Raw genomic sequence first — 72,089 nt, forward strand, 5'->3', positions numbered from 1 at the left:
TAAACAAACAATAAAGTGCATCATTTGGACTGGGTCTTCCTAAATTAAACTGAATAGAAATGTTGCAATTTATGCCATTTCAATGTTCATCTGAAGCCCCTGAGGTCCTGCAATAGCTCACAGAAACTCTCATGCAGGTGAGGATGCCCTCAGTCTCTCTGATGAAACTGGCCCCCTAGCTCAGCCTGAATCACCAAATATCCATCACAGTTTCACAGTATCCTACAAGAATATCATGGCAGAACAATAGCTTGGTTTATAGAAGAGAAAGGGGATAAGAGTTACTTGAACTGCGACACCATGAGGCACTGCACTGCTCGCATTGACACTGTTCAGGATCAAGCCAAGTAAAAACAAATGCTTCAAGGGGCAAGTAAGCAAACTGAATTGCATGTTTCTGAACTGTCATTTTGCAGTTAAAATATTGATGTGTTAACATATAGGTAAACTTCTTGTGATTTTTTTTGCCCTGATTTGGGAGTAAACCAAATATAATAGTAACAGAATATCCCACCAGATTTTGTTCAGGGCAGCATGTTCCTACTTCTTCTCACAGGAGTGGGGAATTATCTTCTTCTGTGTTGTATCTTTCTTTGCTCACAGGTCATCCAGATCCTGATTGGGGTGATTCACATTGGTTTTGGAGGTGTCCTTGCAGTTTTTATTCACAGCAATCCATTTAGCCCCTCTCCTGCTGTTTTATCAGGGTACCCATTCTGGGGAGGAATCACAGTGAGTAAACAGAAGCATTTCTGAAACAATTTTAGGAGCTTGCTGTGCTTGAGTCAAGGCTCAGGCGTTCACGAGGCCAGAGTCCAAATACCTCAGGTTGATTAAGTGTGTCACAAATGGGGTCTTTGTTGCTTGTTTCTTTGACATGTTTGATCTTAGGCTTTGTTAGCACCTAGCTTCCATGCAAGGGAAAGGAAAATGAAACCCAGGATGATCAGGTTTCCAATCAAGAACTGTTCATTTGTCAGGGCAATTGGTCAAAGGAAGCAGTGGAATGATACAAGAACCACAGGGGCCTTGTACAACAGGTAAAAAGAAATAAGAAGGAAGCATGAAGAGGGGAGGAACCTATAGGGTAGGAGGGGGAGTGCCAGAGAGGCTTATGGTACATGGCTTGTCCCTTTAAACAGTGGATCAAGGTGGGTAAAGATGGCAGCATCCCCACAGGGACAAAGAGGTTAGGAAAAAAATATTTAGCTCTGCACTGGAAAATGACACAGGTCACCTCTCCTGCTTGAACATTGTATTCCAGTCAAAATTTATACCATATTTACTCAAATACAAGACAACCCTGAATACAAAATGACCCCCCCCCCCAATAATTAGATACTATATATGGGAAATAAATACATTTGTTAATTTTCCAGGTATCGAATCTGTATTGGAGAGTTGTCTTGAATCCCCTGCCCAACTGTTACAGCAGGGACAGCAGTGGCTGGAGGGGAGCCAGGTGGTCCCCTTGCCCTCTGCCCTTCCCACTTCTTCCCCCTGCAGCCTTCCTACCCTCCACGATCTGCACTCCCGCACCCCCAGCTCCTCCCGTCTCTGCCCTCCCTCCCACCCCCATCTGTGCCTCTTCCCCCAAACTCCCCTCATTCTGCCTCATCTTCCCTGCTCCCCAATCTCTACCTCTTCCCCCATCTCCCCCCAGTCTCTGCCTGTTCCCTGCCCCCCACCCCCCTTACTGTCAGATGCTGCTCAGACTGTTCTGTCCAAGACCACACTATCTGGATGCTCAGCCATTGTCTGGCCATGCAACAGTGTCAGTCATGTGGATTTGCTTGGCATGGAAAAGCGTTTCTATGTTCTCCAGGGCCCCCAGCTTGAACCAGGGCTGAGCTGCACCTGACAGGGGTGAGGGAAGGGGTGGGCAGCTGCAGAGGGAAGCGGGAGTTGTGGGGGGCAGGAGGCTGGTGTGGGTCTGACTCAGGGCCACAGCCAAAGCCACAGCAGTACCTGCTCCCCCTCTGCTTCGTATGCGAATATAAGGTGAAGGATTTTGGTGGGGAAAATCCTCATCTTACATTCAAGTAAATATAGTATTCTTTAACCTCTTTCCCATCAAGAGATAAGTACGTTATAAGGGTGAAATGAATCCTAACCTAATACAGAGCATCACTTTCTCTTCCCTGAATAGTTCATCGTTTCTGGATCTCTTTCAATCGAAGCTGAGAAGAACCGCCACCTCCAGCTGGTAAATTCCTCTCTAAGATTTCCTCTCTAAGATTTCTTCCTCTTCTATAATGGGGATAAGGGGAAGGACACTTACTTTCTTTCTTCAGGAGCTCTATCTAAGTAGAGCGTAGATGGCAGGGAAAGCAATGACTGTTGATGGAACACATGGGATGTTGGAGGGAAAAATAGAAAAGGCAGATAGAGTCTTCAGGGAAAATAAGGATACAGTCAACCAATGGTGCACAATTCCAACATTGTTGATGGTTACTTACAAGGTGCACTTCCCAATGGAGGGACATCACTAGTGAGATCCACTCAGATTGAGAGCAAACCCTCAGCATGTTTCTAAATAGGATACTGAACTGCATGTTCAACCCCATGTACAAACTAAAGGATCACCACACAAGGGCACAGGATGCACTGTTCTGCGTTTCAAATACTTCCTTGTGAAATAAAGTGGTTTAATAAAGAATTGGAGTCAGCCAGTGGAATTGCCCTGGTGGGCCATGTGCGGCCCATGGGCTCTGTGTTGTGCATCCCTGCTTAAAACCATCCCCTGCATTCTTTCCCAGCAATCTGTTTGTATATTCCTTTCTAGAAGCAGCTCCTGCCTCAAGCTTTGTATTTGTAAAAAAGCAACCAAAAAAACCCCACCTCAATGTAGGAGCCCCACTTATCAAAAAATACTGCTGAAATGGCAGCCTGACTCTCAGGTAACAAAAAACTATTGGGTCCAGATACTCTAGAGAATCAGAAAAAAATATAAAGAGCATTTAGAAGATGAAAGAGAAGAGAGCTTTTCACTTAGACTTTTATTTAGAGAAGCAGATGGCACCTGTGGGACTTTAGGGCATGGTAAAAGTTAAATACAATTTTAAGGTCTGCCCTGAATAAGGACCTGGAGCTGATCAAAAAATGATACAGAGGCTTTCTCCTTCTCCCTATTCATGATTTACCTGAAATACTGAAATTTAACATTTTACCTGTTCTTCCCATAAACTGCTACTTCCTTTTCTATTAATTAGAGAAACAAGTTTTTACAGTGGCAAGACACAAACTCTTCCTGGCATGAGCCATACTCCAATAAATGTGTCATACCAAAAATGCAATAACATTTAGATGGCAGTTGCATATTTCTCAGGTGACTTATAGCTCAGCACTATGCTGTGTAGCTGTTGTCACTAAAGGGCATTGCTTTATTTGTATGAAGTTCTGAAGTTCAGGCTTTTTCTGAATTCCAAGAATTGTTGGGTTCACTAAAAGTTGGTTAAACATTTCTAAATCAGTTTAGATCTTCTGTGTTTTTCTAGATGGAAAAAAAAATCAAGCTCCTGATTTACCCTAGAATATGCACATCCAGCCAAATTCTAATCCACCTGTTAGGTGGATGTAAGCACCTAAATGCAATTCTATACCACTTTGCTTGAGCCCCTGAAATACTGTTAATATAAAAACTGGGGAGTGTAAACAGAGTATACTTCTTTTTTGTGATTCAGTTTTAAATGTTAAACGATATTGTGCTACAAAAGTAGATGCCTGCAAATCAAAAAGATGGAAAGCAGACCAAAAGAAAGCCAGCATGGTTTAATGGCAGAATTTAGGGAGAAACTTGCTAGAAACATAAAAGGTAAAAAATGATTTAAGTACCTTATAAGCCAAAGATCTGCCAGGGAATTACTTGGGCCTCACTAAAAACAGCCTTCTTACCAGAAGCTTAGAGGGTTGCCAGTGTGACTACAATATTTTAAAAGGTCTCTAAAGGGGATCCAGGGAACTACAGGCCAATGAGTCTGATTTCTGTTCCTAGAAAACTGGTAGAAATGATAATAAAAAAAGAATCATTTGGTGTATGAATGAACATGATTTGATGGGGAGGCATCAGCATGGTTTTGTCAAATAGAAATCATGCCTCACCAACCTATTAGAGTTCTTTGAGGGTGTCAAAAAGCAGGTGGATCAGGGTGATCCAACTGACATAGGAACAGGGGGAACCTTGGTCATATTCTGTTTACGCTCCCTTTCAGCTTCCACTTTCTGCCATTGTGTGACAGACTATGAGGGAAGATGGACTTATGGTCTGACCCAGTAAATGGCAGTTCTTATGTTTTTATGTATTAACAGAATTTTAGGACCTGAATAAGGTAGAACAGAATTGCACTTAGGAACCTATGGGCATGTCTCCACATGAATTTAAGTGGTCTTAAATTTAATGCACATTAAGCTAATGCAGATTAAGTGGGTTTTGGCAGGTGTCTACATGTGGTGGGACTTTAGTCCCAGGCCACTTCAGCCCTGCCTGCCATGTGCCCCTATGGCCACCAAGGGGAGTTCTCGCCTCTGGACACATGGGTACCAGCACTTGGCAGCCATGCTGAAGTTAGATCCAGCTGCCAGCATTTGGCAGCCATCTTGGAAACATCCCCCTGCCCCTCACCCTCTGATCCCTGGCCAGCCCCTTCTCTGCCCAGGAGTCACATGCCCAGTACAGGGGGCAGCATGCAGCAGCTCTCTCCTTGCCCACCCTGCCTCCCTGCACAGGGCTGCACCTGCCCATGCCCCTGCCCCTGCCAGTGATGCCCAGCACCCTGCTGCTCCAGCCCAGCCCTTGCCAGCAACAACCAGTGTCCTGTGCTGCAGCTGGCCATGGTGCTGGCCCTGCTGGCCCCAGCAGGCACTTCCTGCCCAGGCCCCAGGAGAGCTGCATACCCACCAGCAGGGGCTAGGGCACTGGCTGTGGGAGGCCCTGGCCAACCCCCCTCCTCCTGCACTCCCCACTCCAGCCCACCTACCCTGCTGCCCACACCCTGCTACCCCATGCCCACCCCCAGCATCACTCTGAGGACACGAACATGGTTGAAACAAATAAAACATTATTACCCTCACAACACCCACCCCCATCCCTCTCCCCTCCTTCTTCAACAAACAGTGCCCCTCCACCAACAATTAAAACTTTGCTTACAAGTGGGAAATTATATAGAGAGAAGGCCAACCCTGGGAGAGCAGGGGTGCCCATCCAGGAGCCCTGGGGCTAGGCTCTGGCCAGCCTCCGGTGGTTGGGTAGACCCAGGATTAAATTTCCTGTGTTAATGTGGAGTCATGCATCTACACGTGAATTAATCTGAATGAACTAATCTGGCTTAAATTTGATACTTGGTTTGGGCAGGTATTAAATTCAGGCTAACCTAGCCTAAAATCACCAGTTTTAAGTCACATTATAGGTGCACATGTGCAGACATGTGCCCCTAATGTGACTTAAATTGGATTCTAATCGCATTAAGTGACCATGTGTTGACACACCCTACGTCCGCTTAAATGCCTAGTAGGTGAAGTAGAATCTGGCTCATCATGTATAACTCTTTGTGTGAGCAACTAAAAGGACTGACTTTCCCCAATAGAGACAAAAGTCTCTATCATATGAGGAAAAAACACTTTGGTACCTTAGCTGGCTGTCTCATGCATGTTTATCCAACGTGGATTAGCCACTGGCATGAGAAAAGATCTCAACTTCTCCCAGTGAAGTCAATGTTAAGACAGTGTAAACTTAATCATCTACCACTCCCCCAACATGCCCACTATCATCAACGTCACATGTTCAAAACTCATGTCAGGTTTCCAAAAATCATGAGATTGTATTGCAAGTTATGATATCTTTAAAAAATATCTATCTAGCTGTCTATATAGCTAGGCTAGCTACTGTATTTACTTGAATATAAAGCAGGCCCCTCCAACCTCTTCAGCATGGGGGGAAACGTCCCTTGTCTTATAATTACATATGAAATGGAGGGGGGAGCAGGAGGCTTCTGAGCACTGATTCTTTCCCTGAGGCTGGGTTGGGACTAGAGTCAGACTCGCAGCAGCCTCCTGCCTCGTCCCCTCCTCCTCCCACCCCCCTCCCCACTCCTGGCTTCCCCTCTGTGAGGAAAAGCAGGGTTATGTTTCAGTGTAAAGTTTCAGGGACTGGTTATTAGTTTAGCAAAGCCTGCTACCTAGAAATAACCTAACCTTTGTATGTCTTTTTCAGGTGAACAGCAGCCTGGAAATGAACATTATCAGTTCCATCTTCTCATTGATTGGGATCATTCTTTTCTTAGTAGAGCTGAGTTCTAGTTTATTCACCACCAATCCTGTACAAAAGGTACTTCTGTCAATAAATGACTATATTGTGTAATGGGCCATTATGCTGGGTGTTTCAAAAACAGGCTCTTGGAATACTTCATGTTACACACAGATCTAGATGACCTACATTTCTGATTTAAAGCAAACAGCAAATACAGTAAAATTGCATCTAAAAGGCCATATTGGCAACACAACCCCTCTCCCCAGATAGAACCAAAGTGAAGTTCTCAGCACCCAAGGGTAGCTGAAATGTTCAGTGCAACCAAAATGGCTGGGTACTAAGCACTAAAGTCACTCAGAAAAAGTGGTCTTTTTGCACAAAAACTCAAAAAAAAAAAAAAAAAAGACAGCAAAAATATTTTCAATTTATGTTTTTCATGGAAAATACAGAATATTCAGCTGAAAAAAAAGAAAGAAAAGAAAGAAAGAAAAAAGCAAAAAAAAAAAAAAAAGAACTGAAACATTTCTTGGTTTGATTCTGAACTTGCTCTAATTCCTTATGGGAGGGACTTGCAGGGTTGATGCCAGTGCCAAATCATAGGGGGTGCACGTGCACCCCCTAGGAGCACTGATGCACCCCCTGACATGCTGTGCCTCCCTGTTTAGGTGACTGGCAGGGAGGGCAGGTGAGCACCAGCCGGGGAGTGGGGGACGGAAATGCCGTGCTTTCGGGAGCACCATGGCTGCTTCTGGGAGCACTGCGGCCTCTTCCTGGTTGGTGAGATTGCCTCCCCCCCGTCAGTGAGATCAGCTGCGGAGGAACACCCCGTGGTTGCTGACTGGTCACGGGGGGGATGTACCCCCTCCTCCCGCTACTCAAGAGGCACCAGTCACCCATGCTATCAATCTCTTCTCAAAGCTGGATGCTCTGATTAGACTACATCTCCCATGAAACACTTTTCTTTCTACAAATAGAAGTAAGGTGTCATTATCATCATTTAGCCCTGGTGCTCCATGGGACAATAAATCCAAGTGGGAAGCCTGGCCCTTACAGGAGAAATGGAATAGAGTGCACATGGACTAGCAGTCCTATGAGGCTCTGGGGTAAGATATTTGGAAATGAAACGTTCCATTTTTTGAAAAAGATATTTTGGTTTCAAACTGAAAACAGAAAATGATTCAGGTCTTAGGTGTCAGGATGTCAAATAAGGTGTCAAATAAGGATTTGATTTTTATTGGCAACTGATGCTTGTGCAAACAAAAGAAGTCAGAAACCCAACTTTCCATTGAAAACTCAATTCAGATCAAGGTCTTGTGATTAGCACCACCTAGAAGTCTGGCAAATCTGTCCAGCAGTCTCTTTGAGAACCCAGGATACTTACTGCTTTTGGGTTTAATCTTACTCTACTTTGCACTTTTGTGATGTCAGTTTTGTCTAAGTGAAGTGGAGATAGTTATGGATCTCACTGCAGCCCTGTTCATTGTGTTATCAACGTGTTATCATGCATTATCTCAAGAGTAACTGGCATCCCACATGGCTCTGTCTTCCACAGGCTGTCTGGACGGGTATGGCAATTATGCTGTTCCTTTTTGCTGCAACGGAGTTCTCTATCGCAGTCTCAGTCTCACATGTCGGATGTCAGGCAACCTGCTGTGGACTGCAAAATGCTGTGAGTATTTTAGCTCTCTCAGTGGGACCTGAGTCTGAACATGTTTTGAAGATAGCAAGAGATGTTCTTCTGCTGAGCACCTTTCCTTTTAAGAGGGGAATACCTGGGAATGTAATTTGTGTCTGGGGTGAGAGAGGGAAACAGAGAAAGACAACTCTTGAGTTAGGGATAGCTGAAATGCATCTGCCAAGTGTTTTTCAGTGGGAAATTGAATCTTTGACAAATGGAAGTTGCCTCCCTCCCCCCTATGATAATATTTTGTTAAAATGCAGAACACTCAAACTCCAAAATATTTGGAGTCTAGATGGCACCATAGGGTTTCATGGGGATTGTAGCTCATTTACTTTTAAGTTCTTGTTGCCCTTTTCAGGCAGGGCCCTCTGACAGTAGATCTTTCATAATGATCCACTATGAATGTGCATCTCCACCCCTTACCAAGAGGATATATATATATTGTTCAGCAAAATAATTTCACATAAGAGAAAGGGATGTGTAAAGCACCTAAACTATACCTCCACTAAAGCATTATGTCATCAGCTTGAATCAGCTTCTTTTGGGGTTGACAAATTTTGATCTTCATTTTTGCTGAGACTTTTGTCAGGGGCAGGGAGTACCCTACCAGTTCTTGCATGACTTCTAACCAAGCTGCTGGCATGATGGTCTAGCTTAATACATTTTAATCTGAGAATAAAAATGCCACAGAATTGACTTTCATTTTTCAGTCTTCTAATACCTACCAGGCTGCATTTCATTGCATCCTAAGTTGGGGGGGGAAATAGGAAATGCTAATTAATCCATATCTTCAGCTAGAAAACCAATGGGCCTGTCCATGTGAATATTCCTTTGATGTGGAGTCCTCATATGAGGTAGCCTATTTGTCTCCCATGCTGGGAGCAAGTGTCTGGCACTGTGCTGGCAGAAATGCTCTCTGGTGGCCATCACCAGGCTGAAGTTCCCAGCTTTCACATTTTCTATGAAAAAATGAATTCTTCCACTGGGAGCAGACTCTGTTCCTGAGAAGCTTCATCTAGCCCCAAAACACTTTTGACAAATTTTCCACTAGCCTTGGCAGGGAGCACAAAGCTAAAATGGAGGCTGATATTTGTTTTTTTATGGGAACCCAGAAGTGACACAGACTCAACCCCTCTTCCTAGTACAGTGGGATGTACAGCCACATGTAGATGAAATGAGAGGCACAACACTTTAAAGCAGGCTAAATGCTTTTGCACCACTTTAATGGTGTTGGTGTTTGCACGCCTTGGCAGCATATTGCGCATTAATTCCAGCTGCTGTAGGAAATTCAGTGACGTAATGTGCCTTAAGTGACTTGGGGGGCAGTAAACTAAAACTCCTTCGAGGAGTTTTAGTTTGCTGCCCCTATAGCCATGGAGCAAAGCACTGGGCTCCGTGCAGCTCAGGGGCTCTGCAGGAAGCCCTGCAGGCAGCCTGGCAGCAGACTATGAAAGCAGGCTCTGCCCAGGAAAAGCTGCAAGCCTGATCTTCCCCCCCGACCCCTGGAGTCTGCCTGCCTGCCTGAGCTGTGTAGCGGCCCAGTGCCCCTCAGTGGCTGCGGTGCCCCCCGGGACCACCCAAGCCGGGTGCCTGTGGGCAGGTGCCACCTGTGGGGGGGCCACCACTGCTGCAGAGGGAAGCACCAGCCCCCACCCCCCACACTCCAGGGACCGCTTTGCCCACCTGCAGCTGGTCCTCCCCTCCCTGCCAGAGAGGCAGGTAAGTCAGCGGGGTGTGTGGATGACATGGGGGTTTCATGAGCCCTAAATTGAAGAGGTGTTTTTTAAAACTTACCACTTCAATTTAGGGCCCCTGTTTCATCTACACACACCCTACCATATCAGCTCTTTCAGAGCTCAACAGCAAACAAATCACAATCAGGACCCCAAAGAGCTTCTTGATTCTGTAAGCAAAGTTTACCAGACAGAGCAGCATTTTACAGCACCTTTTGCCTTAAACCTCCAGGGGGGTTGTAAGCTGGTAAGGTAAATGAGTAATCAAGGTAAATGACACTGGCACATCTCAAGCACTTGCTGACAGTGGTAAGCATTAGAAGGGTGTTGACAATAACAGGAGTGACCAGTGGGATGAGGAAAGTCATTTTTTTGTTTTGCAGTCTGTGTTTTTTGTGCCATATCGTGTCAACACAGATGTTGGAGCTCCATCTGCAGCAGCATCCTCAACTCAAGTTTATATCAATGCAGCTGCCAATCCCTGAGCTGAGACTGAGTTGGGGGAGCTAAATTAACTTTATTGCACCTGCACCAGCAGCAGATGCTCTAAGGAGTAAATCCCTGCCCTGCATGATCCACTTTTATTCCATTTCATGAATGCACTTCCAGCACCCAAGGCTTCACTGATTACCAAGGGACTATATTCTTCTCTTTCTTTATCATTTACTGATTCTACACTGTATTAAATGACATGGGGAGTTGATAGAGCTACTCCATCGAGAAACAGGCTTCTCTCCTGGTCATTTCCTTTACTGGCTTCTTCAATAAAGAGATTGAAAAAGGATCCTGACTCATTTACTGTAATGCACTGGTTCAGAGGTGCATGTGGTTTGCTTGTGTGCCTATGAATATGCGTGGCACATATGCCAGTATGTATGCACCATATTTTCATGTAGCATAAGTGTACACGGTGTGTGTAAACCCATATGTAACTCTCAACACATCTAAGTTGTGAAGAAAGGTGTCCCTTTGCATTAAAATTGTCACTATAACCAGAACTACTTGGTTTGCAAAGGGCTTCCTAGCGGCTTCCACACATCTTGCACTTCCCGATCTAACTGATGCAATAGGATATACCTAGGGGGCAGGGGCCATGAACAGAAGCCCTTGCTGTAATTCCTCTCTTCCAACTGGCTCACAACCAGTGCTGGGTACTGGGAGAAGCCTATTGAGATAGAGGGGAATAGCTCCAAACATAAAGTACTTCTAGGCTGCATTGACAGCATTACCAAACAGTCTAGCTATAGCAGCATGGATATCAGTGTGGCTGATTTTACTAAAACAAACAACTCATAGTGAGACAACAATATGTAGTATCTGTCTGTAGCAGCCCTTACTACATGGGGCAAGTACTGCTACTGAAGAAAGGTGTTGGTTTCTAGAAAAGTAGTTATTTTCTTTGTATTTGTCTGTTGGGTACCATCAATTCAAAGAGTTTATTTTATTTTTTTAATGAACAAGATACTGCCCAAGGTTTGACCCAGTAATCCCACAGCATTTCAAATCCTTATTTCCAAATTGCTTTTCATCTCAATTTTCTTTTATATTCTATTACAATCACATTTTTACAAAATGAATCGGAACAAAACATTTTGATTGACCCAGAGCCAACTGGTGGGTGGGGGTAGCAGGAGATTTTCGTCTTGTAAGAAATTTCAAAATTATTTTTGATTTTGTTCCGTTTGGTTCCAAACTGAAACCTTTCCCATAAAACCAAACAGTCCATTTACTGATCAGCTGTAGCATAGGCTTGCCATATAGGGCAAGCTCCATGGAAGTTACTAAGCTTCTCCTTGTGAAAGCAAGTTCAGAATTTGAACTTGGTAAATACTGGTGTGTTGCACCCTGTGTCTGTGCAGCTACCTACTAGTTGCATTACTTCCTTGCAAAGATGAAATCCCAGTGAAACCCCAGTTAGTAGGTAGATGCATCAATGAGTGAATGGTAGAGATGTGCTGGGGAAGGTTGGATGAGGAGCGTGGTGGCTTCCTGAGTTCTACTAAGGGTCTTCCCATTCATTGCTCCATTCATGGAGAGAGAGCCCCAGGGATCAAATCAGAGTGAGCTCCATCAGCCAAGTGTCACAGAAGAATGAGGGCTCAAAAAGGATGAGAGGAGATGGTGGAATCTCTGGGAAGCGAATGGAGGTCATTTTAACAGGGGGGATCAAGAAGGACCGGGAAGGCAATGTGCCTGCAGGAAGGTTGGGGTGTGGGGGGCGGAGACGGGGGCAGCGGACAGGGGAAAGTTGGAAGGCACCCCTTGACCACACTATTAGAAATTATATAATGCATCTCTCTAGGGGACTATAGTATGGGACATAGAGTGGCCCTTGGATGCCAGCCTTAAGCAAAAAGAAGAAATAGCAGAACCTGGTCCCCAGGCAGGACACTGAACCCTGAGGGACTGAATCCCACACATCTCTTAGACATTACTAGAAGCATCAGTGTCCTGAAAATATTCCCAACTGCTCTCAGCACTAACAAGGAGTCATTCTAATAGCTTCCCCAGGGACTTCCCTAAAACATCCTGACTCCAGAGGCCCTGTGGGGAGTAGAATTGCTCTACTCAGGAAAATCCAGTATAAATCATCCATGCCCTTCATCCAAATGGGAACCCTCTGGAGTTGATTCAGTAATGTACTTTCCCTTCTTCAGGTAAGTCTGGCTGCTCTGGGTTACAGAGGAGAGGTGTCTATCCAGTAGGATGTCATTCACCCCCTCAGGATTTCCTGGGATGAAAGTATTGTGAAGCTCCTTCCCTGCTTACTCCATGTCCAGTTTTCAATCCTAAACTTCCAAGGGCTTAACTGGAAATAATCAATACCCCTTTCCACCCAGGAGGGGCTGTGAAGGGGCGATATTCAGATATCCATGCAGTACGCCACACACATTTGACCAGAGCCACCGGCTAGACCAAGGGGTGATTCCAGAATCTACATTTGACACGTTGTGTGCAAAAGGGTTGCAGTGACTACTCACATCCAGCTTTGACATTACAATTGGTTTTACTGAGAGGTTTGCTGGGAGAGGCTCTGTGGTTACCACAGTTGTATTCAGAAAGGACGTAGTGTCAAGAACAAGGTGTAGACAAGGAGCAGAAAAGAGCATGGGTCCCCTCTGAGATACAGACTTTCATGACCATGCATTGTCTTCATAGCCTCCATACACAGTGCCTTGCTGCAGTGTCAGCTTGGGTCACCCACTAAGTCTGAGATCCCAGGGTCAAAAAAAAAACAGAGCCTGGCCAGTTGGAGTCATTCTCTGACTGCCAGCCAGGTTTCCTGCCATGACTGCAACCCTGGGAAGCCCTCAGGACTCCAGGTAAGACTGCTGGGGCCAGCACAGTTGTTGGCCCCAGCTTCCCCTACCTCATCCAGGGTAGCCTGCCACATGCCAGAGCGCACATGGTACAGGTGTTCCCTGGGGATAAGTACTTGTCCCCAGGGAATCAAACATCTGTGATTGTCTGGACATGCTCAGGTTAGGCAGTCAAGTTGCAGAGGAACCAGTGATTGAGGACATTGTGTCACTACCAGCTTCCAAAGCATACTGGTGTGCGGGCTGGGCCCCGATCCCGCCGCCAAGTGCGAGTCGGGAGGGGCGATCCGCGGCCCGTCTTTTGCGCACGCGGACTGTGGCCAGCAGCCCGGGCACGCGGGGTCGGAGAAAACTGGTGGCGAGCTAGAATCAGTCACAAACGCGTAGTGGTTGATTGAAAAGATTATTTACTTACACCCAAAGATGGTAGTGGTGTAGGCTGGACAGTTTTCCAGGTGCAGCTCCGCTTAAATCCTCGCTGGAGGACTACGACAAATTCCTTCCCACGGAGTTGTTTAGGCTCCACGGGTTCGGCAATTCTTTCCCACAGAGTTGTTGAAGCTCCGCGGGCTCAATTATTAAGCCTCTATTGCCTGCTTGAGACGCGTTGGGTCCGTGAGGATCTGCAGCGCTTAGAGATCTTCACACTGGGTGAAGTCTCCTCCTCCTGTTGTTCATGGAGTCCTCCGACTTGGGCGGAAACCACTCGAGCCTTTTGTACGGCTAGCAAGTCAATAGCTAGCCGCCACGTGCACCTACATTCAGAACCGGCCAATAAATTGGCGCGAATCTGAATACAAATGGCGCGAACTCCTTTGCACCGTACATCTCTGAGAAGCAAAAGAAATGCACCATGCAAAGAAGCTGCAAATTGGCGGGAAATCCCCCATTGCACCAGAGTTCTCTCCCGCAGCAGAGAACTCTACCGTGCAAAGAAAGCTACAATTTAGGCGGGAACAATAATTTAGCGGTGCCGAAGCGCACACAAACAAAAACCACAACTTTGGGTTGTGACAACTGGGAGGGGATGAAAGTCCTGACTGAAGAGGAAGGGAGGGGGCAAGAGTTGAATACTTACAGAGTGACCTAGGAATGATAAAACCCTCTTTCCAGTCTCCATTGAGCAAAGCAGAAAGACTCCCATATATTTAAATGGGAAGGTCTGCTTCAGTAGGGTTCATGACAGTATGTAAATGACTAATAAAATCCCAGCCTATTGAAATCAATGAAAAAAAAAATCTCATTGACTTCAATAGATGCAGGATTTCATCGTTGGTGCCCTCCATTTTCAAAGGCTTTGAATGCCTTTGGTTCTGGCTGGCTTTCATGGGGTCTGTGAGTGCTGAGAGTCCCTGAGGACTGGCTATGGGTTTTAAAACATTTGTTTAGTGTAAAGCAAACACTTGCTTAGTGGACCATGAGGGAATACAATATTACAATGAAGTAAGGAAAATTCAGGCTAGTTATCACATAAAATAACTGAACAGTGCTGTAAATTGGCTATAATAAAACCACAATCACCTATCATTAAGTGTTAGTATTGAAGCACTATGAAACATAGGCTACTGGTAATTGAATTTAACACTGGGCACATGTACATGCTATGTTACCATACAGTACGCTACAGTGACATAGTGATCATGTGGGTCTATATGTGAACACTGGCTATGTTGCCGTAGCAGTGCTAATAGCACACCACTATGGCAATGTAGTGGGGAAATCTTCCCATGTGCCACCAGTATGGCACAGTATGGGCCACAGAAAGCAGCTTGGCAAGGCAAGAGGTGACATTTTCCCTCGTGAAGGCTTTCATGGTGGCCAACATTTTGCTGGAGAAACTTGATTACTCAAAGTTAAGGGACTACCTGAACCAAAATGTGCCAAATGCTAGCAGTTTTCTGGGTGCCAACAAGCTTCATCAGGACTATCTCCCTGAAGTAATGACTTCACATATACAGTCCACAAAGGCTGCCTTAGCAGCATGTGAATCCTTCGGCATTATGGCTGATGAAGCCACTGACCCTCAAGATAACTATGTGCTGCACATTTTATTTGTACTGGTGATCTGGGCAGACTGAGACATGAGCTGGTCCACTTCACATCTGTCAATTTTTCTACCGTGCCTCAAGCCGTCCTGAAGGTAATTGTCAGTTATGGCTCAGACTTTAACAAGATCTCAGAATTCCTGTCTGGCAATGTCATGTACATGTGCAAGGCTTTCTCCAATGTGCTCCAAGGAATGCTGCCCAATGCAGTTCATGTTACCTGCAATGCACACGTGGTATATGCAGTTCCCCAATATGCATAGCCTGGTACCTTCTTTCAGAAAAGCCTTCAAGCACTGTCCAAACCATTAGGTCTGGTATAGGAAGTACATTGCCAGTCAGAGTGGGGACTCACATGGCACTGCACTGCTGCCACCAGAGTCTGTGCTCACACAGTGGAATTTGCGGTGCAATGCAGTCCATTACCACACCAAGTATATGTAGTACGACCACCAATTTGTGAGCAAGGAACTGAAAATCACACCCAGCACAGTGCATGCTTAAGCTTCGCAAACTCTTAGGGTGAAGTGACATTCAAGATCAAGTGACATTTGTGGCTGACAATACCACCCAGTTCAGGGAGCTCCTAATGTGGTTTAAAGGCCAACAGGCTGCGATCTACCATGCACACAGCAAGCTGATCAATATGATAAGCTGTGTCAAAGACAGAATTGCAAGAACTGTCAAGCTGTCCTCATGAAAACCAGTGAAGAAGGGACCTGTTCCAGGCAATAGCTTTGAAGCTGAACCATTACTACAGGTACAACCTCTCACTGCCACCATGGTTAAGACAACCGGCTAGCCCCTTCTTTAGTGCTGCTCACATTTTGGGCCCCAACCAAAGTGAGTTGTGACCTTCAGCTACTGAAAGCAACCTTTGGATGGCAGAAAAAACATGATAATGAATATGCTGCTTACATGAACTTCATCAAAGAGTGTCAGATGTCTGTGCCTGTACTTATATGCTAGGACTCTGTGACCGGTTTTCAAATCTTTGCACATTGGCAAGACACTGCCTTACCTTTCTAACAAACTTAGTGGATGCTAAACATGCCATCTCAGCTTATGGAAAAGTGTTCACCCCACAGAGACAGAGAATGTCTGCAGCAACTGTGGCTGGGTGCAGCATGCTCGCATTTAATAGCTAGCATGAATTGCCTGTCTCAAGGATAGCATTCAGTTTCAGTAAATTCCTTTTTATAATGTCCTTTAATAAAGTATTTTGCATCTGTATTCCATCAATTTAAGAGTGATAGCCTGCTGAATGAAATATGATGCAGAATAGTCACAGTACGGATGATCACCTACCAACAGTCAATATAGAGCTGATGAAAGAACAGCTAGAGAGGCTGGATATTTATAAGTCAGCAGGACCACTGGCAAATCTTTTTGAGAATTCGTGGCACTCAGGAGGTCCCAGAAGACTGGAAGAGGCACAGTGTTGTGCCCATCTTAAGGAAGGAGAGGAGAAAGGACCCAGGGAACTACAGGCTGATAAGCCTGACCTCAATCCCATGAAAAATCATCAAAAAATTTATCAAGGAGTCCATATGTGATAAGCTAGTAGAAGGCAAAGTTCTTAATGACAGCCAGCATAGTTTTGTCGTGGGTAGGTGATGTGTGTCTGACTAACCTCATCTTCTATGACCAGGTTACTCACCACCTGGATAAGGGAGATGAGGTCGACATCATTTACTTGGACTTTATGAAGGCCTTTGACTTGGTGTCCCTTGAGGCTCTCAAGATAAAACTAGGGGACTATGGACTCAACAATTCAACAGTCAGATGTGTGGGAAACTGGCTGTGGGGTTGGACCCAGACAGTAGTAATAGATGGATCTATGTTGACCTGGTGGCAGGTAGCCAGTGGGGCCCCTCAGTAGGGGTTTGTAAACAGGCCCTATTCGATTCAGGTTTGGCCCGAATCAGGGACAGTGGTTCAATTTGTTGATTCGGATCACTGTCCCTGATTCAATTTCTCCAAATCTGAATCTGAAGATTTGATGCTGATTTGGAGAATCAGCAATTCGGACATAGACACAGCTTTAAAGGTTTTTTTCTACATATCTTGAGGTAGCAGGAGCATCCCACAGGAGTGTGGGGGGCCCTCCACATGCTTGGAAGCGAACCCAGAAGTGGACTGGAAGTGCTTCTGGTCCACTTCCAGGTCTGCCAGGGAGCATGCAGGGGGTGGTCCTCACATCCCCCCAGCTCGGCAATCAGTCGCAGGGGGACCCCAGGTGCAACCCCCAAACCCAGGAGGCACCAGTCACTGAGATAAGGATGTGCGGGGGGGTGGGGAGTGTTGTTTGCCCTGCTGGCTACAGCATCACAGTGACAGCTCGTGTTCATACTATGGTCTATTATTACCCCTAGGTCTCTTTCAGTCATGGTGCTAGGCAGTTTGGCGCCACTGAGCTTGAAAGTATGTTGGGCATTGTTTGTCCCCAGATGGAGCACTTTACACTTCTCAATGTTGAACTTCGTCTGGTTCTGGTCCGCCCAACTTGCAAGCCTGTCTAGGTCCGCCTGTATCTTCAGCCTGTCTTCAAGTGTGACCACGCTTCCCCATAACTTGATATCATCTGTTAACTTGGCTAGTGAGCTCTTCACCCCCACATCCAAATCATTGATAAAGCCATCAAAAAGCACTGGATCAAGCATGGACCCCTGAGGGACACCACTGGCCACTTCTTGCCAGGATGACACAGATCCATTCATTAGAACTCTCTGGGTCCTACCCTGCAGCCAGCTTCCTACGCACCTAAGTGTCGAGCAGTTATGCCCGCAATCCTCCAATTTTCCCATGGAAACATCACGGGACACCAGATCAAAGGCCTTTTGGCAGTCTAGGTATACAATGTCAATTTCCTCTCTCTTATCCAGGTGGTGAGTTACCTGGTCATAGAAGAAGATGAGATTGGTAAGACAAGACCTGCCTGCAATGAAGCCATGCTGGCTGTCATTCAGAATCCTACCTTCTGCAAGTGTATCACACATTGACTTGTTGATTAATTTTTACAGGATTTTCCCTGGGATAGAAGTTAGGCTAATTGGCCTATAATTGGCCGGGTCCTCTCTCCTCCCCTTCTTGAAGATGGGCACAACATTGGCCCTCTTCCAATCTTCAGGGACCTCCCCTGAGCACCACAAGTTTTGGAAGAGTTTTGCCAGAGGTCCCACAATGATGTCAGCCAGCTCCGTCAGCACTCTTGGATGAAGTTCATCTGGTCCTGCTGACTTATAAATGTCTGACTTTTCTAACTGATCATGCACCAGCTCAGCATGAACAGTAGGAAAGCGGTCATTCCCACCATGCCCATTCTGAACCTTATCTAGTGTGACTTTCCCCTTAGTCCAGTGAAATGCCGAAGAAAAGTAGTCATTCAGGAGTTCAATTTTCTCCTGAGTGTCAGTAACCAGCTGTCCTGAGTTGTTAAGCAGTGGCCCCACACTTTCATTTGTTTATCTCCTGTCCCCTACATACCTAAAGAAGGACTTCTTGTTGTCCTTGATTTCTGCAGCTAGCTTAAATTCAGTCTCTACCTTAGTCTTTCTAATTTGCTCCCTACAAGTGCAGGCCATTTTTGTACAGTCTCCTTGGGGACTGTCCCAAGCTTCCATTGTTTGTATGCCTCTTTCTTCTTTTTCAAGAGAACCATGATATTCCTATTAAGCCAAGAGGGTTTACCAGCCCTTCTACTACCTTTCCTCTGCATGGAAATGGACTTCTTTTGTGCTTTGAGGATCGTGTCCTTGAGGAACGATCACTCTTCATGCAGCCCGGGCCAACTATAACATCAACACATGGCAGGTGAGATGACAAGGGGAACTCCCTGACAGGTCAGAATGGGCAAGGGAAGGGGAGGATCCAGGCAACTACTTGAGGGGTTGGGAAGGCACAGCCCCTTCCCACCTGGGCCTCAGCAGCTATAGAGGTCATTAAAACTTCCTCAGTTTGCCTTGATCATTTTAAGCCTCAGTTCTTCTGGAGATACTATGTCTTGCTGTGCATATATATACAATATATAACACTATTCTGACCAACAGGGAATTGTCGTTTACCAAGTCCTAGAATACAGAACTCAGAATTCAGAACATCTGCTGAAATTAGTAGGTGACAGGTATAGAACTAACAAGGAAAAGTACTTTTTATGCAATGCAGAGTAAACTTGTGGAATCCATTGCCACAGGAGGTGGTGGAGGAAGATAGCATAGCCAGGTTCAAAAAGGGACTGGAGAAATTAATGGATGAAACATTAATGGCTAATGACTGGGGATGTTTCCTTTGGCATCTCTAAACCAATAATTGTAGATGCCAGAGAAGATAATAGATAAGGGATAGATTGCCCCAGAGATATCCAGTTCAGTGCTTTCTCTCTATAGCATCCATTTCCACCACTGTTGGAGACAGAATACTGGATTAGATATATCATTGGTCTGACCCAGTATGGCACTTCTTATGTTGATATGTTCTTAATAAGAGCTTTTGTAATTGGGCCCTGATCCTGAAGACACCATCCAAGCTTCAAGTTTTGTGAAAAAAAACAGATCTGACTTCTTCTGTCTCCAGTACTAACCATAGAATGAGAAGCATGTGGAACACTTAGGTCAAAGTTGATTTATTATTATCTTACGTCTGTGTGGCTATGCTGCTATTATGTTTTTCATATCACAGTTGTTGCTCCTTGCCAGGTGTGAAATTAGGACTAGTCTATTTCTGGGTCTTTCTTTTATGGATTTGAACACACAGGATGGTGGAGCCCTGGCTTAGCCTAGCCTTGCAGAGCCAGCCCAGTCCCTGAGTGTGCTCACCTCTGAATTATAATTAAATATATTTCAGAGAGTCACTTGGCTCTCATTTTTTTCTTTTGCAGCTAGGCAGCCCTCTGTCACCAATTACCTGGGGTCTACAGTTCTGCTTAAGGCTTTTTTGAGGGCCTCTTTCACATCTTTGTTGCGCAGGCTGTAAATAACAGGGTTCAAGAGAGGGTTTACCACTGTGTAGAACAAAGCAGCCACCTTGTCACCCTCAGGGGTGTGCTGGGAGCTGGGTCGCAAGTAAATGAAGAGATGGAAGCCATAAAAGAAGGTGACAGAGACCAGGTGGGCAGAGCAAGTGGAGAAGGCCTTGTGTCGCCCAGTAGCTGAGTGGATGCGCACGATGGCTGCCACAATGGCTGTGTAGGAACAGAGAACCAGGCCAATTGCAGTCCCCACATTGCAGCCAACAATAGCAGCCAGAATGATCTCATAGACCCTGATATCATCACAGGCCAGTTTCATCAGTGGCAGGGCATCACAGAAGAAATGGTTGATGGTGTTGTCCCCACAAAAGTGCAGCCGGAACATGTTGCTAGTGTGTGCAATAGCATTGGCAAAGCTAACAGCATAGGAGCTGGCCACCAGCTGAATGCAGAGCTTCTTGGTCATGGCAGAGGAGTAAAGCAGTGGGTTGCAGATGGCCACAGAACGGTCATAAGCCATGGCCGCCAGCAGGAAGCACTCAGTATGGACCACAGCAGCAGAGAAGAAGTATTGGATGACACAGCCAGTGTAAGACATTATTTTGTTCTTGGAAATGCAGTCAGCTAGGATTCGGGGGGTGTAAACAGAGGAGTACCATGTGTCCAGAAAAGAGAGGCTGCCCACAAAGAAGTACATGGGTGTGTGCAGGCGCAAGTCCAGGCAGATCAAGGCTGTGAGACCTAGGTTCCCCATCAGTGTCAGGATGTAGGAAAAGAGGAAGATGACAAAAAGGGCAACTTGCAGGTGTGGCTCTGTTGTGAAGCTCACAAAGACAAATTCTGTTACCAGGGTCTGATTTCTCCCCAATCCCATGGTCTTCATGAATACTGCCTAAAGGAACAGGAAAGTAGGAACACATTAGGAAATAAGCTGCTCCAGAAGTCAGTCAGTCATGATACCTGTGTTCCTATTGCTAGGAAAGAACAGTGTAAGAAATACATCTTATTAGACACTCAGGGCCAAGAAGACACTAAGGACTGTTTCCCAAAAGTGTCAGGTAATTCAGATTTATGCAGCCAAGTCCACAGTCAATGTAAATTAACATAATAGCTGACTATAGTGGATGGCAAGAGACCCAGAGCTGAGAGAGCTGTGTTCTATTGATGCCTCTTCCAGGGATTCACTGCATTATTTGGGAAAGTTATAGATTGATTACTCTGTTCTTGATTTTTCCTCTCTGTAAAAAGGGGTTATTAACACAGTCATTCCCTTCCCTGAATGCTAAGTTTAATGAGTTCCTGCAGCACAGTCTTCTAAAGGCTGTTAGGACCAGATTCTGTTCCACCTATTAGGCATCCAAATGGATTTAGGCACCCATGTGATTTTGTTCCTCCCTGTTGAAGTCCTGAAAATCTATAAGTGCATATACTTTTGTAATACATCATCATTTTACCCTTAAAACTGTTCTAAGAAAAGCAGTGAGGAGGAGGATTCATCCACATTTTGTATTAAGATTTTCAGCGACTTGAGTACAATGTATAGAATCATACTGAGGTGCCTCAGTACACTTACATTCCTAATATTATATTTACTTTCATATCCCATGCACTTTTCCCTCACCTCACCCCCACTGGAGTGCATGTTTTAAGCCGGGAAGCTGCATTTTCTTTGCTGGAACAAAAACATTGTGCTCCATGGCGAGCTGCCATCTTTTCTCTCCTCCGCTTTTTGCTTCTTTGCCAGCTGCCCTCTCAGGAGGAGGACCAGAGTCCAATGTTAACACAATTGCTCTCAAATTGGCAATAATTTTTGGCTGAGAAGCCAAATGAGCCACCCAAATTGTTGCCAAGTTGAGTGTGGCTGTGAAAGGTTTGAAGGTGGGGTAGAGATACACCTTTATACCCTAAGTCAGTACATACACCTTTGTGAGACTGAGCTCACTTGAGACTTCCTCCCTCCTGCTTGCTGTCTCAGAAAGAAACTGGCAGGCATCTTGCAATCCTGCCTCTCCATGGAAAGTCCAGCTTTAAGTCATGACTGGAAAAAATCCTTTTTTTTCTACAAATACCTTCCAAAAAACAAGGCACTTGGTAATACTGCATTAGAAGTTTCCTAGATTCTAGAAGCAAATTCCCCTCTCAGTGCACTGTTGTATGCCCCACCAAAACAGAAAAGACAGGAAACATGAGCTACTAAGTGGAAAATATTGCTATATGTCTTACACTCCTTAAGATAGTCACATAGTTGCATGCCTTACCTTAAATCCTGCCAGAAGCCATTCTTCTGCAGTAGAATCATCATGCAAATTACCTATTGGACTGGGAATGATAAAATGATAAAATTATGCAAGTCTGGGAACTGGGTTTTCATAAAAAAACAATGAATGTAGGCAATTATCCTCCATCCCTCCTAATCTTACCTGTTTTGATAGCTTTCAACATTTCCTGTTCACCTGGTAAATACACCTTCCAGGAGAGACATGTCCTTCTGCCTGAGGCCAAGTTCTGCCACCCTAATGGTATATACTGCTTTACTTTGGGAATGGTCCTGTTTGACTCTTCGTAGTTACTTAAAGAACAAGGTCCTGTTCAAGGTCAGTAACAGTGATGGAATCTAGCTTTTACTTACGGTTTAGTTGGGCTATCCTTTGGTGTGTGTAACATCTCTGACTAAGGATAAGATAGCACAACAGTTTTCACACAAGATACCCCTGTTTTGGTTGCTGACAATTTGCTGAAAGTTTTAGCTTCTGAGCTGATATTTTCCAAGACTGATCTTCCCCAAGTGGTAAATTTTACAGAAAGGCTAAGTAGAAATGCTCGGTCATTTTGAATGGTGTCTGTCTGAGAAAAGAACAGTTTCTAAAACTGGACTTAATGGACTACAGAACCCATAGTGGATCAATCCTATAATACAAACTGCAAGTCTTTAAAAAAATGTAACTTTGATGGACTAAAAAGTATTACAAGAAGTTATACCTGGATATATCCAAAATGGTCTTTGGATCTGTGGTGCAATCAGTACTATAGCCATAGGAAATTTAAAGACCAAATCATAATACTGGATTCACACCCAGAAAGGAAACCTGAATAAGACTCCGGGCTAATATACTTTGCATTCACTATCACTCTTTGAGAGATGAGTGATGACTCTTTGGTATCTTATGTATTTTTGGCACAGAAGTAGCTGTAGATGATGATCAGAAATGTCATGTAACTATGACATTGTCTCACTAAGGAATGAAGTGCACCAAGAAGTTCAGGACCACTGATTACATTCTTTACTCATAAAAGATCACTTGATTTGAGGAGGGAACATTAATCCCATCTCCCTTTCCTGACAGGTAACCAAAGCTTGGACTGTAACAAAGCACTATGTGGAGGCTGCACGGAGAGTCTGGAATCTCCCCTGGCACCTGGCTTATGGCTGTAGACAGACCTGTGAAACACTGAAAGAATCCCTGAATGCTCTTCCTTCACAGCTACTGCCTGGGTGAAGAAAGGAGTAGATTCAATCTAAGTAGGCTTTTGGAGTCCTAGGGATGAGAATCAGGCTTGGGGAAGGGAGCGAGGAAGGGGGATGGCCAATACCCTACCCCCATCAACTCCTGAAGTCAGGAGTGAATGGGATCTCCTTGGCAAAGACATATTCTTACTGCAGCCCACAGCAGACAAACTTACCTGGTGAAGAAAAAGTGTTTTTCCTGGCTGACTCCAAGGGGTCCCCATTTGGAGAGAGGCAATTTATGCTGGAGGTTCATGAACAGAAGAGACCCCAAAAGACCTCTGTCGTCATGATGTCTCAGGGAGGTCCTTGGGGAAACAGTTAAAACAATGCTTTTTTATTGCTAAGGGCAGGTGGGAATACTGATGACACACTGATGCAATCTGTTATTGCCACAGCTACCTGCTCTCAGTAGTTTGCATGCTAAAAGGGAAGTGGACACAGTCACTCTAATTTTCATCCTGCATGGAAATCATAGGTCCATCTCAATCTGCTGCATTGACATAATAGCAGTACCACAATCACCACGCCCGGATTGTCCCCTTCTTCGTGCTGCAATTCTGAGCCCTTGTTTTATTTTGGCTCATCTTCCTGTGAGCAGAGTAATGAGTGTTTGCCCTGAAGAGAGTTCAGCAGGTCACCAGCTTTCTCAACTCACCTTCCTCACTTTGTTCTTTTGGAGTCTCATTAAATGAATGAGACTTGCTTCACATCCAGGTTCGGAGAAATGTCTCTATTACTTTTTTTTCCCAATTTTCTATGAGAGATTAATGACTGGAACAAGCAATCAATAGATGTGATGGATTCCATGTTCCTTTTAGACCTGTGGACTCTCTTCCAGGAGGTCATTAGTAGTGGAACCAGGTGTGGTTGAGTGGGGCTTTGGGTACTGATTTACAGGTGGCTCCAGACTTTCAACCCCATCGGGCAGCCCATGCCAACCTCCCCCTAGGCTGCCAAAATTCCTAGTTATGCCTGTGGTCATTATAAAATTCTTTTTTTTTTTGGCCTATGCTGGAAGGTACAATTATCTGCACTACTGAATTGTCACAGACTGAGAAAGATAATCTAATAATATACTGGGGATTGATTCCAAGATACCTGAAGGAAAGGAAAGAAAGCATAGAGTCAGTCTTCCAGTGGGAATGCTAATAATGATGAATTTGCAATTCAGTCTTGGAAATATTGGCAATATTTGTTTTATAGTTTACTATTTTGGAAGGGTCTGCAGATTGATTATGCCTTTAGAAAAAGGTTAGGCTAATTAGAAAGTGTGGATCATGTCATAATACAAGATTTAGTTTAAAGAAAAAAGAATAATTAAAAGAGACATAGACAAGAAAATTGAGTTGGACTCAATTTGTGCAGAACCCTCTTTTACAGATCCTTCTGTGTGCTATTTAATGAAATTCTGGGCTTGCTTGTGCAGGTAGAAATGATGTATGAATGAATGAATCTCTCCCAATGCCTCCAACTAAGTCCCCCAATAAATACCTCTGCAGAAAACAACCTGGAACTACTTGGATGTGACCCACAAAAAACAGTATCAGTATTAGTTGTACCCTTGTATTGAGGGCTCTAATAAAGAGGCTGCTGGTCTCTGCCCTCAAATAAGCTGTCTGAATGAGTAGCTGCACTGGGCTCTCCCATTCTCTAGCCCTGGCTGTAAACCTGTGGAAGATAAAATTACAAAGGGGTCTGGTTTCCCACATCTCCTACTTCTATCTCAGTCTGAATTAGTATGAGAAGGGAGAAGGCATGTGAAAGGAGGTTTGGCAATCAGTAGAGCTAGACAAAATGTATTCATGAAATAGTAGTAAACTGGTCTGCCATAAATGCAGTCTCTTGGGATTTAGATGTTTTAGATGAATTCACAAGAGTTTCATGTAAAAAGTGGAGATAAATTATGGAAAGGTCAAAACAGCTTGTTTTGACATTTGCACGGGTGGAAATAGGAGTGGAAGGGAGTATCCATAGACAGGAGAAAGCTCATTCTCACTGTTATGGCAATAAGGCATGGTCACCCATTTCTGTTTTATATATTAATCCCAGAGAGATGAGTTGTATCTGGGACACCCCTAGCACCCTGCTGTCAAGGGGCCTAACAGGCAGCCCAGCCAGGATTAATGGCCTATTTGGCCAAACTGCCCAGAAGCTCTAAAGGAAGAAACAACCATTACATTTTGTTGCTATAAACAGTTTGATGGAATCACAAAGGCCTAGCAACCAGACTTCCATGCCCCTTGTCACATCACAAATGCCCAAAATGTGTGGCTGGGACAAAGGTGGTAATAATTTGTACAGCTTTATTGTGGCAGATGTCTATGTGCTTTGTGGTGGAAGAGTGCAGGCAACCTGGAGCTGTCAGCACTATCCAGCTGCCTTTGACAGGTGACCTGAGACCTTGTAGGGGCCTGATCCTGCACACCCCAGGAATTCCTGTGAAGGATTGGGCCCTTCAAGCCCTGGGAACTCATGCTTGGCTTTTCCTACTTACAGAAATGCACCCCAGGGATTTCTGGTAAGTGGGAAAACGATTTCCCCATTTCCAGAGATGTGCCCCAGAGATCCCAGGGTGCATCTCTGTAAGCAGGGAAACACCTACCCTCCCAGCTTATGAAAAAATCGATTGTGCCTAGGGCACATCTCTGTGAGACAGGCAGGCACTCCCAGAGGTTGAGGGGCCTGGTCCTGCATTGGAATTCCCCTCATTATCCCAGCTAGCTACTGTGTTATGCAATCAGTCAAGATTCACTCAGGGACCAGCTCAATACACAGTACCTAGCTAGAATAATGAGTTAATGAGCAACGATTAACACCTACAAAACCACAAACTAAGGAGAGGAAAGAATCAATACAGAGCTGGGAACTGTTTCTGCCCCAAGACGAGACAGTCAGTTGCACAAGCATTCATGTCCTGGGTTTGGCCTGTCAGCAGCCAGGGGTGCAGGGCCCTGCACCTACCTCCTTGACAGCTGGCAGGCTTCATGGCCACAGCAGGGCCTAGCAGCCAGGCCGGCAGTAGTTTCCTTTCCCCCTTGCCCCAAGACAGACACAGTTGCACAAACACCCATGACACGAGTTTTGCCTGTCAGCAGCCAGAGGTGCAGGGCCCCTATCTCCTTGAAAGCTGGCAGGCTTTGTGGCTGCAGCAGGGGCTAGCAGGCCTGCAGCTTTCATCCTGCTGCGCCTTAACACACACAGATTTTTGCTTGTCTGCAGCTTGAGGTGCAGTTTCCCCCAAACCCCTACACCTATCTCCTTGAAACTTGGCAGGCTTTGTGGCCTCTGCAGGGGCTAGCATACCTGCAGTGTTGACCCCTCTGTGGCTTAAACAGCCCGCTCAGAAGGGGCTACAATTCCTGCCAGCTGCATCCAAATCAGGCCATAAATGACAGAGTTATAGGCTGTTTCAACCTTCCCCATTATAGCCTATGGGCAAAATGTTGAAACAGTGTCAAAACAGTGAAACGTTTAGACTTTCCTTGTTTTGTTTTGAGGCTTTTTCGACTATATCTGTTCAGCTTCACTTTTGCTGTTTTGACCTTGAAACAGGTCAAAACAGTGTCAAAACAAAACTGGTGGTGAAATTTCGCCCAGCCCTAGTATTTATTAGATTTCTATCCCGCTTTATCCAAAAGGTTCAGAGCAGCTTACAGTAAACAATCCATAGACAGGAATTCCCAAACAACATCCCAAACTATATCTTCCCTCTCTTTTCCCTGATGGCCTCTCTGCCCAAACCCCTACACAAGCAAACCCTCCTGCCAATCCCAACCACACCTCCTTCCCAACTGCCCCTCACATTCGGTTAAAAGACTTTTCCCTTCCCATCCCTGACCCACCCACTTCCATCAGCATGCCCCAACCCCTGGGGGAGATCCCCCACCATGCTACTCTTTTCCTGCAGAGGGGTTCCAGCTGTCCCCAAGCCTCCAACGAAAACAACACACCTAACTCTTCCCCCACCCCAGCAAGCACAACACCAAATACCAAAGAACTTCATCAAAAAGGAAAAAGAAAAAAGATCCTCTGTCCTAACCTTTGTCACTACCAAAGGGCACCCTTTAGTGTTGCCCTTCAGTGGTGGCCTAGGGTGGTGCCCTAGGGTGGTTCACACCTGGGGGAGGCCAGCTGGTTTTGGAGGCCTTTCAGGCTGGTAAGTCCTTCTCCATCTTTTAGATGATGGTGATAAGCACCAACCCACCCCTGTAGGGAAATGGAATGGTAGGTAGGGAAGAATGGTGGCAGTTCTTCAGCCCAGGTTGGCCTGTTGGCTTTGGAGGGCTTGCGATGGGGCTATGGAGGAACTATTATGGAGCTTGTTGTTATGATAAAGGGGAAGAACTTTGCTTGTAAACAGGAAATTTGATGGAAATATTACCTCTGGATGAACACGCAGAAGGGATATTCATGAAAGAACTGTACTGACAGTCGCATGTGTTCAAACTCACAAGAAAGCTCCTCTAAATCATGAGACTCCAAAAAAACAATTTTTCTGGTGTTTCTGATTGGCTTGATGGTAAAGCTGCTTGCCCCCAGAGCGGGGGGGGGGGGGCTTTTTAGTGTTAAAATCTAGCTTTAATTACACATGAAAAAAAATGCCCTTCTCATGGGCTGTTCAGGTGGACTTCTCATGATGTCTCTGTGTGCATCTTTTCCAGTTTTTAATGATCCTCTAAGTCTCTGTCCTAACAGGTGTCTTTCATCCTCTGACAACTGTACAGTGGCAGCTATTTTGTCTTTTGACATCAATTTCAGTTTCTCCTAAAACAGTTTGAGGTGATAGCTGTCTTTATCAAGGGCTGCCTCAGTGACACATGCATATGAACCAAAGGTGTATGGCAACCATCTTGCTACTTTTCAGTCCCATTGGCAAAAATGGGATATAGACCCCATCTTGAATGAGGAGATATTAGGGCTGTGCAAAACAGCACCTTTTCATTTCAAATTCTGTTTTGCCATTTCAAAGGGAGAGTGTTTTGTTTTGTCAGTTTGTTTAATTTCGAAGCACTGTTCCTTTGCATTTCATTGAAACTATTTCGCTGTTTTGACACAGTTTCAACGTTTTGCCCATAGACTATAATGGGGAATCATGAAAATGCATAAAACTTTGTCATGCCTTCCCTGATTCAGATGAAACTCACATGCCCTTCTGAGGGCATGAAGCCTGCCAAGTTTTAAGGAGCTAGGTGCAGAGGTTTCTGGGAAGCTGCACCTCAAACTGTTCAAAGCAAAACTCATGACACTTAATGGCAGCGGCAGCCTCTTGTCATCTGGCGCCCAGATCTGGGGGCCCGCACCCCCAGGAGGGCTGCAGGGCTGTGCTGGGCTCCTCTTGGGGGTGCGGGCCCCTGGACCTGCGTGCTGGAAGACAGGAGGCTGCTGCTGCTGGCTGGGACTGGCGTTGAGTGTAGCCTGCACCCAGCACCAGGAAGACTGGTGCTGCCGCTGGCCCGAGGGAGCAGTGGCAGGCTCCTGTCATCCAGTGCACAGGTGCAAGCGAGCACCTGATCTGCGCGCTGGATGATGACAGAAGGCTGCTGCTGCCACCTGGGCCCAGCACTGGGCACAGCCCACGCCCAGCGCTGGGATGACCCTGTGCTCACCTGCTTATTCCCAGTGCTCCCGCCCCAGCCCCACAGTACAGGTGGGGAGCAGCACACAGCTGCAGCCCCGCATGCCCCATGCTCGCCTGCAGGGAATGAGCTGATGCTCAGTGTGGGGGAAAAGCGACCCCCCCTCCCCGTGGCCAGGGCCCTGTGCTGCAGCCACTCACTGGGTTGCACAGAGACAGCGGTGAAGCAGCCGTGCTGCAGCCTAGCATGGCATGGGCTCCGGGCAGGACGTCGCACCAAACACTGCCTGGGGGCAGCGAGCTGGGGGCTGCTTTCCTCCGTGCCGAGCAGCAGCTTCCGCCCAGCTGCTGCTGTCATGGCTCAGCCTCGATGGATGAGCCTGGCGGCACAGGGCCCAGGCTAGCAGTGGTGGTAGATTGAAGCTGGTGTTCAGTGAGGGAACAAGTGGCTGCTCCCCCTCCCTGTGGCCAGCACCTGCAGGGCAGCCACTGCATCACCTCTGCATCACTGCAGGGCCAGCGCCTGTGGGGCAGCAGTGACAATGGAGAGCGGGCACAGGCAGCCCCGCGCGGGCTTCAAGTGGCTGCAGCATGTGGCGCTGGCCACAGAACCAGGCCCAGTGATCCTGGGCTCTCTATAAACACCATCTAGAACCCACGCAACCAGGGCATGCAGGCAGGGAGCTGTGTCCAGGACCAAGCCTGGGATTTTGGGGTGATGACAGCATGGGGCTGGGGGCTGGGGCACAGTTGCAATCTACTCCCTGCATGCCCCTGATGGCAGAACCTGTGCCTGTTACAGGGTCATGTGGGCAATGGGTTCCAGCTCTGCCTCAGCCCCAGCCATGGCCCCCATCCCAGCCCCATGCTGTCACTGCCCCAAGACCCTGACCTCACCTGCCCATCTCACTCTCAAATACTGCTCTCCACTCACCCATGGCCCTGGGCTGGGCAGGTCTGAGGGACCTGCCATGGGCCAGCTCCTGCCCGCAGATTGTATTTTGCCCATCCCTGGTATAAGATGTAACAAGGCCCTGAAGTAAGTCAGCTCTGAGCCATAGTGTCCCCATTTGTAAAAGGAGATTGATTACCTTTCAGTTTTCTATTTATTATATTTAGTTTGAAAGCTTATTGGGACAAGAACTTTCTCTGATTAGGTTTCAGCTGATGATGGCAGCAAGGAGGAACTTGTAGACTTGGGTATCATCACAGGTCATATTCATCAGTGGCAGCGTGTTGAAAGAATAGTGGGTGAGGGGATAAGAATGGGCCTCAAATGTACTGTGATAGTGTACTAAAAAAATTCAGTCTTCCTTTTTCCCTCTCTCCAGTATTTGCTGTAAGGGTAGGAAGGACAGAACCAAGCACTTGGAATAAACCGCACCAAAGGATATGAACAGATATAGACATAAAGCTCTTCAAATCCTGCTCTAATTTATAGCACCTAGATAGTGTAAAAATGTACAGGCCCCTCCCAGCAAAAATACTTCTTAATGTGCTAGAGCCAATGCTATTACAGTACTCCGTAGCTAGGAAGCTTGTGTAGCCCAGGTGTACTCAGATAAGTACTCCCTCCTCTGATTGAAGGGGGGGTTGTTAGCTGACAGGTATGCTTTAGGCAAAACTGCAGACCACTTACAATTCCCCTCTGTCCCCATAGATCCAGGCCAAGACACTTATAAAATTTAACTATGTACAAATTTATTAATATAAGTACAATTTACAAAAAAAAAAGAATAAAATTAATAACTATCTATATATACTTATATTCAACGCTTTATTTAGACATATATAAATTGCTACACATCTATAATGGACTTCTAAAGGATTGCTCTGAAGGGCCTTGAACCCAAAAAGATAAATAAGAAATCTGGAACAGGTAAATATAAGGTGAATTCAGATAATCAACAAACACTTAGACACACCCAGATAAATACTGGCAATCAAAGGGAGGTGTCAATGTGGGTGGGGGGTTCAACAAGATATATACGTATACTCATCCAGATACATAACAAATAAATAGCAAATGGTTATTAATGACAAAATATGAGGCACTGAATACAAAATATAAGGCGCACACTCTCCACGGTATCAGTATCACTGTGATTACTAGAATCTCCTCTTGGGGAAAAGAACCTGGGACCAGCTCCCGCAAGGGGAAAAAAGGCTGGCTCCCAATATCTCCCCACCCTCCAGGGCATGGCCAGGACCCTTATCCTTCAGGAGGCCCTTTCACAGTTTCTCCCCCCCACTTCCAAGGGGTCTGTTCCCCTGTGGGAAACCCTTGCCTGATAACTCATGACTCCAGGGCCATGAAGGGGGATCAGCGCTCTTCCACCCAAACTGCTCCTTGCTGCCAAGCCTCTCAGGCTCCGGCTCCATCCCAGCCACCTGCTAATGGCCCTGAGCAACCTCATGCTTCTGGAGGCTACTGCCCTCTCACTGAGGTTGGAGGCCTGGGCTGCCTCATGTGATGCCGGGGCTCAGTTCACTCTGGGACCCTTCCTACAGTGAGATCGGTCCTGTGCCCTGGCCCTGTGCCAGGGGTTAGAGACCTGAGCTGCTGCTATCGGCTCCCAGGGTCTAGGATCCACCGTGCACCATCCATGTGCACTGAGGCTCTGGCCACTTCCCAGGTGTTGCAAACCCTTGCTGCCTCTCACAGGTCCCAGGATCCAGCTCTGTACAGCAGCACCTGCACCGCACCCTGGCCGCACACCAGGGGTTGCAGACCTGAGCCCCTTGCTCCCAAGGTCGGCTCTGTGCAATGCGGCTTGCACTGAATCCCCATTTGCTGCTCTGCATACCGTGTACTGGAGCCGGAGCTGACCTCTGCTCCCCTGCTGCCATGGGCAGTCTTACTGGCTCCGGTCCCAGGGCTCCACCCCTGAAGTCTTCTGAACCTGACAGTGTTGCAGTCTCCAATCAGGTCTGGGAGAGCTCCTTCCCCCCTTCCCTCAGGAAAGGAACGTGACTTCACTCCTCTTGCTGCCTCCTGATTGGTGGATGGACTCCTCCAATCAAAACAGCAGAATCTCAAGCCTGAGACTCAACCCAAGCTTCCAAAAGGTAAGTCTGCTACACTGGTAAGCAGGAATCCCAGTATGCCTCTCAGCCACAGTCCCATGGAGGCTTCTAAGGACAGTCAAGCAGCAATAGCCTGATGGGTATTACTCAAGGTTCTACTTAGGATTCTGATTAGGCTTTTTTGACATTGCCAGGCTTGTCAGTTTTATGTCAGGAGGGGTGGTCATTTTCATGTCACCTTAAAGGGAAGAATGGACCATCAAATCTCCATGCCCCCCAGGCTCTCATAGAGCACCACCATCCTGCTCACAGCAGAGCTTCTTTGGTGAGGTGACCATATTTACTATCTTTTTCCATCTCATCTGCCAGCTAGTTTGCTATGGCATGACCCTGGCACTGAGAAGATGCCTTCTCAAGTTGTGTTATGTGCTCTTTGTGTTTGGGAGCTATACGCCAGAGGATGAAGATGTAACAGGACCATAGAGAACTGTCTCCAGTCTGTGTACTGCTGCTTCTGGGACAGGCACATGAATAGTGCCTGGGGGAAGCAGCCAGTCCTTCAGACCTGGAACAATGAGCCCTCATATATCTCATGCAACATCTACAAGGCCAGGGGAAAACCTTTCCAGAGACCTGGGAAGTAGAGGCCGGACTGGCCCTTAGCCCCAGGGCCTCTGAAGGACCATAGGCATTCTTGTGAGGGAGGCTCTGATGAAGTACTTCCAGTAGTACTGGACCTGGGGGTTGGGGGCTTGAGAGTAAGAGAAAGGCAATAGTGTGCACAGTCCAGACAAATGCAGAGGACAGCTCTTTTACTTGTTTTGGCAACAAATGAACGTTCAGATAAACATTTAAAATGTTCAATGTTTAAGGTGCTGGACAGGAGGCAAGGAAAAAGGGGTTTGAAATGTGCCCCAAAAATAGCCCACAAGCAGCCTATCCCTACTGTCATGGACTTACTAAGTCCCGGAGGAGGAGGATGGGTCCTTGGAGGCTAAGTGATAGGGTATGCCACCCCATTGTATAGAGGGGATTGACAGGATGCAGTCCCACACTGTGCTGTTTTTCCCCAATGTGAAGTGCTTATGAGACTGAAGAGTGCTGCTTCTAACCCTACATACCTGTGTCCTATGGGAAGAACATTATGCCAAGGTTCCTCCCATGCTAGAGAAGAGGTTTTGTTGCCTCAGGGAATGGTGGGACTCTTGGGGAGTTGGGTAGGTTGGCCTGAAAGGGAGCCATGGTGGGGAAGGGACAGTGACTGAACACCTTGGCTTGGGGACTGCTTTCAGTATGTCTGCCATGGCAGTGGGAAGGTTTGAGCATGGGAAAAGTGAGGGTTCTGACTATAAGGCAGGAGCAGGAGGAGCTGCTAGTGGCTTGAAGGTTTGTACCCAAGTGGGATTCCAGGGGATATGGTGAGAAGCCAGGGGCCAAGAATCGGGTTATAGGTGCTCTCCATAGGCCTGTGATTGGGGTGGGTGTTGATGCCCCTAGGCCAATGGTGCATAGCATTCTGACTGTGGGGAGCAGGCCTGGACATGAAGGGAAAAATGGAGCATGGCTGGAATGTTCCCTGTCTGCCGGGCAAAGGTAATTATAATGGGCTGTGTGGAATCAGAAAAAATATATGCCTTAAACTTTGATTATTTTAGTTATAAGATGACATAACCGCTTTGTGTAGAATTGCTGGCTCGGTACAGTAGAACAGATAAGGGCAAGTGTTTGTTCTTTGTAACTCTTCTGCAAATGCTTCGCTCACCGCGGCCTTGAAGGTAAAAAAAAAAAAAAGTATGTACAAAGTAGATTTCCAGGTGCAAGAAGGAGGTTTGTGAACTAACCCTATCTCCCCCATAATTCCCATCCTGATAACAGCAAAGAAATAATGAAGTAATATTATAGCCGCTTTTCATGCTAATTTCACTATATGATCACGTGAGTTGTAAGCGACTGTTAAAAAGTATATAAGCCTCCTGATTTTGCTCTTGGGGGGGACCCCTTCCAAGTGCTTGGGAAATCCATGTCACTTTGGAACTCCCCCTACAGCTGTAGTTTCTTTTGAATAAAAGCTTCTGCTGACCTGACCCAAAAGTACTCTGTGTGTGTTTCCACGACAATTCCTGGTGCCGTGACTCGGATCCAGAACACAGGCTGAGGAAGGAGGACCGCAGGCTACTCCCCCCCGAACCCTGAGGCGCCAAACTTGAGAGGTAAGAGACCTAATTCAAAATCTCTATTGGGGTTTCGGAGGAGGACTGCCTGTAGGCTCCCAACTTGGCCGTGGTAACTGGATCTGAACCTTGTTAAAACAGGTCAGTCTGAACCTTACTGCCGGCTAAAATTTTCTGTCTGGTAAAGGATCCCATTTTGTGTCTGGTAACGTACGTTTTAGGGAGAAACTGTTTGAGGCACCTTCATCCAACAGCACATCGGGCTTGTAGTTAATTAACCAAGGCGGTGTGGGTTAGGAGGTCTGGCTGACTGAATAAATGTGCATGTGTGTGTGTATTTAGAAATATGAGCCACTGACCAGGACTGAGACTACGGTTGGGTTCAGCCGCCCCACTTCTGCCTGACAGGGCAGTTTTGAAAGCAAGGGGACCCAACTGGAACCTCGTGACCCAGTGGACAGGGCGTCTGAGTGATTTTGTCTTTTCCAAACCCCTCGTCCCAGTAGCTTCTGCCGAAAGCAGGAGTGAAAGGATCCCTCTAGTGTTTCCCTCCCCATTTCCATTTTATGAGCCGGTGTCGGGTCAGAAGCCTTTTGTCTGGGCAGTGAAAAACTGCGGGGCAGGGCACTGAGCGGCCCGGACATCCTAAATAAGCCTCTCCTACGTCTCCCTGTGTGACTGAAAATGGGAACAAGTCAGTCTAAACCGGTTCCTGTCCCCCCTAAGGGGACTCCGGCGTACTTTATGTACACACACTATTCTCCCGAGACTTGCAAGTACCTGGATAAGTGGAACTGGTATACTAGGGATGATCCTGTGAAACATTTTCCACAGGAAGGAACATTTGATCAGGATAAAATAGTGCACTTGAGAGGGGCGTTAGAGTCCCGTGGATCCAAAACACCACAAAACCAGTGGGACGCGTTCTTTTATTGGTATGATGAAATGTCCAAAAGGCGGACAGAATCTCAAACTAGGAGCCTAAAAGACTCTCAAGAAAAATTAAAACAGCAGTTAAAAGCTGTTCGGGAGAAATTGGCTACTCCCCAAAATTACACGCTGGCCACCGCTCCAATGTATCCAGCATTGCCCAGGGCGCCCCCACCACCGGAGCCAGCAGAGGATATCCTTGACCTTTGTTCGAACCCCGCTCTCCTGGGACTCCCACATCAGCAACAACCGGTTCAACATCAGGCTGCAGCCCAGGCTAGTGACCCATTAGCTGAAGCTCCTTCAGTAAATCCATCCACGGAGCTTAATAGTCCGGACTCATCCACCATATCTGCCACTCAATCATCACCAGTGTGGCAATTTACTCCTGGGTCACAACCCACCACAGGTGTATTTAGAAGAATGGGAATAGGCATGGAAAGATCTCCCATCAATCTGAGATCCCGAACTGCACAAGTTTACCCCCTAAGACAAATGCCAGGCATTGGCACCGATGGACAAAATATAGTAACTGTGCATGCACCCTGGACTCCAGGTGATCTCTACAATTTAACTCCAAAGTTCCCAAAAATCAGGGAAGACCCAGAAAAATTTCAGGAAGAATTGCAGACTGTTATAAATTGTTATAATCCAACATGGGCTGACATTAATCAGCTCATGCGATCCATTTTGCCCAAGGAGACTATGCTACGTCTGTACGCTGCCTGTACTTGGCCAGATCAAAACCCAGGGATTGGCCAAGACTTTATTGACAAGAGAAATGCTTTGGTTCAGGCAGTTCTCACAATTTGCCCAAAAAAGGCAGACTGGACCAAAATAAATACCTGTAAACAAAACAAAAATGAACACCCCAGTGACTATTTAGAACGCCTCAAACAGGCATTTGAACGATACTCAGGAATGGATAACCCAGTCGGAAATGCTAAACAAGCAATAGTGGCAGCATTCGTCCAGGGACTTAACCCTAAAATTGCTGAGAAAATTCAAACAGTAATTATTGGCTGGGAAACTAAAGATTTGACCGAAGTCCTTGCTGCAGCTAACCATTTTCATAACAAATTGGAACGGTCTAAAGACAGTGCCGAGTTTAAGTTAATGGCCTTACAGATTTCTCAGTTGCAGGGTCCAGGTAGAGGAAGGGGACGAGGACGGGGAAGGGGAGGCCCGGGTAGATTCAGGGGAAGAGATAGATCCTTGAGCCCACAAAACCCAGGCTATGGGAACCAATGTCATTATTGCAAGCAAGAAGGACATTGGAAATCAGAATGCCCCAACCGCCCCGGCCAAGGACCCAGACCCCAGCCCCCACCTCCACTTCCTGTCAATTTTCCCAGTGTTGAATAGGACAGCCTGAGGGACAGTGACATCATTGCTCCTTTGCTTGCTACTGACCAATCTGGTCCGTTTGTTGAATGCCTTATTTCTGGTAAACCTGTCTCCTGTCTTGTCAACACCGGAGCGTCCCGCTCCACGCTAAAGGCTGCTGAGTTTCCTTTTCTACCTTATTCTCCTGAAACTGTAAATGCTGTCGGTATAGGCGGACAACCTATCCCACATCCCGTCTCTGAACCTGTCTCCATCTCTATTGGCCCTTTGTCTGAAAATCATGCCTTTCTTCTTAGCCCCTGTGCACCTGTCAACCTTCTTGGTAAGGACTTGCTGTGTAAACTGGGATGCGTGATTTATTGTAGCCCAGATGGTGTTTACCTTGAGGTACCGGAACATAGGGAAACCGAGCTTGTGGCTTTGCTAACCCAGGAGTACTCTGATTCTGACACTTCCTTCTTGCAAGAGGAACTGTTGGCACGAGTACCTCCACAGCTGTGGTCCACCCATGCGAATGAAGTGGGGCACATGCTGAGTGCTGAACCAGTGCGTATCATCCTGAACCCTGCCAAGCCACTTCCTCGTGTCCCACAGTACCCCATCTCAAAGGAAGCTGAGGAAGGGATCAAGCCTGTCGTTTCCTCACTCCTTGAGCAAGGGATTATTGTCCCAATACGCTCCCCTTGCAACACACCTATCCTACCTGTCAAAAAACCTGGTAAAGATACGTATCGCTTTGTGCAAGATCTTTGAGCTGTAAATGCCGCTGTGTTACCCGCTTTCCCCGTGGTCCCTAACCCTGCCACTATTCTTTCCTGTATCCCTTCAGATGCTACATATTTCACAGTAGTGGATCTTTGTTCTGCTTTTTTCTCTATCCCCGTTCATAAGGATAGCCAGTATCTGTTTGCATTTACTTATCAGGGATTTCAATATACCTGGACAAGACTCCCTCAGGGATATACAGAGTCCCCAACCCTGTTTTCCCAGATCCTAAAAAAAGATTTGGATCCTATCACGTTCAAAGGGGGGTCCACCCTTGTTCAGTACGTTGATGATCTATTGTTAGCCTCACCCACTTTAGAGGCCTGTGAGCAAGATACTTTGACACTCCTCACAGCTTTAGCTCAGAAAGGCCACAAGGCCTCAAAATCTAAATTGCAGCTCTGCAAGTCTAAGGTACATTATTTAGGGCATGATATCTCAGCAGGAGAACGACACCTTTCCCCTAGTAGAGTTGAAGCTATCCTCAACATTCCCAAACCTATGACTAGAAAACAGATGAGGGGATTCTTAGGTGCAACGGGTTATTGTAGACAGTGGATCCTGGGTTATGCTGCTTTCGCAAAACCCTTGCAAGCATTCACTCATGATACCACCCCGGAACCCCTCCCTTGGACTCCTGAAGCCCAACAAGCATTTGTGGTCCTTAAGCAAGCCCTCACTCTTGCTCCTGCTCTTGGACTTCCTAATTATAAGAAACCCTTTACCTTGTTTTGTCATGAACGGGAAGGAATCGCTTTAGGAGTACTCACTCAGCTGCATGGTGAAAAGCATCGCCCAATTGCATATTACAGCTCTGCCCTTGATCCCGTAGCTGCGGGACTTCCTCCTTGCCTCCGTTCAGTTGCAGCTGCTGCCTTGTTGGTTGAAAAGGCAGATTCTCTAGTTTTGGGACACTCTTTAACCGTTGCAGTTCCACATGCTGCGATGGCCCTTCTGCTCAAGGGCAAAACTCAGCACATTTCCAATTCCCGTCTTACTAAATATGAGAAACTTCTACTGTCAGCTGCAAATGTAACCTTAAATCGCTGTTCAATTCTGAATCCTGCGTCACTTCTGCCTATTGCCTCTGATGGTGAGCCTCATGATTGCCTGTCTATCACAACTCAATTGTTAACCCCTCGAACTGACCTCAAGGACATTCCTATCCCGAACTCTGACCTTGTTTTGTTTGTTGATGGTTCCTGTCTTAGAAATGATGCAGGCAAATTAGTTGCGGGATATGCAGTATGCACTCAGTATGCTGTTTTGGAAGCCTATTCTTTACCCCAAGCTCGTTCTGCTCAAGTTGCTGAACTCATTGCTTTAACACGTGCTTGCATTCTTGCAAAAAATCAAACCACAACCATTTATACTGACTCTAAGTATGCTTTTGGTGTTGTTCATGATTTTGGACAAATCTGGAAACAAAGAGGGTTCCTCACTTCATCAGGGACCCAAATCAGTCATGGTTGTTATGTAAAAGCGCTCTTAGAAGCTGTTCAATTGCCTCTTGCTATTGCTATTGTTAAATGTAAAGCTCATGAGAAACCGTTTGATGATGTCACACGAGGAAATGATCTGGCAAACCGTTCTGCCAGAAAAGCGGCCCTTTCTGGCCCACAGGCTCCTAACTCTGTTTTTGTTTGTTTTTCAGCAGACCAGTCTCCTTTGGCTAGCCTTTCAAGTCTGGCCCTTCTTCAAAATCAGGCCCCAAAAAAGGAAATAAATGACTGGCTGCGTGCAGGATGTTCACTGCACCCCGACTCTCTCTGGTGCTCCCCGGACGGCCGCCTGGTGGCGCCTAGAGAGCTTTTGCCACATCTTGCTCGTTTAACCCACTCTGTGGCCCATACGAGCAAAGGAGGAATGATTGCTACAGTACAAAGAAATTGGTTTGCCCCAAATTTTCCTTCCATGGCACAACAGTACTGTAGCTCCTGTCCCATCTGCTTAGCTCACAACATTGGGCAACGGGTAAAAACGACACCCGCAGCCCATCCCCCTCCATGGGGACCGTTTGTAAATCTGCAAATTGATTTTGTGCAGCTACCTAAGTGCTGTTCTTATGAATACATTCTTGTTATTATTGATGTGTTCTCTGGATGGGTGGAAGCCTACCCATGCGTACGTGCTGATTCCATCACTGTAGCAAAGAAATTGCTCAAAGAATTCATCCCTGGATTTGGATTGCCTCTCACAATAGATAGTGACCGTGGCACCCATTTCACAGGACAGATAGTAAAAAACATCTGCCAAGCACTCAACATACAGCAACACCTACACTGTAGTTATCATCCACAGTCAAGTGGTGCTGTAGAACGTAAAAACTCTGATTTAAAAACGCGCATTTCGAAGATTTGTGCTGAAACAGGCCTCAAATGGCCTGATGCACTGCCCATTGCTCTTATGCACATTAGAAACACTGTTAACAGAAAACATGGCCTAACCCCTTATGAAATACTCATGGCACGACCCATGAGGATGCCAGCTACACCACCTGTTGCCCCTCACCAAACAGACCTACAATTAACTGATGAAACTGTACTAAATTATTGCAAGGCATTAATGAAGTATGCCAGGTCTGTTCATTCACAGGTCCAAGAAGCCTTACCTCAACCACCGGATGTTCCCTGTCACAACCTCGAACCAGGGGATTGGATCTACGTAAAGGTCTATCAACGGAAAAACGCACTTCAACCCAGATGGAAAGGACCTTTCCAGGTACTTCTAACCACTAATTCTGCTGTTCGTTGCCAAGGTCACCAAACGTGGACTCACGCCTCGCACTGCAAGAAGGTATCACCTCCATTGGACCCCGAAGCAGCTGTATTCCAACCAAGGTTGGGATCTTTCCCTGAGGCCAAGGACAAAGACCCTCAGGACCTCACTCAGGCAAGTGAGGAGCATCAGGGTGCAAGTGCTAGTAACCTCTCCCCTGCACCCAACACCTCAGCCCAGCCGGATTCATCAGTTGAAGAACGAAGATATCATCTTCGGCCTCGAAGAAAGTGAATGCTCCCATTCGGAAGATCACCACCTCGATCAAGACCAAGAGCCGACATTATCAGTCCTTTAGGTAACTTGAGCCCAGAGGACGAAGAAAGACTTTGGCTGCCATCCTGGGTTTGGCTGGTAGTGTTCTTTTTCTTACTGGTGCTGGTTATGTTTGTTGTTAAGATTCTTTGTCCCTCCTGTATCTAAAAATGGCACTGATATCCTTATATATCACACTTGGGTATCTCAGTATCACCCAAGGGGGGTGGGAGAAAAATTTGTATTTGCAGATCTCCCATGCGGTGGCTCAAGCTGGAAATAAAAGTGACTGCTGGATATGCTCTCACAGCCCAGCACACCTACACCAAGGAATCCCAATGATCGGAGTACCAATATCCCTCCAGCAATGGGGAACAATAAACGGCGGCTTCGTTAGACACTACTCGTTAGCTGCCCATCGGTCCGCTCCTAAAGAATGGAGGGCCGCCCCTGCTAACTGGATTATCTCCCCAAGAGTAGAGGCGCCTTTCTGTTACAGATCCAACAACACCGGAGCTTATAATAAAGCCACACCTGTAGGACACTACCCTCATTGCCTAACTACTCTAGATTATAGCCCTAGTAGCACCAGTGGAATCCTGTTGGGTAACGTACCCTCTCTCAATTGTACAGGATTCATGGTCTACAACTTTTCTAAGGAACCTCATGTTGCTCTCATTGCAAACAGATCAGAATTTTACATTCACTCCAATTTTACTTCTTGTAATATATCTCGGTCCAGCAGAATAACAGCTGAACGTGGACCGTCCTATACGATGCATATCAATCGAAAGTGCCGGATAGGGCACAACAACTGCCGAGATTTGAGTACCCTTTCTGCCCCAGGCCTTTACTGGCTCTGCGGAAACAGGGCTCATAAAATCTTGCCCTGGAATTGGGTGGGGGCATGCACTCTTGGACGTGTTATCCCTGGTTTCGAAATGCATAGTGCAATATATCTGGAACAAGTAAAAAATTTCAACCATCACATGAAAAGGGCGGTTAACCCCTTAGCTACCAGAAAAACAGGGTTCCATCGATTTGTGAGAACCTTCATACCGTGGCTTGGAGTAAGAGAATTGGAACTAGCCATAATTAACATTTCAGCCACAATGGAAGCTATGGGAAATGCCACTGCGGATGCAATTCAGGCTCTGCAAAAAGAGATCTCCCAGATCTCACAAGTAACTATACAACACCGCATAGCCCTAGATTACCTATTGGTATCCCAGGGAGGAGTATGTGCCTTAGTAAACTCCACCTGTTGTGTCTATGTCAATCAGGACATGCGAATCGAAACTGACATTCGCAAAATCCGAAATCAGTTAAGGGTCCTACATCAAGTGGCCTCAGAAAATACTGACTGGGGTCTAGAAGAAATGTGGTCTTGGCTAACCTCCTGGCTCCCAGATTTCGGGGCCCTTGGCAAGAAAATCCTGTATGGAATATTGTTTGTCTTGATAGTTCTGATAATGTTCTATGTCTTAATGCAACTGATCCTCTGCTGCGTGAAAGCCAGCAGGGGAAGCTTTAGCAAGGCAAGAAAACCCACAGCAGAGTCTAGAATAATGGTGTTACAAAAGTGTGAGCAGATTGAAAGAAAACATGAAAGGCTGCATGATGAAATAGAGGGGCTCATGAGAATGGAAATTTAAGGCTAAAGTGAGACTAAATAGTCTCAAAGGGGCGGGCTGTGGAATCAGAAAAAATATATGCCTTAAACTTTGATTATTTTAGTTATAAGATGACATAACCGCTTTGTGTAGAATTGCTGGCTCGGTACAGTAGAACAGATAAGGGCAAGTGTTTGTTCTTTGTAACTCTTCTGCAAATGCTTCGCTCACCGCGGCCTTGAAGGTAAAAAAAAAAAAAAGTATGTACAAAGTAGATTTCCAGGTGCAAGAAGGAGGTTTGTGAACTAACCCCACCTCCCCCATAATTCCCATCCTGATAACAGCAAAGAAATAATGAAGTAATATTATAGCCACTTTTCATGCTAATTTCACTATATGATCACGTGAGTTGTAAGCGACTGTTAAAAAGTATATAAGCCTCCTGATTTTGCTCTTGGGGGGGGACCCCTTCCAAGTGCTTGGGAAATCCATGTCACTTTGGAACTCCCCCTACAGCTGTAGTTTCTTTTGAATAAAAGCTTCTGCTGACCTGACCCAAAAGTACTCTGTGTGTGTTTCCACGACAGCTGTTTTTCTTCTTCTCCACACATTAATGTATCTATGGTTGGCCAAGCTGTAGTGCTCCATCATTGTGTATCATCTGTACTCTCATATTTTAGAACTTAAAAGGCACTCAGAGCATTATAAATAATTCAGTTGTCCATAGCCAAAGTTTGTTTATGTTCATCTTGTTGCTCCTGTTCATCAATGTCGCTCCTGATATGGAATCTGGTTGTGCAAGGAGGTGCTTATGGGTGGATCTTTGTTTTGTTTATATAAGCACACAGGATGGTAAAACCCCATGTTGCAGAACACTAGTGTAAAACTGACTTGATTTCTGTGAGTCAGGTGAGGTTACCTCTTCTAATTGTAACCTAAAATGCTGCAGAGAACTTATTGTTTAGTTCTCTCTTTTCCTCATAATCATTCCCGCTACTGTCTTGAGGGCTTTTTTCACATCTTTGTTGCGTAGGCTGTAGATGATGGGATTGACCAGGGGATTGACCACTGTGTAGAAAAGGGCACCCACTTTGTCCCAGTCTGGGATGTGCTGGGAGCTGGGCTGCAAGTACATGATGAAGATGGAGCCGTAAAAGAGGGAGATGGAGATCAAATGGGCAGAGCAGGTGGTGAAGGCCTTGTGCCACCCGCTGTGTGAGTGGATGCGCAAGATGGCTGCCAAAATGGCTGTATAGGAGCCCAGGATAAGAGCAGTAATAGCCACCATGTTGCATCCAAGGGTGATGGCCAAGATGAGATTGTAGACATGGGTGTCATCACAGGCCATCTTCATCAGAGGTAGGGCATCACAGAAGTAGTGGTCTATGATGTTGTCCCCACAGAAATGCAGGTGGAAGGTGTTGCTTGTGTGCACAATAGCATTGGTGAAACCAGTTGCATAGGAGGCTGCCACCAGCTGGAAACAGAAACTCCTGGTCATGATAGAAGAATAGAGCAGAGGGTTGCAAATGGCCACATAGCGGTCATAGGCCATGACAGCCAGCAGGAAGCACTCACTCTGGGCCAGGAAAACAGAGAAAAAGAACTGGGTAGCACAGGCAGCATAAGATATGATCTTGCTCTTGACCATGCAGTCAGCCAGGATGCGGGGGGTATAGACAGTGGAGTACCACATGTCTAAAAAGGAGAGGCTGCCCACGAAGAAGTACATGGGTGTGTGCAAGCATGAATTAAGAAAAATCAAAATGATCAGACCCAGGTTCCCCATCAGTGTCAGGATGTAGGAGAGGAGAAAGGCGAAGAAGAGGAAAGCTTGCAGGTGTGGCTCTGTTGTGAAGCTCACCAGGACAAACTCTGTCACAAGGGAGTCATTTATTCTTGCATTTGTGGTCTCCATAAGCATTCTCTGCTAACACAGGAAGGCAGAAGTATGTTAACACCTCTCCAGATGTCAGTCAGTTATGATACCCACATTTCCACCTGAGCTGGAAACATGGAGAAGGGTACAGTATTTATAAAAAAGTAAAAAAAATAATAATGATGTAGTAATGTGTGTAACAGCAGGAGGAACCAGGGAGCAGTCTTTAGAGCTATAATGTCTTTTAATGAGGGCTGCATGTGTGCACGACACTTTAAAGTGGGTTAAATGTTTTTGCACCGCTTTAATGGCGTTGGTGTTTGTACGCATTGGCGGTGTATTGCACATTAATTCTAGCCGCTGTAGCACATTCAGTGGTGTAATGACTTTGGAGCTCAGCAAACTAAAACACCTCCAAGAAGTTTTAGTTTGCTGCCCTACAGCCGCGAGTGAAGCACTGGGCTCGTGCGGCTCAGGGTGGCTGTGCACGCAGCCTGGCAGCATCCCAGGAAGGCAGGCTCCACCAAAGGGAAAAAAAAAACAAAAAACAGTGACCCTGTTCTCTTTTTTTTTTCTTCTCCTGGAGCTTGCCTGCCTGCATGAGCTGCACGGGGACCCGGTCCTTCCCTTCATGTCTGCGGTGCTCCCCAGGACTACCTGAGATGGGTGCCTGTGGGCAGGTACCACGGGGAGGGGGAGGGGGGACACCACTGTCATGGAGGGAAGCACCAGCCCCCCCCTGCCCTGCAGCCCGGGGACCACTCCACCCGCCAGCAGCTCACCCTCCCATCCCCACTGCTGGAGAGGCAGGTAAGACATGAGTGTACACAACACAGGGGTTTACTTCACCCTAAATTGCAGCAGTATTTTTAAAAACCCACCGCTTCAATTTAGGGCAAAGTAAACCCCCGTTTCATCTACACACGCACTTGTACTACAAATCCCAAGGGGAAAAGGAGTGGAAGCTTGAGCCTGGAGTAGGGGGAAGAGAAAGCATCATGCACATGGAACCTGGTCAGCCCCACACAGAGGAGTGCACAGTGGAGCTGGAGATCTCACTGGCTTTTGTCAGCCAGGACTGTGGACTGAAGAAACTGAACTCAGCCTTGAAGGCAGCTGCAGGCTGCTGTCTGAGCACTCTAGGGACTAAAGGCTTGTTTGGGGACACCTCTAGAGGTGTGGGGGACAAATTAAGGTGCTGAGTATGTTACCACAGTGTTGATGTTCCTTTAACTTTAAACTGTTCTGTCCCTTTGGCCCATTGACTTGTGATCCTAACTCCTATGCTTTTCTATATAACGGTGGGAACTCCCTCTTGCTTCTTGTGCCAGTTTCTGGGGCTGTGGGGTTGGCACAGAGTTTCATAAGTATCAGACCGTTCAGAGCTGCAGGGCCCGATCATTAGCTGGAGTAATTCTGAGGTCTATAACTGAAGTTTGTTTGCTCTTTTTCTGAACTCTGTTCATTTAATGCTAAATGCCGCTCCAGAACCACACTTTAGCACAACACAAGTTATTTGGCTCAACCCCAGAGTAACTGGATAAAATGTTATGGCCTGTGATACAGTGGGTCAACCTAGATGATCAAATGGTCTGTCCTGACCTTAAAATCTAGCGACAGATTTCTCTTTCCCATTGTGCATCTAAATGGTAAGTTTTATAGACACATAATAAGTGGAATTTTGGGTGCTTAGGTACAAGGTGCAATTCTATTGCCCCTGTCCTGTGGATGTGTAAACATATGAGCATAGACTGACCATGTTCAGTAAAATATTCAAATTTCCTAAATACATTTTCTTCTGTGCAAGCAAGAGCCAGACCAAAGGAACAGGTTAGGCAACTACAGGGAAATAAGGAGCTATAGTGGGATAATGCAGTTGCACAATGTTTGTAAAATTAAATGTGATGCTTTACTTTCACTGACCCCTAGAGGCCAAAATTCTTCCATAAGATTTTGCAAATGACCTGCTGAACTAGGTATGTGGACAGTCATACAAATACAATATGTTAGGATTCAATTTTCCAATACAGTGCAGTCAATGTAGATTATTTTCAATCCTCCCTACTAATTCTACCTCCTTTAAACAGTTCCTTTCCTCTCAGAACGATGTATAGGAACACAGGAGGTGCTTATAACTCCTGCATAAAATGGTTTCAAGCACTAAGGTACAAAATAGGACCATATGGAATCTTGTAACTATTTGTAAAATAAAGTTGTTTTCAAAGTCACTAAAAATGACAAGATTTGACCTTTAGTCATTTCTTAGGTAGATTAGCCTTTAGCAGGACTGTCCTTTCATCTCAAGGCCTTCTTTTCCATTACCTGGTCTTCACCAAAAAAAGGCAAAACCAATTCTCTCATTTTTCATCATGTGGATTGAAAAAGTATTTTTTGTATTATTAATCTATTCCCACACCTATATATACTGTACCCTTTTCTTTGGAAGTCCACAGTCTGAGATATAGGAAGTTACAGTTTGCTGTGGAAGTAGTACTTACTGGGGAGAAGAGATTTTAAGCATCTTGGTGTACATTAATTTGAATTTGACTGATTTAGGCTTGCTTGGCATATAAGCATTCTGTTTTACACTGTAGCAAAACCCCCAGTTTTTGTTGTGTTTTTTTAAATTTAAAAATGCATTCCCTCCCCTTCCCCAAACATTTCTGACATTTTCTCTCCCTCTCTATTCCCTATAGATAAGTATAAGTGAGCTAAGACATAGGATAAGCTTCAGCATTTTATTTTGGTAGCAAGTTGTATTTGTTTTGTTTTTTTCTTCTTCTTTATATTGTATAATTATTATGTTTATATTGAATTTTACTGTTCTATATTATTGTTTTACTGATACTATATGATTTAGGCCTACATATGTAAGTTAGCATAAGTCAAGTTTCCATTTTGTTTGTCAAGTCTCCATCTTGTCCCTGTTGTATAACCTATGACTCATACCTACCCCTCCTATGTAACTTGGTTCCTGAATGAATGGGGATGAATGAGGGTGCTTGAGAGACAATGGTAGTAGGTCTAAAAATAGCTCCTTCTGAATGACCGAACCATCAAAACCAATACCTAGACCAATGACCCAGCCATTGGAGCCACCCTCAGCATTCAAGAAACAAATGATGAGGCAACCCATCATTGTGCCAAGCTGCACATGCTCAGTAAGAACACCTGGAGCCCTCTGGGACAGGACTGACCTTGCCTGGACAGGCCCTCCCCATAGGTGATCAGAGGTAGTCTGCCCCATAAAAAGGGGTAGTGAAGACTGACTCCTTGGGACGCCCTCTCCAACTGGACCAGCACCATGCCACACCACCTATCCACCCAGAGGTCCTGCCGGCAACCCATGTCTGGACAGCACCTGCTGGACAAAGAACCCTTTCCAGCCTGGATAGGTAGCTATCATCCCCCCCACCCCACTTTAAAAACCAAGGACTTGGACTCTGCTTCTCTTCCCTACCTGGACTCCAACCATTCCTCTGAGTCTCTTTCTCCTGCTGCCATTGTGAGTGCTTGTGTGTGTGGGAGTGCTTGTGTGCATGTGGGAGTGCTTGTGTGAGTATGTGTAGGAACCAAGCTGTACAGTACAGTGTTCATTTAATAAAAGTGTTATTTGGACTCCTGAGTTGGGTTTTGCTTTACTATGGTTCAGGCTCCTCGCCCCCTTAACCTCTGTCTCATTTCTTCCTCTCTTGCTTCTGGCTCACTACCACCTCCAACACCTGTCCCATGCTCCTGTGGCTCCAGCCATCCTGATCTCCTCTCTGCCAGCAAACCCCTGTTTCTTTGCCACTGTCTCATCCCCACTGCCTTTTCCCCTGATCTCTGCCACTGTTATTGCCTTGTCCTCACTGCCTTTTCCCCTGATCTTCCAGCTTTCTACCTCTGTCTCCTGGCTGTTTCCTTCTTACCGCTGGGTTTTTTCCCTTGCTTCCACCCTTGCACCAGGTGACCTCAAGTAACCCCGGGGCCACTTGACCTTAAGTAATCCCAAGCCTCAGTTCTTCAACCAACTTCTCTCTAGTCTACTGGTTCTAATCCCTGTTCCAGCAACTTTCACTCCTTACACTTTCTCTCTCACCTTAACCTTCCCTCAGTTATCCGAAGTACCCCAAACACACACATAAATACTGTGCCATTCAAGTTAGGAACTCACCTGTGTGTATGTGTAGGTGGGTGGTATGTGTGTAAACTGGTGAATATGTATATGTCATCGTGTGCATGATACACGAATTAGTGATCTGAGTGTGTGGGTATTGACAACTGATTGTTGTCTAATTTTTAGTGTGTATGTGATTGAATTGGTGATAGGTATTCATGTGCCTAGGCTGGTTTGGATGTGTATGTGCCTGAGCTGGTAGTGTGTGTGTGTGTGTATGCACCTAATTGATGTGTGTGTTTGTATATGTGCAATTGTGTCACACCCTCCTGTCTAACAGCACAATATTGAGATTCTGAGAGTTAGCCTGACCTTACAGGGCAACAACACAAGGCTCCAGATTACAAAATTAGTACAAGGTTTACCAAGATATTTTTTGATGAATTTTAATGTCCTGAGAAGTGATCATCCTTTTTATTATTTGCATCTTTTTATCTTAATATCTCTTTAAAGTTGATCATCAAAATGTACCAAGTTAAAACATATCTAAAGTGATAAGGTTTGAAATCAGAGCCATATAATGTGGAAGTAAATCTGTATGCTTAATATAGTCAAAACATTCCATTATACGTAGTTTCTGAAGGAATATTGGGATTTCAGTGATGAACCAGTTCTCACATAAAGTTTCCTTTTTGAGGGGGAAAAATTCTATGGCGTTTTTAAAAGTAAAAACAGCTTACAGTTTTTGATAAAATACATTCAGGCATTTAGTTTTTCAACCTGTAAATTCTTTCATGGAAAATGTAAATGATTTAAAAAAATAATTGCAATTTTTCAGCATGTTTAATCCACAGTCAGCTTTAATGTCACAGCCTAATTCAACTCCTTTGTGAAGATTACAATAGTCCTTGATGTTATGATCACTTATTTTTCCCAGTAGATGCTATGATACTTTATATTTTTCTAAAGTCATTGGAATACACATGAAAAACTTCTGAAGTAGGAAATACTACCCGGTAATGAAAGTTCACTGAAGTAAGCTATATAACAGTTATGTAGTAAGCAATATGTACACAACAAAGCTGTAAGAGGGGTAACAAAAACATCATTTAAAATGTGATCCTTATCCACCTGGAAAAGAAACGATGCCATTAAGTTTAGGGCCTGTAATCAGGTTCTTTATCCCCAGAAGGGACAGCCTGTGGAGAAGACATTAACCTAAGTCCCCTTGTGCTCTCTCCTGGCAGGTACCAAAGACTGATTTTAGCAAAGCACTATGTGGGGTTTGTGGGAAAATCTTTGTGCCATTAACTGAAGTATATGAGAAGAGAATTGTGCTCTCTTTTGCACCTTGTTCATCATCTGATAATCCAGTTTGGAGATTCCAGGGCATTTTTAACATAACTGTGGTAATAAGGCATACCTCCTAGTTACTTTCACTAGTAAAAACTTGTAACATCCAAAGCTAGATGTGAATTTTCACTTCTCTGCACAAAGGCAGAGAAGACTGACTAATAAAAATAGTCTTCAAATACATGAAAGGTAATCATAAATAGATCATGAAGTGTTCTCCAAGTTCACTGAGGACAGGGTCAGGAGTAATGCGTTTAAATTGCAACAAGGGAGATGAAGTTTTGGATGTCAAGAAAATCTTTCACGTTACAATAGTGTAAGACTGATGTTGTAGCCAGGATGGTCTGGAAATCAGAGACCTGAGGAAGAATGTCTTACATTTGAAAGCTTGTCTTAACTTTTTCCCAACTACATAGTTAATCAAATAAAATATGTCACCCTAAGATATCCTTGCCTCAAGAAAGTCTTTCTGATTATAAGGATAACTAAGGACTGAACTACATTACACAGGGAGTTTGTAGCATCTCCACCAGTGGAGGTAGGGAAAGCAGATAGATAAATATGTTGGGGATACTTTGTTCTTAGTTGGTCCTGATTGGGAAGGGGGGTGGGGGGTAGGGGGGTACATGGATCAGATGGGCTCTCAAAGTTTCTTTTACCACTATATTTTCTGATTCCAGGTTAAATATGTTGGGATCCCCCTGGTGGCTCCAACCACATGTGTGAAATATGGCCCACAAGGTTCTTTGGATAAATATGATATCTTTTATTAGACCAATTAAATAGTTGGAAAAATTGTTCTTTGCAAGCTTTCAGGCACATGTACCCTGAAGAAGGGTGTTTGTGCCCAAAAGCTTGCAAAAAACAATTTTTCCAGCTTTTTAATTGGTGTAATAAAAGATATCACATTTACCCAATGAACCTTGTCTGCCTATGTCCTTAAACCAACACAGTTATAACCAACGCCCCTAAAATATGACAAGGATTCCTGAATGTCTTTCCTTCAGAGGCACAGCCTCAGTGGAGAAGGGAATGGATTAAATCCATATGACCCTTGGAGTATTAGCAATGATAATCCATCATGGGAACTGCGGGGTAGGAAGCAGGGGTTAAGCAGGGCCCCACTCCATCCAGCCCTGAGATTGAGGGTAAATTTGATGCCACAGCACAAACATCTCTATTGTAGCATGAGCAATAAGACTTACTTGTGGAAGTGAAGGTGCATTTCCTGCCACAATCCAGTGTTCCTGTTTGGATGAGGGGTGTGTATGATTTATACTGGAGTTTTTTGAGTGAAGTTGAACTACTCTCCAAAGGCTGTCCCTGAGCTGGGCCTTTGGTGGATGTCCCTGGGGAAGCAATTAAAAAAACCCCATCTTGTTTGCATTGAGGGCAGATGGGAATATTCATGGTGCATTGTGTAATCTGTTATTGCTGCTGCCCTTTCTGTGATGACTTCATGCTGTGCGCCTGTCTTCCTCTTACTGCGTGCATCTACGCGAGATGCTTAATGCGCAGTAGACTAATTCTACTGCACATTAGCATGTCACAGCTAAAATCATGCGAATGCACTAATGCACAGTAGAATTAGTCCACTGCATATTAAGTGTCACAAAAAGACCATGTGCTGTTGCTACGGTGCATAAGCACCAGCTATTGTGTATTTATGTAGTACCTCATATTAGAGGTTCTAAACTTAATGCACAATAGCAATGGCACATTCATGCACATGTAGATGTGCCCACTAAAGACAACACAGTCTTTCTGGGCCCAGTTTCGTGCACATAAACCAAATGCCTGGATCTCTGCAGTTGTCACACCATCTTCATTAGGAAGCATTCTCTGCACCACATAGTAGAAGCTTCTGTGTGATGGAACTGTCAAATAGAAGAAGTGTAACTTTTGGGCATATACAGACATTCAGTTTCTACCAGGAAAATCCCTTTCTCCCAATAGAAGCCAAAAGTGTACAAACATTTATGCTCTTTCTCCCACATCAAAAATGGCAGTTTCAGGAGAAAAATAAGCTACTCCAACCAAAGAGAAGCCAGTCTTTGAATAGTTTCTCCTGGGAGAGTGAATTGCTGTATACTTTCTCCTAGCTGAGCTCCTCCTGGGAACTAGAAGGAGTAGAGCTGGAGAGATCTTGCAAAGACCAAAGTTACTTTGCTCTGCAGAAGGCATCAAAGGAGCTGCCCCTGCCCCTCCTGTAGATTGGCCACTATTGTTCCCTGCCTCTTCCCTGTTGGAGGAGAAATTTGTACCAGCAGCTGTACAGTTAAAAGCCTTTACTCAGTTAAAGATGTTGTAATGCAAGCATGCAAGCTATGGAGCATGCACTGTTACAGCTGCTGTTCCAAACCTCTGGAAGAGATTGAATTTTTCACTGGCTGACCCATTTAAGCAACTTGGCCATGCATGGTTGAGCCAGTGTGAGTGGTGGGAAAAGTGTGACTGTTTCTGAGGTAAATGTGAGCAACTGGATTTCATTGATAGTTGAATGCATCTTTTGAGAACATTATCTGAGAGAGATGATTGGATGCTGTTTGATAGACATTGGATGACAGACCTTTACCTCAGAGGATTGGCTGTTGAAAGTGGAGTGATTGTGGCTCATAAAATCCCACATCTTGGTTCAGTAAGTGTGTGTGGTTTGATAGCTTGGATGGTTTGGTTGGTGTGGTGGATTGTGTGTGAGAGAGGTGATTGCTGTAGTGTACATTTGGTTCTGTGAATTTCGGTGGTTATCTGTTGGAGTGTGAGGATTAGTTCAGGTGGCTTATTGTTTTGTGTCTGAATATCTTCCCTTCCATGCTGGGTCACTTTGATTTAGCTCTCACTAAGGGTGCTTGTACACATGACAATTTTCCCATGTACACATGATGAAAATCACCATTTGTGTAGCTTAATGGCATCACCATATACACACGTGCAAGGTTTGGGTGTCTCAAATTGTTCCACAGTGTGGCAAACTAGACTACATCCAAATATAGTTTAATATGACATGTGGCAAATTATCCCATTGGGCGCATCCAGATGAGCGGGCACGTGCTTCTTGCCCCATCTCAAACCCCTTTGAGGCAGGGCAAGAGGCACGTGCAGGAACAAAAAAATGTTCCCCACACTGCAAGTTTACAGCACGGGGAGAAAATTAGACCCTTGGATATCCAGGGGTCTAAAAAATTAAGTTAAAAAAAACAGGGCAGGGCACGGTCCCGGACTGTGCCCTGAGACAACTGGAGGCTGGGTCCTCCACGGAGATGCTCTGGCTGCCAGAGCATCTCTGTGGTTGGCCCCTTGCCCTGGTGCTGAAACATGTGGCCGGCCAGGCCATGTGTTCAGCACCAGGGCTCCAGTGCCAGTGAGTAAGGGGTCGGGGGGCTGGAGGAGTGGGGAGGAGACCATGGTGGGGGGGATCCAATTGGACCTAGACAGGTTACAGGGGTGGGCAGATGAGAACAGGATGGGTTTCAACACTGACAAGTGCAAGGTGCTGCACCTGGGGAGGAAGAACCAGCAGCATACCTACCGGCTGGGGAACTCCCTTCTTGTCAGTGCAGAGGCAGAAAAGGATCTTGGAATCATGACTGATGCCAAAATGAACATGGGCCGACAGTGTGGGGACATGGTTAGGAAGGCCAACCACACCTTGCCATGCATCCACAGATGCATCTCGAGCAGGCCCAAGGAGGTGATCCTCCCCCTCTATGCAGCATTGGTCAGGCCGCAGTTGGAGTACTGCGTCCAGTTCTGGGTGTCGCACTTCAGGAGGGATGTGGACAGCATTGAGAGGGTCCAGAGGAGGGCCACCCGCGTGATCAGGGAGCAGCAGGGCAGGCCCTACAAGGGAAGGCTATGGGACCTGAACCTGTTCAGCCTCCACAAGAGAAGGCTGAGGGGGGATCTGGTGGCCTGTTACAAACTAGTCAGAGGGGACCAGTAGGTATTGGGGGAGTCCCTGTTCCCCCAAGCACTACCAGGAGTGACTAGAAATAATGGTCACAAGCTGGCAGAGGGTAGATTCAGACTAGACATCAGGAGGCGCTACTTCACAGTCAGGGTGGCTAGGATCTGGAACCAACTTCCAAGTGAAGTGGTGCTGGCTCCTACCCTGGGGGTCTTTAAAAGGAGGTTAGACGAGCACCTTGCTGGGGTCATTTGACCCCAGCACTTTTTCCTGCCATGGCAGGGGGTCAGACTTGATGATCTGCTCAGGTCCCTTCTGACCCTACCAACTATGAAACTATGTTTAGTTGTAGCTGTGATAATGGGGCCTATGAAGACATATTATAGTTATGGACACAGGTACTATAGGTTCATGGCTGCTCATGAACATCCCTTAGGCAGGTCACCCCAACACCTTTTTTGTCATATGAGGCTTGACTGCCCCAGCCCCCACCCACAATGCCATTAATGTCTGGGCACTTTTATGTAACACCTGAAAGCGGGATTCTATGAACCCACTCACAGACCTAAAAGCGGAGCAGGTTGATGAATAGCATGTGCTATGAATAGCATGTGCTATGTCTTCTGTATGGTTTATGAATAGCATGTGCTATGTCTTCTGTAACCAGCATGCCCCTTTATGCAGAGAGACTTTGGGCTCAGACAGAGACCCCCAACCCCTCCCACTGCATCTTGACCCAGCCTGGCCCCAAAATGATCCATGTGAACACCTTGGTCTGGTGTCAAAAATTACAACAGTTGTGCAGCATGTCTGATCTTCAAACTTTGCACAATCACTACAGGGTTGGGGGTGGAGGGTGCTGAACTTTCCTTGGACAGGTCACCTCAAGACCTATTAAGTGAGTGCACAGCTCCTGGAGTGGGGGGCAGTACCCCTTATTAATCCTGTTGTTTCAAAGTTGTTTGAAGTGTTGTGGAACTCGGGAGTGGCCCTGGATGACTGGAAGAGGGCGAATGTGGTGCCCATCTTTAAGAAAGAGAAAAGGTATGACCCTGCAAACTACAGACTGCTCAGTCTGACTTTGGTCCTAGGTAAAATTTTGATAAATTTGTTAAGGAGGCCATCAATTACAAGTTGGTAACTGATGGAGTGTTAAGAAGCAATCATCATGGCTTTGTCAAGGGTAGATCATGCCTGACAAACCTGATGTCCTTCTACAACCAGGTAACTAACCATCTGGATAAGGGGCATGAGGTTAAAGTCATTTACTTAGACTTCATTAAAGCCTTTGATTCTGTTTCCCACGGGATTCTCTCAACCAAACTGAAGGGTATTGGGTTGGACCAGTCTACAGTGGGGTGGGTGGACAACTGGCTTAAAGGCCAATCCTAGAGAGATGTAATTGATGGGATAACCTCATCCTGGAGGGCCATCTCCAGTGGGTCTCCCAGAGATTGGTACTTGGACCTGTGCTCTTTAACATTTATTGATGACTTGGATGAGGGGGTGGAAAGCTCAATGATTAAGTTTTCTGATGATACCAAGCTGTGGGGAAATGCAGGCACATCAAAGTATAGAGTAAAGATCCAGGATGACCTTCACAGACTGGATTTATGGGCAGAATGGAATCAGATGAGATTTAATAGGGAAAAGTGCAGGGTTCTTCATCTGGATAGGAAGAACCTTCACCATAACTACACAATGGGTGGTGGTCCACTGGCTGGCACAGCATCTGAGTGAGACCTGGGGGTCACAATTGACTGGAAGATGAACATGAGCAAACAGTGAAATGAGGTTACCAGAAGGGCAAATAGAACTCTGGCATGCATCAGCCAACGTGTGGCCAATAGATACAGGGAGGTATTCCTCCCACTCTGTTCGCCATTGGTGAGGCCACAGCTGGAGTACTGTATACATCTCTGGGCGCTGCACTTCAAGAAGGATATGGATAAGCTTGAGAGGGTACAAAGAAGGGCCACCCATATGATTAAGGGCATGGAGGATAGGCTCTATGAGGAAAGACTCTAGGAACTGAGCCTGTTCAGTCTGAGTAAGAGAAGACTGAGAGGTGACTTCAGAGCCACCTGCAAGTACATCAAAGGTGAGCATCAAGATTTAGGGGAGCAACTCTTCAGGAAGGCACCTCAAGGGACAACAAGGACCAATGGGCATAAGCTAATAGAGGGTAAATTCAGATTGGACATAAGAAAAAACTTTTTCTTTGTAAGGGTCACCAGAATCTGGAACACACTCCCAGCAGAGGTGGTGCAGTAGCCATCCTTGGAGGTGTTGAAGATGAGGCTGGACAAACACCTTGTTGAGCTTGTCTGAGCCCAATAACTTCCTGCCCAAGGCAAAGGGACCAGACTTGATGATCTTACAGGTCTCTTCCAATCCTTCAGTTCTATGATTCTGTGATCCGAGATTGTTGAGGTTCATGTCAGAAGTGAGCGGACAGCAGTGCATAGGCCTTGTTCTGCTTGGATGCCAGGTGCACTCCCTATGTCTTCACAGGTCCCATTATGACAGCCACAGCTCGGCATCCTGTTCCCTGTTTTCTTGCATCTCCCAGTGCCCCCCTATACATGCAATGCCCTCAGGAATAAAAATGTGTGGGTGCTCAGCAGAACACTTTAACCCCCCAACCCCAAATTCTGGCTCGGGTGGGTACTGCATGTGTCAGGCTCCACACACCCCATTTCTTAATCAGTCCCATTATCATAGCCACAGCTAGACACCAGAACACAAGACCAAAATCCCATGCCCTGGCTCAACCTAGTTTGCCCCCAAAATGACCCAGGTGAACTTACTGCTCTGGCACCAAAAATTGCAACAGTTGTGGAGCATGTCTGTTTGTCAAACTTTGCACAGGCACTACAGGGTTGGGAGGTAGGGTTGAGCTTTCATTGGACAGGTCACCTCAAGACCTAAAAATTGAGCACACAGTATGCAGGGGGGTGGGTGACTACCCATTATTGATCTGAGATGTGAGGTTTGTGGCAGAAGTGAGCAGTCAGCAGTGCATAGGTGTTGGTCTGCTCTGACCTTTGCTAAAGTTAGAAGCCTGGTGAGTGAGGTTGAGCACCAGTTTGTCAGACAGCCCACTCCAACTTCCCCCATCACTCACCACAGGAGAGCTGATGAACACTAGCTGTGGGAAGATGATGGGATAAGGGGCCCCGGCACGCTGCTTCCAGAGCAGTACGAGCCTGTGAATTGGTGGGGAAAAGGGGAAGGGCCCAGGAGGAGAGAGGGCCCATGAAAAGGCAGGTGGTGTAGCATTCAGGGGAGGAGCCCAGGAGAGAGAGCCGGACAGTGAGCAAGTGCCATGGGAAAAGAAAAGTGGCAGGGAGTATACCATGGGAGGATGAGGGAGGCCACTGGCTGAGGAAGGAGGCCACCGAGTCCCTGAGGCTGGGCAGAGTCCGGTGAGAGGGGAAGCTGGAAAAGAGGCCCTGGGGGCAGGGGCATGGAACACTGCCAAGAGATGCAGGACAGCAGCACGCTGCACAGAAGCCAGCTTGAAAGGGCCACATGGTGCAGCAGAGGGATGCCGTGGAGAAAAACTCAGAGGAGGGGTAGAACGCAGAAGCCTAGAGTGGAGCTGGGTGGAAGAGCAATTGGTGGTCTGGCAGTACTTTACAGAGGCAGCAGAGGGGCCGCACACAGCAGGAAGAAGATCAGGGATGCCGAGATGGGAGGTTGGAGCGATGGCAGGAGAGACCGTGAAGGACACAGCCTCAGGTCTGACAGGGTCAAGTGGGCAGGGACGGTGACCCACTGGAGGGCCCACAATAATGCTGTGGGGGAGAAGCAAGGAGCTTCAGAGACTGCTGACCACAGCCAACTAAAGGGAAAAGACAATAGGCCCCAAGCCAGGGGCCTGTGGGCCTGGGGAGGATGCCCGGGGCAAGCAACAATGGACACTGATCCATTTTCATTGAAGTTCACATGTGATTTTTTCTATGACATCGCTAGCACCTCAGGATTAAGGCAAGTTCAATTGCATTGACTTCAGTTCAGAGCACAAAAGATAGTCTACAAGGAGTAAGCTGCTGGTACAGTCCCACACCAACAATTACGGGACTTCCAGATGAGAAGGGATCATCTGTGACAAAGACCTCAGGATCCTAACGTCTGTTCCAGACCTGGATGTGGTAAGGATGGGTTAAAGGGGAAGTTGGAGCCCCATGAAGAAGCCAGTGTGTGGGATCCAGCAGGCCACCTGCCAGGAACTATGTCCCAAGAAGATAAGACCAAGTTGTGGTGGGTGAGGAGGAACAGCAACCAGAACACGCAGGTGGCACTAACTCAGGGACCTACCCTGATGTTGCCAGTGAGTAGGGCACCAGCCAAGGGGAGACCCAAGCCCTGCAACACATACCAACAACACAATTGTTTTGTTCTTGTTTTAGTAATAATTTAAGTACTTATTGTTATAGTGTAGTGATAGTGTATTAATAGCATAGTGTAGTTACAGAATAGCATAGTGTTAATAGCATAGGACAGTTATAGAAGAGTGATTCATAGTTATTTTTTGCCCTTTTTCATGTTATATTTCTGTTGTTTTTAAATAAAGTTTTGCATTTGCTTTGCTGGATATTTTACTTCATGTTCTCTTTCTTTAATGGGTGGTCTTTGGTCAGGGGGAGATTGCTCTTTCTGTGGTCATAGTATTAAATGTCTGGGCCTTGAATGCCCAGGACCCACCTTGCTTCCCAATTGTGTGGGCTGCCCAGGGAATCATTTAAAGTTGCATGAACTTATATATAATGTTATTGGTGCAGCTGATCAGACCCTATTACAGAGACCACCAATGGCCATCCATAACTGGGAACCTGCTGCTGGAGCAGGGTCCAGTCCCTGGGCATGCCCAGGCATCTTCAGCAGGGAATGTCAATGGGCACCCCTGAGGCTGCATTCCCTCAAATCCTTGCTCCCTCACCCCCATGTCTAAATGTTGGCCCTGAACAGGTGAGAGACAAAGGCCTTTTGTGCAAGTTTGCAACATTGCAGTTAGACGATGCTCTGCACTGGGGGCCCAGCAGTGCCTGGCCTCAGATCGGAGGCTAGCAGTGCAACAAGGGTGCCCAGGGAACACTGTACATTTTACAGGCTGGCAGAACTGTCCCCAGGTGGTGACCGGCCAGCCAAGCCACCTGCCCCCTGCTAGATCCTATGTGGCTGTCACCATGCTTTGTGCTGGCCACAGCCAGCCTGGCTGCCTGCCCTCTGGTCTCCCTGGCTCTCTCCCCCCCCCCCCCCCCCCCCCCCCCCCGCTGCAAGGGCCCTCTCCAGGGGGGTGGGGGGAAGCACCAGGGAAACAGCCCCCTTACACCACCACTGTACTCCAAGCATGCCCCTTCAGTGTTTCCCCCAGTCAGTTTGAGATGATCTGTGCAAGCAGAGGGCACACCGAACCATGATGCCCTGCTCTTTCTCATCTTGCTCGTGCCCTGGGCACACCTGCATTCCTGGTTCAGGACCCTGGGCTATGACGGTGCTGGGGATAAGCCTGGGCTACCAGAGAACCCCCGCAGATGCCTGAATGGATATCTGTTGCAGCATTACACATTCCTGCCCACCTCCCCAGCTCCCCCCCACCACTGTGGATGACATCGCTGCAGGAATCAACACCTTCCTGAGCATTTGAGAGGATGATGACTGTGGCGGTCAACCGCCACAATGACCACACAGCCTTAGGAGCAAAGGCAGCTCAATAAAAAAACCTTGTACTGTTTCCTTCTTTCTTTTAAAGGTGCTTTGGGGATGCAACCTAGGGACAGGGGTATGTGGGCAGGCCACCCCACTGCAACCATTCCTCTGTCATGAGAAAGACATGGAAGAAAATTATTTTACATTTAATCTTAGACTTTATTTAAATATCAGTAAAATGAACCAGAAGAAAAGAAACTCTCTAACAGCTAAAAACCCATGACCCTAAGTTGCCTCTACCCTTCTCCCTTGCACCCTCTGGCTTAAATTTGCGTAGGTTTTCCTATGGAAGGATGAGGAATTCACTCACAGCTACTTCCTGCTAAAGACCCATCACTCTGCATTATCTCATGCCCCCTCTCTCCCCTTCACTTGCATCTTGTGTCTCATATTTTTCCTTGGTTTTGCTATAGAAGCATGAGCAAGTACAGGTAATGAGCCCATCACCAGTCATTTTCTCTTCTCCCCACCACCTTGCAGCCTCTGTCTCTAACTCACATGGGTTTTCCTATGGAACCATGACCAATTCACTTACATCAGAGAACCCAGTATCCATCACTGAGTCCCCCCGCCCCCAACCCCACTGTATCATCCTATCATCCTCCCCTTCATACCTAAAACATACCAGGTCTCTGTTACGTCTCAGCTCTGTGTTCTTGGGCAACCCTGGCACAGGATGCAGTCTGTCTGACTCACAAAGGACTCACCCCTCCCCTCCCTCCCCTCCTCTACCTAAATGAAACTGATTAAGATGCAGTGAGAGACGCACCTAAGACCCTCACCAGATAAGGGTGACAAGAGTGAATCAACTGCCCTAGGTCTCATTTACATCCGAGATGGAACCAGTTGACCATTCATTTACATGAGAGATGGAAAACAGAAAGCCTGAAGCAGAGACTGCAGTGAATTCTGGGAAGTTCTAGTCTGGATTTGCTAAGGACTTCCCCCCCCCCCAGACACACACACACAGCTCTAAGTTTAATAGGCATCTCGGGCCGTACATTCCCCAGTCCCACTATGGGAGGCCTATTTAAACTTGATTGACTAAAACTCGGTTGCTGGGTTAGGGAATGCTGAGGCAAGAGACCGAGTCAGAGGGGGTATGGGCAACATTTGAACAATGGTTAAGGGTTCATCACAGCATCCAGCCTGCTGGAGCCCTAATCCCATGTGTTGTCATATATTTCCCGAGACGACTGGTGGGAGTCCTCTCCACAAAAGTTATGAGCACCCCAATAATTGTCCTAAAGTCTGTCAAAAGACTATAGTAAAATCTGGAAAAGTCATGCTAAGCTGAGGCTTGTGCACAACAAGTAAAAATCCAAAATCCTGATGCTGCAAGCTATCTATTGTTCCTGAAGAAACCATGAGATATCCCATCAGTATATCTGCCATCCATAGGAATTTCAAGCTGGCTCCCAAGTATTTGGTTACTCCCTAATCTTAAGTGTTTCCTGATTATCAATCAGTTTCCTGAGATGGTCCAAACCAGATAACCCCTTGTCAATAGAAAAGACAATGATTTACACTACTGAGGGTGCTTCGAAGCAGCTGAACTGAGGGTATAAAAATCTGTAAGTGTGTGTGCTTCAAGAGAAAAAGAAGAAGCAGCAAGGGGAAAGAAGGAGAAGAAGAAAGAAGAAGAACAGATCATCTCTCTCTTCAAGGATTGTGCTACGGACTGTGCCTGTCAGCTTTGCAGCCTGAGTACCGTGGACTAGGTGAGATCCCAGCGCTCGCTCTCTATCTCTTCTCTCCAGGCATAAACTTTTGAACCTGAACTGTATTAGTTAAGCTTGAGCTAAGTTTCCCCAAATACTTAGTGAAACCAGGGTAGTATTGTCATTGTTTGTGTTTGTTTTTCTTTTGCATGTCTATTACTACTAGTACTATTATATATTTCATATGCTTAGCAATAAATAACTTTTATAGGCAAACTGGTAGTAATTGGGTATATTTTTCCTTCTCTGCTTCTCTTTCCTCCCGTGCTCTGTAGCAATGCTTCTTTTACCTATGCTAAAGATCCCTGTGAAGCCCAAATTATTGTGGGGTCTGCTCATCAAGAGGCCAAAGATTGGGACGTGCTGAGTTTGAAACACATAAGGGGATCAGCTTGTACAGGCTGATTGACCCAGTTTGACTCAGACGTGCCCTTATGAACTGAATGCTGGCCCATGAGGGTGTCAGCTGGACACCCAGCCGGATTCAGAGGGATTCTGTTTACCTGTGTGCTTGTGTTTGACTGCATTTTATTGTTGCTCTTATGAACTGATTCTTGGCATATGAGGGTGTCAGCCTGTCCATGCTGATCAGCCCGGCCAGATCAGGCGTGTCACGTTAATTTGTGTGTGTTTGAGTGTATGACTGATTTGGTGACTGGAGGAATGCAGTCCCATTGAGACTGAGTCCTGCAAGATAGCTCCACTGGGGGTGAAGGCTTACAGAAGGGAGAAATACAGCTCCGTATAGTAACACAAGCAGCACATTGACAGAATCACCAAGACCCTAGAAACTATCCCTAATAAATGAGCACACCCCAAAGTAATGGGCAAATTTGGTAACAGCTCTCCTTCTGCAGTTAGAAGAGGGGCTCCCCTTGTTTGCAGGCACAGTCTGTCAATAGGTTTGTCTCAAAGGGACCATTATTGCCTAGTCATTTAAGGAGCTCCTGTCTAAACTTTCTCTCCTGATGCCAGTTCTGCTCAGCATTCAGACAGAACTTATCAGCCATCTTCAGGAATTTTATTGTGCTGGCCATGATCTCCTGGTGAGCTGCTGCATCTCTGTCTTCAATCTTTATAAATGCCTCATGCATTTTGTCATGCAAACCGAATAATCATAAGCAAGAGTCTCCTGTGTCCTTCATCAGAATGGTCAACAGCTTATTGTAGAACAATACAATTGCTTAATGTAAAGCATTGTGTTGAGCGCCCACATAGTTTTACCACTAAGGGTGTCACATGTCAAAAGGGGGTGTTGGAAAAGAGACCTGGAAAAACTGATTTGGCGGTCAGTTTTGGTGACTGGCTGTAGCTGTGATAATGGGATGTAATGTGACACCCGCAGTAGCCACCTGAGGCTGAATTTGGGGTTCGGTGGTTAACGTTTTCTGCTGAGCGCCCACAATTTTTTACCACTGATATCCAGAGCAAAGCCAGGGGTTTCTCTGTGTGCTGCACAGAGGGGCTTCATCAGCTTGGACCCCCAAAAGCAAACCACCACAAACTTGCTGCCCTCCCAAGTGTAGCCTAAGGCTGCTGTGTGGCCCTCCGGCGCACACAGGGGCTTCATCAGCTTGGACCCCCAAACTCGTTGCCAATCCAAGTGCATCCCAGGGCTTAGGTGCCATATCAACTTGGATACCCGCACCGCAGACTCCCCCCACAAACTCACACCAGCCGGCTGCCCAGCTAAATGTCAGCGCCATGTTCACATGGAAAAAAAGGAATACAAGCAGATTTTAATGCTAAAAAAACTTTACTTGAATAAAAGGAATATTAAATAATAATAAAAACATTAAAAAATCATAAATATTGCTTAACTAAAAATAAGAGGAAAGACAAATTTATGTAAAAATATGTGTAAAAATTATTAAATTAATTAACATACTGAACTTACACTTAATCAAAATATGCAAATTAATGAAACAGCGCAATTGTCACTGATCTGGACATATTAGCATTGTGTGAGCTATAGGTGCCCTCGATGTGTAATTTAGTAAAAGAGGTTAGCAGGGTGAACTGTTATGTGGTGCTCCCCATATTATTTAACTTTAAATAGTGCATGGAGCAATTTTTGAGATTTTTGAGCAGCCACGTGGATACAGTGATGGAAATAATTAAAGCCCACCGTGTCAATTTAGGGGGCATAGAATGAGACACTGTGGAATAAATCCCTGTCACGTGTACAAGTGCCCTAAGGATCTAGCAACTTCAGGATACCAGGAAAGCACCAGAGAGCACAACAGAGCAGCTTGATGTTCCTGGCAGAGGTTGCAACAGCAGAAAGAAGCCTAGAGTTTGTGAGGAAGAATTTGAAGCCCTTCAGCCAGACTGTGGAATAGGCAGAGTCTGAGATGCAGGATACTCAGGAGCAGTCCAGTCAGCATGCAGGGATAGGAGGGAGCAGCCCTAGCCCCAGCCTCTTGTCTTCACCATGCCCACAGCATTGCATGGGTCCCTGGCTGACTGATGGCAGGAAGTCACAGGCAGGGAGCAGTGGGCATATCTAAGCCACTAGGGGGTGCTGCCCAGCTGCGAAGCCATGGCCTCCCCTCACCCCCACAAGACAGGGGATGTGGCTGCAGACAGAGCTGGGGCTGCGGACCTCTCCTGCGCTCAGATCCCACTGCTATGATGAAGGTAGGAGGGGGCCAGGGAGGTGCCAGACCCCCCACAGGGGTCAAGCCGGGCCTTCCCCCCATAGCAGCAAGACTCTCACGAGCATGGTGGATTTGCCTGCCCCTCCTCCCCGCCGCAGCAATGGGGCCTGGGCAGGGTGACAGGCTCCCTGAACCTCCTGCCATGCTTGTGCCATTGTGGACTAGACCTGGAAAACTCCTCCACACTGCCAGGCCATGCCAGGCCATGTCACATCACGCCAGGCCAGGCCAGGCCCCCCCCCCAGCTTGCCTGGAGGGAAGTGTTGGGGGGGGGGGGGTCCAGTCCCAATGGGATCGCTTCCACCAGGCACGTTGCCTCCATTCCCCTTCCATCTGTGGCACTGGGGCCTCAGGGGGCTTAGCTCAGCCCTGAGAGAGAGCTGAGTGCGTGGCTGGCTTGGCCCAACAAGGCGTCACAGCAGCTGGAGAAGGCAGCACCAGGTTTGAAGAGTTGTTGCTGGCCTCTCGTGTGGTGACTGCAGCGCCAAAGCATTCCTGGAGGGGTGGCAGTGCAGCAGCTCCAGCCTGGGAGGCTGCTGTTGTAGCCCTAATGCTCCTCCCAGGATCCCTGCTGTGCTGCTCTGCAGTACTGTTGGCCATCAGGAATGACCTGGAGCTGCACTCATCGTGCAAGGGGTCAGCAGCTGCCCCTCAGACCTGGTGTCACCTGCTCCAGCTGTGTGCTCAGCCTTGTCTCAGGGCTGGGCAGGCCCCAGCCCCACAGGTGGGAGAAGGAAGGATGCAGCACCCCCTGGCAGAGGCTGCACCACAAGGATCAGACCCCCTTTCCCCCAGGGCAAGGTGGGGAGGGCCCAGCCTGGCAGTGTGGAGGAGCCTTCCAGGTCCAGGCCACAGCAGCACAAATGTATTGGGAGGCACAAGGAGCCTGTCACCCTGCCAGAAGCCTGCCGCTGCAGGGGCACTAGGCAGATCCACTGCACGTCTAGGAGTCTCACTAATGTGGCAGAAAGACTCTGCCTGACCCCAATGGGGGGCCTGGCACCTCTCTCCCTCCCTCCCCATGGTGACAGGATCTGGGAACAGATGTCTGCAGCCTCAACTCCGTCCACACCCCCAGCCCCTCCTGTCCATGGGGGCGAATGAAAGCTGTAGCTCTGCATCTGGGAAGCATCCCTTAGTGGCTCAGCTGCCCCCGCTGCCTCCTGCCCATGGCTTCCTGCCAGGAGCCCAGGACCCGCACAGCACCAGGAGCACAGTGAAGACATAAGGGGCCAGGACCATTCCTGCCAGAGGTCAAAATGGTAAACAGTAAGCTGTAAATGGTATAAATATAATTGTCATTTAACCATTTACATCCCTATCCTGAGGGTTTTAACACTGCCAAGAATGTATACAGAGTGGCAGCTTAAAAGCTGGAATTAGGCAGCAGAAAAAGGAGATGAGAGGGTTAACCATCTGGCTCCTGGCCACACTAGCACTTCCCTCTGGATCCGTGGATTCCCTTTGATGTGAAGCTCTCATCAGCACCGGTGCCTGCTCCTCTTCTCGAACTACTGCAGGGAAGTTTCTGAATGCACAGGGTGGGGCAAAAGCATAAAGTTACTGCGTCCTTTCTGGCTACTCCCTTAGGCTTGTGCGCTGCCTGCCCACCCACAGTTATACTGATTTATTTGCTTTAGGAAGAACAGATTTTCCCCCCGAGGCATATGAGACTTTTGAGGAATCAAAATCTACCCTTAGATACACCTAGTGTCCTGGATGCTTGGGATGTTTCTTCACCCTTCCAGTGACCCCACTCTTGGTATGCTGCAGTCCTATTCCCACCATCTCCAACTTCCACTGCTAGCACCTGGCCCCCAAGTCAGAAGCCCAAAACTCTCCTGCCCCCAAAATTGCTATGCCATATCTATATTAGCCTTTGACTCCTCCTTGTTCTTCCTAATACTCCCTTCTTTCATAGAGTCTTATAGTGTAGTCATGGTTTGCCTTCTAACAGAGGGATTGTTAGCCACTCTGAACCAGACAGGGACTGCCATTTTGCCCTTGGTACAACTTCAAAATCACCATAAACAGTGTGAAGTGATAGCTATCTTTATCAAAGGCAGTATTGTTGACATATGTAGGTGGGGAATATAGGAGGTACATGGAAGCCATCTTCCTGGATTTCAATCCCAAACACAGCAGAAATTTATTTGACTCATCTCTTTCCTGTGCAGCCATGCCTGCTTCCCCCACCAATTACCTGGGTCCTCTGGTTCTTCCAAGGGCTTTTTTAAATGCCACCTTTACATCTTTGTTGCGCAAGCTGTAAATGATAGGGTTGACTAGAGGGTTGACTACAGTGTAGAATAAGGCAGTAATCTTGTCCCAGTCAGAGGTGTGCTGGGAGCTGGACTGTACATATATGAAGAGGATGGACCCATAAAAGAGAGATACAGAGATCAAATGAGCAGAGCAGGTAGAGAAGGCCTTGCGCTGGCCAATAACTGAGCGGATGCACAAGATGGCCACCAGGATTGCCATGTAGGAGATCAGGATGAGTGCAGTGGTGGCCAGCATGTTGCAACCCACAACAGTAGACAAAATAATCTCATAGACCTTGGTGTCATCACAGGCCATCTTCAGCAATGGTGGTACATCACAGAAGAAGTGGTTGATGGTGTTGTCCCCGCAGAAGTGCAGGCGGAAAGTGTTGCCTGTGTGCACAATGGCATTGGCAAAGCCAGCTGCATAGGAGCTGGCCACCATCTGAAAACAGAGCTTCCTAGTCATGACAGAGGAGTAGAGTAAAGGATTGCAGATGGCCACATAGCGGTTGTAAGCCATAGCAGCCAGCAAGTAGCACTCACTGAAGCCTAAACCAGCAGAGAAGAAAAACTGGGCAGCACAGCTAGCATAAGACATGACCTGTCTCTTAGAAATGCAGTCAGAATCCGGGGGGTGTAGACAGTGGAATACCAAATGTCGAGAAAGGAGAGGCTGCTCACAAAGTAGTACATGGGCGTGTGCAGGTTTGAGTCCAGGAATATTAATGTCATTAGGCCCAGGTTCCCCATCATTGTCAGGGTGTAGGAGAAGAGGAACAGCACAAAGAGAGCAACTTGCAGATGTGGTTCTCTTGTGAAGCCTACCAAAACAAATTCTGTCACAGGGGTGCTATTGCTTCCGACTTCCATATTCTCCACAGCCATCACCTGTTGGCAAGGGAAGTCAGATATGTTAATATCTGAGCCATTCCAGAGCCCAGTCAGTCACACTACGTATATCTATTCCCCTATCAAGCTATGGCCATAACTGTGAGGATCTGGCCTAGAAGTTCCATCACAGCCATCTACAGACTAGAGAATCCATCCAGTAACTCTTGGGTTGACCCTTGTAATTTTTCTTGGGTTAAGCCCTGTAATTTTTCTTTGACCAAAGATGGGCTTCAGAATGGCTTTCCTTCTTGCTCTCAATACATTAAGATAAGGTGAAGCTGTGGCTATCCTTGGCAGTTTGTCCTAAGAGTAATTACCCTCACTGTTGAACATGGGCGCCTTATTCTTCATCTCCGTTTGTCTGGCTTTGACCTCCAGCCATTGGTTCTTTTTGTCAGAATTAGAACTCCTATTTTCTCTCATTGCACAGGATTTGTTTCTCAAATCATTTTTCTGGCCCTTCTCTGCATGATCTCTAGTTTGTCAACAGGGAGTGTGTGCTTGTATACCATGTCAGTGGGAGCTGAGTAAATGCTAAGGCGCTTGATCTCAAGCTGGGGCAATCAGTGGAGCTACATCAGTTCATTGTCAGTTAACCATTTGCTGAAGCACAAATGGAAAGAGAAGAAAAACTCCACAAACTCTTGTTTATGTTTGTATAAATTATGTGCAAGTGATAAATCTGTAAAAGCCGCACTATATTCTCAAACACTATAATCAGAAGAAAGGACAAATTTGGTTAGTAAACTACGTGCTGCAAATAATTTACTCATATCTGATTATTTCATATTACCATTTTCTATGTATATATCAGTTGGTGTATATATACTCAATGCATACCTGTGATTATCAATGAATAGTTAGTAGAATATGTAATGCCCTTAACCTCCATGAAACTGAAAAGGTTTGGATCCAAATTTCATCAGGTTTTCTTAAATAAGTTCACCTCTGGGCTGGCATATATTAGCCCAATGGAAAATGCTAGATAGGAAGAAGGGAGGATAGATTTGCACCTTTATATAGACTAACTCAGAGCTGTCTATTTGTCTAGCATAAACTTTCATAAGCAGAAGGCTTGCTTCATTGGATGCTGTGAAGGGACAGTCACAAGGTAGTGACAACTTTAAAGAAGAAAATGCTACTGCACAGTATATTCTCTTTGAAACATTCATATTATCACATTAATATGTGTTACCTTAATTAATGAAGGGGGACTACTTCTTTAGAATCTTCTTATAAATGACCTGTAAAATGAGGAAAATGTAAAAGCATTAGAAACCTGAAGTTTTGGGCACTGGTTTTCCACTAAGAGCAATTTATGTGGATAATTTCTGTGCCTGCTACTTGGGGCAGTTGGCAGTAGAAGGCTGTTGTCCCTGGTAGAAGGTCATCTGCTACTATGACTTTCAATAAACTGTATAATAGTTTCTGGACTAGTATTTGGCTCTCTGACTTGGTGATCAATCTACCAAGCTACACATGCTACCAGAAGTGGAGTACAAAAAGACAAGGAGGGGGCACAAAAGAAGAAATGGAGCATTTGTCACTTCCAGAGCAGTTACAGCTCTCCAACAATGCAGCAGAAAGCCAGAAAAAATTCAAGCAGGGTGTCAATATCTACCTGTATATGTTGGCTAACAGAGCCACAGAAAAGATCTAGCAGGGCACAAAGCTTTAACTGCATTTAAGTTAGCAACTATCTGAAAGGGAAAAGAATAGTAAGACTACTAAAAAGTCTGAAGAGTATTGCATGTCAAAACAAACCTAAACCTTTGAAACATTTTTAACTTCTATGTCAGAAAACCAAGAGAGGACAAATGAGGAATTTGTTACTGACTTCAGACTGTTGAGTCAGATTTGCAACTTAGGAAAGTTAGCAGAGTCCCTTATAAGAGACCAAACTGTGCTGGGGATCAGTGGACTTGTCTATGTAAGACATTACTGCCGAGCTGACTAATTAGCTCTGCAGTAAACACTTCAGTGTCTAGATATGTACCCCTATTAGGGTGCAGGGAACTAATAAACTCTGCAGCAGGGTAGTACTTGTAAATACAAATACTACCTTGCTGTGGAGTTTTTTCATGCACAGAAGTGCATATGTAGATGCTGGCCCAGCTGGATGGAGCACAAGTGTGTGTCCCGAAGCACCCTTGTGTCCCAGCCAGCCCTTTCGCAGCACGTGGAACTCAGTTAGAGCAGCCCAGCTGGTAGGCTGAGCCCCAGGGCCCCCTGCCAGCCAGGGCTGTTTCAACCAGGCTTCACATGCTACACACAAAGAAATTGCAGACCAATATGCTCTGGAGTTAATTGCTCCTGGGTGCATGTTCAAACAGTGTGCCCAGGAGCAATTAAACCTGGAGCATATTGCTCTAGAGTTTATTCATGTGCATTAATTGTATCTGTAGATGTGCCCATTGATCCATAGCTTAGGAAGAGGTTGTTGGAAAATACTGAACTCACTTTGGAACACTTTGCTGTGGATTCCAGGCCCAGACTTCTTTTGAGCTAGAGCATACTCTGAACAGTGATGTCACAAAGCTAGCTGACTATTGCAAGACTTGGTGTGTCCAGCCAAGTGTCTGTAAGACAATTTCCAGTGTTCTTCACCTACGCAATTCCAATGCTGCCTGGGAGCTAGACATCTACTTGAATGGTCAGGCTGTGGCACGAAGCACAACCCATCTACCTGGGTGTGATGCTAGACCGGACATTGAGCTACCATGAACACTTAAAAAAGACAGCAATGAAAGTTCAAATACTCAAGAACCTCCTTAACAAGCTGGCTGGGCTATCATGGGGTGCAAGAGCCTCAACCCTAAGAATGTTAGCTCTTGCCATCTTGTATTCTGTGGCAGAGCACTGCACACCAGTCTGCAATCGGTCATCACACACCAAACTCGTTGATGTGCAGCTACATTCAACAATGCACATCATCTGGGAACTCTTTGACTGACCCCTCTCCCATGGGTCCCAGTCCTGAGCAACATTGTTCCCACTCATATAGGATGCAAAGTTGCAACTAGCAAGCTACTAGAGAAGATCTATGCCAATCCAAGCCTGTCGCTCTACAATGATCTCTTAAATCCACCTGCTTCGTCTACCATCACGACATCCACTGTCATCCAAACTGCTGCACCAGAACCGCACAGCAGAGACCCTCTGGTGTGAGGCATAGAGGTTGACATTACCACCAAACAAGTTCCTTATCATAGATCCTACAGTCTGTCCACTTGGTTTCAACCTGCCATGCCATCAGTGGGCCTTGCTGAATAGGCCCAAACAGGGTAAAGTCTGTGTACAGCCAACCTCCACTGTTCAGGTCTTTGCAACAATCTAGACTGTAGCTGTGGAAAAACATGCACCATGTTGCATAATGTCGATGACTACCCACTGACTAAGCTAAGTGCCGGACTATAGGAACTGCACATGGCCATTGAGCATGCTATCACATGGCTTGGCAATTACTCACATGCTGACTGACTTTGGAACAAGCAATCAGAATTTACCGGGATTCTGAAATTACAAATCCCAGACTGAAGAGGCTAGAAAGCAAGCCAGTTAAACATTAAACCTTTGTGCATACAGATTCAGAAGGTAATTCTCAGATCATATAATGGGAGTTAATTCCAACTAAAGGTGTGTATGAATTGCAAGTTAGGCACAAAGGCAACATGGTAAAGATATAAAGTTAATAATTGTTTCAGGAAAACTGATGCCTATTATTGTGTTAAGAACATGTAAAGCTTGGAATGGTAATTGATAGTATAGGAGCCAGTGGAAAGCAATAAAGAATAGTTTTCTGATGTTTATAATTGTATAAACTTTCAGCTGTTTAGAATATAGGACTGACTGAACCAAACACTCTTACTGTTCATGCCCCTAAAAATGTTCCTCTTGCTTAAAGCAGCAAAAAAAAAAGTTAAGGAGAAACGAAACAGATGAGTTATTTTGGATATAATAGGAAAAAAACCAGAAAGACCAACAGTTTGTGTTCATTCCCTCATCATAGCAGAAAAGAAAGATGGATCTTTAAGCTAGTGTCTGGGTGCAAAACAATTAAACAGGTACATCAAAAAGGAACATTTTCTATTTCCTACCAGAGAAGAAATGTTTGGAAGCATAGCAAAAGCTAAGTATTTCTCCAGTGTGGATGCATCCTCTCTGTCTTCCCTTTGAAACAATAGCACTTTTCTTTCCAAGTGCTGCTTTCAAAGACTTCCTTTTGAATTGTGTTCTGCACCTGAGCTTTTTCACAGGAAGACAGGGACGGATTTGGGGTACCAATGCACTGGTTCACTTGCATGATCCTTTGACTTCTGTCCCACCCAAAGATTAAAACCAAGGGCATTTTTACACATACTTCAGGAGTGGGGGTTCCAAAAGCCACCCTAATTAAAGCACCTGGAGTGTCTCATGTATAAGTATCCCTGCACTTCAAAATGGCTGCAGGGGTGCCTTATCTAAAGCTCATTGAAGGAGTTTTAGTTAAAACGCCCTGCCACCATTTTGAAGCATGGGGATGCTCATACATGCAATGTGGAGGCTGGCTGGAGCACGGTAATTGCCATGCTCCAGCAGACTCAATTAACTGAGTGTGCTCTGACACACTGTAATTACAGCACACTGGAGCAGCCTCCTGGCTCGTGTACAGGCACCTCAACTGCCTAGCATTGGCAGCAGCATTTGTAGTCAGGCAGTGCAAAGCTAGTCACTTGACTTCATATCTCATTATAATCTATCTGATCCCATCTAAATTCTTCATTCCACGGGTATTAACAACCATCTCTTCCTTTTAATGCTCTTGATGTTCCACTAATCAAGCTATCCTTTATTCTGAAAATCTGCAGTTTAAAAGCTGCTCCTGGTAATGTAGCTCCTATTTCACAGGCTGCAGATTGTTCTTAACTCATTGCAATGAAGTTATATTTGTTTTTGCTTCAATCTTATAATAAATAATGCCCCTAGGATAAAGTTTCTAGTTTATTTTTAACTGGAGAAAATTACATTGTTTTATTCATGATGATTCATAGATTCATAGATTGTAAGGCTGGAAGGGACCTCGGATGATCATCGGGTCCAGCCCCCAGCAACAGGCAGGAAAGACAGCTGAGATCAAGGGACCCCAGCAAGGTGACTGTCTAGTCTTCTCTTGAAGATTTCCAGGGTAGGAGATTGCACCACCTCTGGAGGGAACCTGTTCTACAGTCTGGACACCCTAGCTGTGAAGAAGTTTTTCCTAATGTTCAGCCTGAAATGATCTTCCAGGAATTTATGGCCATTACTCTCGGTTATTCCCAAGGATGCCCTGGTGGACAGTTGTTCATCAAGCCCTTGATGTATGCCCCTGATGTAGTGGTAAGCCACTATCAAGTCCCCTCTCAGCCTTCTCTTTTTCAGGCTGGAGAGTCCCAGGTCCCTCAGCCTTTCCTCATATGGCATGGCTTGAAAGTCTCTGATCATATGAGTAGCCCTTCTCTGGACCTCTCAAGCTTTACCACGTCCTTGCTGAAGTGCGGCACCCAGTACTGGACACAGTACTCCGGCTGCAGTCTCTCCAGTGCCAAGTAGAGTCGAAGAATCACTTCCCTAGTTTTGCTGGAGATGCATCGATTGATGCATGCCAGGATATTATTTGCCCT

General features: G+C 46.2%; 2 protein-coding genes, 1 non-coding gene and 1 pseudogene across 3 annotated transcripts; 1 reads left to right on the top strand and 3 right to left on the bottom strand.

Moving 5' to 3' along the window:
- Positions 1-885: 885 nt before the first annotated feature.
- Positions 886-10,442, top strand: LOC109282557 (uncharacterized). Its single transcript, XR_009459569.1, has 5 exons — positions 886-1,040; positions 2,150-2,206; positions 6,209-6,322; positions 7,797-7,913; positions 10,042-10,442. It is a non-coding gene; the product is annotated as an uncharacterized LOC109282557 (transcript).
- A 9,474-nt stretch (positions 10,443-19,916) lies between these two features.
- LOC102571599 (olfactory receptor 9G4) lies at positions 19,917-20,863 on the bottom strand. The gene has a single exon (XM_006274678.2). It carries the CDS (start codon positions 20,861-20,863, stop codon positions 19,922-19,924), a length of 942 nt encoding a protein of 313 aa, XP_006274740.1. The 3' UTR covers positions 19,917-19,921.
- Positions 20,864-42,919: 22,056 nt separating this feature from the next.
- LOC102565038 (olfactory receptor 9G4) lies at positions 42,920-43,882 on the bottom strand. Its single transcript, XM_006261543.1, has one exon. The coding sequence runs from the start codon at positions 43,880-43,882 to the stop codon at positions 42,920-42,922; it is 963 nt and encodes a 320-aa protein (XP_006261605.1).
- A 21,609-nt stretch (positions 43,883-65,491) lies between these two features.
- On the bottom strand, positions 65,492-66,429 carry LOC102565266 (olfactory receptor 9G4-like; annotated as a pseudogene).
- Positions 66,430-72,089: the final 5,660 nt, after the last annotated feature.

This window comes from Alligator mississippiensis, chromosome 2, assembly GCF_030867095.1.
Source record: "Alligator mississippiensis isolate rAllMis1 chromosome 2, rAllMis1, whole genome shotgun sequence".
Lineage (NCBI taxonomy): Eukaryota > Metazoa > Chordata > Crocodylia > Alligatoridae > Alligator > Alligator mississippiensis.

Excerpts from the sequence above, each read along its gene's own strand:
- LOC102565038 (XM_006261543.1), bottom strand. The coding sequence starts at position 43,882 with ATGCTTATGGAGACCACAAATGCAAGAATAAATGACTCCCTTGTGACA.
- LOC102571599 (XM_006274678.2), bottom strand. The coding sequence starts at position 20,863 with ATGGGATTGGGGAGAAATCAGACCCTGGTAACAGAATTTGTCTTTGTG.